At 40.7% G+C, this 72,089-nt stretch overlaps 1 long non-coding RNA gene across 1 annotated transcript; it reads left to right on the top strand.

The window, feature by feature from the left end:
* The first annotated feature begins 24,943 nt into the window (after positions 1 to 24,943).
* LOC122174657 (uncharacterized) lies at positions 24,944 to 39,655 on the top strand. Its single transcript, XR_006176752.2, has 3 exons — positions 24,944 to 25,575; positions 30,383 to 31,211; positions 36,935 to 39,655. It is a non-coding gene; the product is annotated as an uncharacterized LOC122174657 (long non-coding RNA).
* Positions 39,656 to 72,089: the final 32,434 nt, after the last annotated feature.

Here is a 72,089-nt window from a genome sequence, read left to right as displayed (position 1 = left end):
CAGAAGAGCAGGAACGGGCACCTCTGAATGTCCCCTTAATAAAATCACCCCATTTCAACCAGGTGACCGTGAATGATATCACTCTCCTGAGGATAACAAAGAGAGAGAAGGAATGGATGTTGTCTGCATGCCAGCAAACACCGGGACCATACACTGCCATGCTTTGTTATGCAATGATTCCAGACTACGTGCTACTGGCCTGGCGTGGTAAAGTGTCCTACCATGGCGGACGGGATAAGGCAGCCCTCCCCAGAAACCTTTTGCAAAGGCTTTGGGAGTACATAAAGGAGAGCTTTCTGGAGATGTCCCTGGAGGATTTGCGCTCCATCCCCATACACGTTAACAGACTTTTCCAGTAGCTGTACTGGCCGCGATTGCCAGGGCAAATTAATCATTAATCATTAAACACACTTTCTTTTAAACCATGTGTAATATTTACAAAGGTACACTCACCAGAGGTCTCCTGTGTGCCCTCAGAGTCTTGGGTGAGTTCGGGGGTTACTGGTTCCAGGTCCAGGGTGACAAACATATCCTGGCTGTTGGGGAAACCGGTTTCTCCGCTTCCTTGCTGCTGTGAGTTACCTACATTACCTCCATCCTCATCTTCCTCGTTCCCCGAACCCTCTTCCTTGTGTGTTTCTCCATTGACGGAGTCATAGCAAACGGGGTTGGGGTAGTGGTGGCTGCACGCCCTAGAATGGCATGCAGCTCCGCGTAGAAGTGGCAAGTTTGCGGCTCTGCCCCGGACCTTCCATTTGCTTCTCTGGCTTTGTGGTAGGCTTGCCGTAGCTCCTTAATTTTCACACGGCACTGCTGTGTGTCCCTGTTATGGCCTCGGTCCTTCATGGCCTTGGAGACCTTTTCTAATACTTTGCCATTTCTTTTACTGCTACAGAGTTCAGCTAGCACTGATTCCTCTCCCCATATGGCGAGCAGATCCCGTACCTCCTGTTCGGCCCATGCTGGAGCTCTTTTGCGATCCTGGGACTCCATCACGGTTACCTGTGCTGATGAGCTCTGCATGGTCACCTGTGCTCTCCACGCTGGGCAAACAGGAAATGAAATTCAAACGTTCGCGGGTCTTTTCCTGTCTACCTGGTCAGTGCATCTGAGTTGAGAGTGCTGTCCAGAGTGGTCACAATGAAGCACTGTGGGATAGCTCTCGGAGGCCAATAACGTCGAATTCCGTCCACACTACCCCAATTCTGACCCGCAAAGGCCGATTTTATCGCTAATCCCCTCGTCGAAGGTGGTGTAAAGAAACTGGTTTAAAGGGCCCTTTAAGTCGAAAGAAAGGGCTTCGTCGTGTGAACGTGTCCAGGCTTAATTCGATTTAACACTGCTAAAGTCGACCTAAACCCGTAGTGTAGACCAGGCCTAAGAGAGATTGAAAATAATTGTTTTAAGCAATTGTTTGTAATATTCAAAACTTGACCCTTTTGGATCAGTCCAGTCGATGAGATGAAACCAGACTCTTCAAAGTGCCTTAAAGACAAGTGCACTATTGGAAGTGTGATATATGTGCTAGATACTAAGGAATTGAGAATTGTTGATCATACATAAATGTAGTAAGAAATCTTGGCAATTTGCATTGTGGTTTTTTTTATATATAACTACTGAGCCTCAACTCTAGTCTGCAATAACTGCTTGCAAGATTGTATTATGTGTGTAGTACACACAACTGATTGTGTCTACAGTTGCATGGTGAACTGCTGATTATATATTAATGTGGTTCTGGGTGAATTAATAAATTGTTGGTTGATTAAGGATAAGTCAGTGTCAATATTTGAGAAATACCGTTCAACTTAAAGTTGACCTGAAAAGAACCCAGTGTTAAACTAGTAAGCTAAAAGTCCCTTGAATTCAATAAACAGGGATTATTCTATTGGATTCTATTGTATATTGACAAATCTATTTTGTTAGATTTCAGCTTTAAAATGTTACTGGAACCCAGAAAAATTCATTGATTGATCCCTTTTCATGCTTACAACTGGAATCTTGTCAGCAGCCCCAGACACCAAGACTTCCAGGACAATGAAGTATACTTCTTCAAACAGGGAAATGAAGAAGAGAGTTAGGTCAACCTAAAAGACTCGCTGGAAGACCTCGCATACTTCAAAGGGTACCACTGAGGCTCTGTCCATATCTGCTACCAAGGCATTAGTACCACATAAAAATCCCACATGGACAAGCTTTCTATTCTCAGGGCACCAGCTTTGTTGGTACCATCTAACACCTCTCAGCATCACACCACACACAGACCTACCCTACATGCTCCAGTACCATCATCTTTGTCATGTTTCTGTACCAGATATGGGCAGGCTACAGACCTTCCTTCTTAGAAAGGTCCACACCAGATGTGTTCATCATAAGATCCTTTAATGCTGTGCCAGGTATGGCTGAGTTAGATTAAATAAGGTATTTTACATATAGGACTACCTAGTGGCTGAACAATATAATACAGCTTAGCATTCCATTTTTGGAGGTCTGAGGACAGAAAAGATTTAGCAACCCCTTCTGTACTTCAGTAACCATCTTCTTGTTGATTGGTATTCCCAGGTCTGGTACTGACCCTTGCTTTGGCCATTGGCTATCATAGACCTCCACCTCCCTCCAGATTCCTGTCCCTGGAGGCTCTTATAGTTCCAGATGAACCAGAATCTCACATTTTGAGGAGGTCTACCAGAGTTCCTTCCCCATTACCATCTTGTCATCTGCAAGCTGATTCTTGATTGAGCCTCCAATGATATCTTCATCCCCTAAGAGAACTTCAAACTCAGATTTCAGTCCAGGACTTCACTTCACTTTACTACCGTACCACCACGTCCTGTGATCCAGTTAAACAAAGAATGTGTCCCAGAATCTTCTAGGTCTCTCAGACCTCAGGAGTATGAGTATGTTTGGGGACCCTTCCTGTTTTCCCTTCCCCACTGGGCTTACTGGAACGCATGCGTCACTTCAAAAAACATTTTTACAGGGATGCTGTCCAAAAATAAAGTGACATCCAATGGTACTGTATCACCCCCTGTTATAGATAAACCAACCTCCAGTACCACATGCTTTCTTGGTATCAGACAATACACAGAATGAGCAAGAGTCATAGACCAAAGAGATCTTGCTTCCTTCAGCCAGGTTCTCCTCCTCTCTGGATGAGGTGGTAATGCCACAATTGTTATCCTATGCCAGTACTTCAGGGCCTTCCAGGACCTCATGAAGTACCTGGCAGATTCCTGACAAATCCCATTGGAAGAAGTTCAAGAGTCCCAACACTTTTTGGTAGATATTTTGATTATCAACCTCCAGAGGAAAATTGCTTCAGAATATCACATTAACCAGGGGCTTCTCTTACAGGTGTGCTACCCAAAAGTGCATACCTTCAGAGAGGAGACCAACTTACACACTGTGGCAGTCAGAAGAAACTTTGCCTTCTATTTCGATAGGATGAAGACCTTTTAGCTTTCTCTTAGGTTATTTATATCATTTGCAGAAAGGATGAAGGGACAACCTATTTCCACACAAAGGCTGTCTAAATGGGTTTCAGGCTGCATCTTAACCTGCAATGAATCTGCAGATATGCATTCCACCAGAGCCAATTCCATATCTATAGCTTTGCTGAAAGATGTTCCCATAGAGAAAATCTGTAGATCCACTACTTGGTCATCCATCCATAGCATTGCAAAGCACGATGCCATCTCACCCGCTTCCAGGAATGATACCACCTTTGGTGATGCAGTCCTCCAAAGTGTCCTGCACCTGGATCCTCAGCACATACCTCCTCATTAAGTTACTGTTTGTCTCCCATAGGGTCATATTCTTGAAGAAAAAGGAGAGGTCACTCAATTTACAGTACCTTGATTTCTTCAAGATGTTTGGTCCCTATGGGGACACTATCTCTTGCTCTCCTTCCCTTGTGCTGTCGAGTCTTTAGCTTTGTGGAGAAGGAACTGAGTGGCAGCAGGCCTTCTTATAGGCGCTTGTACGTAGGCACAAGGAGCTGCTCTGTGCAGGCTCAGGCCTGTGGAAACTACTTTGCATTCTTCATTTGAGAGCACCTGGGAACACACACATCCTATGGTGGGGAACCTAATGGGACAAAACATCTTGAAGAACTCAAGTTGCTGTAAACTAAGTATCCTCTCCCTCCACATTGAGTTTTTGTTCAAAACTGACTCGATATGTTGAGGCCTTGTGTCTTTTAAATTAAAAAAAAAGGGTAATACCTTCCTTAAGAAGTCTTTTGAAATGTCCCAGAAGAAGTCTACGTATGTTGTGAAATTCTTAAATTACCCATTCTACCTAACTCTAACCTATGCCCTATTTCTGAGTAAAGGGACATGACATTTTGGGATGTGTTACTATTTTTAGAACTAAATGCGTGGCCACTCAGCTACCATAAATTAACCAAGGTAGAAGAGTGGTGATCCAAATTATCTGAGAGCCACAGACACTGGACTGAAATATTGCTTCAGTTCCCTTTGGGTTGTTAACAATTGCCGAATCTTTTTAAATCATAAACCATCATGTTTCAAAGTAAACTTATTAAATGATCCTCAATTGTACTAATTTGAAGCAAGCTGTGCTGAAGCTCAAGACAAACATTTGTGATAATGTTCTCTCATTTATTAATAGAACAGCAATTTTGGACATTTCTTTTAACTATGAAGAATTAGCATCTCAGACAATATGGGTATCATATCATATGGGTATCATATCATAGAATTTTGTAGCTGTGAGCACTTAAAGAACAATTATAATCTCATCATCAATCCAGAGAATGACATCACAGAGCAAGGAAGTGGTGTAAAGCCTTGACGTTGTGCTGTAGTCCTCACTATCTCTGGACACACAGATTGGCTAATATGGAGAGGAATGCTTTATTTCACACCCAGTTGGTCAGCGGATTGCAACCTTCCCTGTCAGACAAGGGCCTACCCACTGAGATCCATGCTTTTGTCAACCCATAGCCTGGAATATGGCAACTCACCTTATAAGCAAAATTGGCTGATGCAAATATATATTCCACCAATGCTATTCAAACTTCCCATTCCCTTCTGTTTGGAATTCATCAGTCCCTACAACCCATCACCTAACAGAAAGCCCTGGCCAAGTATGTAGGCTTTATAATATGCCCTGATGATCAGTAATTCAACATCTGACAGAGCATGGTGATGGGAAACTAAGAAAATGATTCAGAGTTAGTGAAGGGCACGCCACTCAGCTCCCATTTTAACAAATCAGTGAGTTAGTGAATCTCCTTTCTCTTTTGTTCCAAATTCCCTTCTCAGATATGTGTGTCCAGCTTTCATTTTCTTTGATGTGAGCTGTACATCCATATCAGAGGGGAAAATCTGTCCCTTTGTGTTTGTTGTACTGTCTGCTTCTGGCAACCTGAAATATCAACCTTTCCATTTCCATTTCTATACTGCATGGAATCACATAATCATTTGGCTTAAAAGGGTGCTCTAGTGCCATTTAGTTTATGGTACACCATCATGGCAGGAATAAATTAATTTAATTTTTCCTCAACTGATACTTGATAAAAGGAGGGTTTGGTTTAATAGTGAAGACCTTCACTGACAGTGATTCCATCCATGACTTCCCTTGATGCATTTTGTTGTTTCATTACTCCTGTTAAAGATTTTTCTATGATTTAACTTAATTTTTCACAGCAGCAATGTAAGCCCAGATCAAGTTCTGTTTGTGTTTTGTTTTTCCCCCTAGAGTAATGAGTATAATATTGCTTAGGCCGTCTAGATCCACTGTTTGCTGATCAATGAGTATAACTCATCCATGTCCCCTTTAAAATATCTCTTTATGCATTTGCACACAGTTAGAGCTGTTTTATGGCCGGAGCTGCATTAGCAGTGTAAGTAGAAGGAGGAGAAGCACTGTTCCAGAGGGGACAGCCAAAGGCATGATGCTTGCAGATGGGTAGAAAAACATGCTTTCTCTATCTTTTCTCCTCTGTAGTATACCCACTTAAGACAGTCCCAAATGGGACTTTTATATATTTATGTCAAAACTTGAGCAGCACCACAGCAGTAGCCCAACATCCTTGACTTGAGTTAACTTGACAGATCAATTAAATACCGGTTTTACAAAAGTGTTTCTACATGCCATATGAAAAAAATCCTCAATACTTAGCAATTTTCTAAAGTCCAAAGAGCCATTAAGCAGCTAATTGCCATTGAAATTCAAGGGGAGACATGTGCCTCACTGTACCTTTGAAAATCTGCCCCAGCCGAACAAGGGTCCCGTCTTTTCTCCTTTTATTTCTTCATTCATAGTTACTTTATTTTAAAAGGGTATAAAGTAGGTTTTATACATGATGTTGGAAAAGCTCTAACAAATGCACCCAAAAGCCAAAGAGGAGTTCAAAAATGTTTTTTGCTAGAGGCATTGTCATTAAGATGCATGTACCAGTATATGCCCAAATTTAGATCTCATTTGCACCAGTGTAAATCAGGAGATACTCCATTGAAATAAGACAACACACTCCATTGATGTAAATGAAATTAAAATCTCTAGACCCAGATGAGTAGTTGAAGCAAATGTGCTTGAGAAGGAAGTGGTGAGAGTAAAGTGAGTGATATAATATATTCATAGCAAGGTGAAATTATTAAACAACCCTGAAAAGTTCTCATTTATTAAAGATTACTTAAAATAGTTTGTGAGATTCAGGCTGTCTTTTTTGGATAACCTTTAATTGATAAAAAACAAGAGAGGAACTGTAACTATGATCCTTGATTTGGGATCAGTCATAACATTCTGCATGTGTTAAATTGTCTTAACATAGGATAATTCTTAAAATAAAATGGAAGTAATTGAACCATTGATTCCTGAGGGAGGAGGTGCTGTATGAAAAATAGCAGAGGCTTGAACTTATGCTGAATTTATACCTTATCTAACTTTCATTTGCAGAAACACTGACGTTGACTAAACTGTCAAGTAATGCCACAATGAATATTATTATCCCTACAGTTCTGCAAATTTGATTAGATCGGTCCTAAAATGGGGTTGTTTTATGTGTATCCAGGAGAATTTCAGCAACTGTTTGGAGGATATGTGGTCTACATGGAACCGAGAGCCAAGAGTTTAGCATTTTGTTCTTGGCTCTATCACTGACTTACTGGTTGACCTACGGAAAATAATTTAACCTCAGCATTGAGACCGAGAATTCAGCAGGAGTCAAAAAAAAAAAAAAAAAAGATCACACTTAGGATAATAAATATATCTGGAATTCTAAATATTTTTAAAGATCTTTAGAAGGGATGTCCCCTTAACACCCTTTATCTGGCTAAGGATAAAAGGGGGGAAAATCGAGGAGATATGATGGAAGGAGTCTGCTATAATCCACCAAATCACGACAAGGAGGGGATCAGGCATATCTAGAACAAATAACAGAAATATCTAAAACACTAAATCTAGTGGTAACGGGGGACTTTAATTGTGCATACATCTATTGGAAAAATAACACAGCAAAACACAAAATTGCCAATAAGATATTTGATTGTATTGGGGGTCAACTTTTTGTTTCAGAAAGTGGAGGAAGTACTGGTGTGGGAGGGACAGAAATTTGAGAGTTGATTCTGACCAACAGGGAGGAATTGATAGTGATTCTGAAGGTGGAAGGCAATTTGGCTGAAAGTGATCATGAAACGATAGATTTCATTATTTTAAGTAAAGGAAGGAGTGAGAGCAGCAGAATAAGGACAATGGACTTCAAAAAATCAGACGTTAACAAACTCATAGAACTGGTAGAGAAAGTCCCATGGGAAGAAAATATCAGGGAAAAAGGAGTTCAAGAGAGCTGTCAATTTCTCAAGAACACGATATTAAGGGCACAACTGCAAATGATCCTGATGCAAAGGAAAGATGGGAAAAATAGAAAGTGGCCAATATATCTGCATTAGAAGCTCTTTAATGACCTGAAAATTAAAAAGGAGTCCTACAAAAAGTGGAAACATGGGTGAATTGCTAAGGAGGAGTATAAAAGAATAGTAGAAGCATGGAGAGACAAAATCAGAAGGGCTAAGACACAGAATTGCCAGGGACATAAAAAGCAATAAGAATGTGTTATTTAAATACACTGGAAGCAAGAGAAAGAAGGCAAGTGTAAGTCCACTTTTTAGTGAGGAAGAACAGCTAATAACTGATGATGTCAAGATGGCTGAAGTGTTTGATGCCTGTTTTGCTTCAATCTTCACTAAAAAGTTTAATGGTGACCAGATATTCAGTATAATTAATATTAACAAGGAGGGAGGAATGGAAGCCAATATAAGGGAAAGAACAGGTTAAAGTATATTTAGATAAGTTTGATGTATTCAAATCAGCAGGCCTGATTAAATTCATCCTAGGATACCTAAGGAACGTGCTGAAGCAATCTGAAAGCCTATAGCAATTATCTTTGAGAACTCATGAAGGACAGTTGAGGTCCCAGAGGACTGGGAAATGGCAAACATAATACCTATCTTTTAAAAGGGGAACAAAGAAGACCTGGGGAATTAAAGGCCAGTCAGCTTAATTTCAATATCTGGAAAGATACTGAAACAAAATTTTAAACAATCAGTTTGTAAGCACCTACAGGATAATAGAGTTATACGAACTAGCCAGCATGGATTTGTCAAAAATAAATCAAGCCAAACCAACTTAATTTTTTTCCTTACTAGGGTTACTGGCCTAATGGATGGTGGGTGGTGGCGAGAGCAGTAGTTGTGATATAGCTTGATTTTGGTAAGGCTTTACCAGGTTACTGATGCCAGTAAACTGTTGGGTGGAAGGTTGGAGCATTATAATCCTAAGAAACCATGACCATCCAGGTTTGGAATCTGTGAATTGTGACAAATGGGAGGTTATTCTTCTACTTTACCTGGTACTGATGAGGCCTTAGTGGTAGTATGTGCCACACTTAATTAAAGATGTGCCTAAATTGGAGAGAGTCTAGAGGAGAGCAACAAAAACAATAAAAGGTTTACAAAACCTGACCTGTGAGGAAAGGTTGAAAAAACTGGGCATGTTTTAGTCTTGAGAAAAGAAGACCTGGGGAGGGGACTTGATAACACTTTTCAAATATTATAAAGGCTGTTATGAATAGGACAGTAGTCAATTGATCTCCATGTCCACTGATGGTAGGACAAGAAGTAATGGACTTAATCTGCAGTGAGGAAGATTTCAGTTAGATATTAGGAAAAACTTTCTAACTATAAGTGAAGTTAAGCTCTGGAATAGGCTTCCAAAGGAGGTTTTGGAATCCCTGTCATTGCAGGTTTTTAAGAAGAGGCTGAACACAAATGGTCAAGGCTTACTTGATCCAGTCTCAATACAAGGGGCTAAGCTTATTGACTTCTCAACATCCCTTCCAGACCTATAATTCTACCATTATCTAACCCCTCAAGTTTCAAGGCATAAGCCAGTTTTGGAAGGCTATGGAGAAATTTCTCTGAGACAGTTCATCCCAAGTGATACTTAACAGTATACTGAACCAGATGGACCACTGGTGTGATCCATTATAGCAATTCCTGAGTTTCCCACTTTCCCAAAGAGGTGGGCAATTTATTTTCCAGTTGAACAGATTTCCATCAGAAAATGCTGAGTTTATGAAATCAAAATGTTCTGTGGGAACATGTCAATTCCATTGAAAGCTTTGAAGGAAACTCGATGTGGGGACTGGCTGGCAAAGCAGCAAGGTTCCCCGGACTGTCCAGCTCCTACTCTCCACAGCTCCCTGACTGGCCAGCATCTTCAGCTTCCACCTGGCAGGCTGCCCAGTTTTTTATTATGTTATGTTACTAAACCAATTACTAAATCAAGTACCTATTATCTATTAGAATAACAATTACAAATCACAAGTTATAATACCATTTGAGCAAACCAAGTACCAAACTAATTACAATACCAATTAACAAACCAACAATTGTTAATTAGATTCCAGAATATCATGTACCCGTCCAAATACCAAGTACCAGTTAGAATACCAATTTCAAAACCAATCATTAATTTATATAATAAAAATGTAAAATATAAACTTTTAACAGTCAAAACATTTTACATTATAAACATAAAAGTTGAGTCAATAAAGTCAAAACAAAACTTTTCAAATTATCGGACCAAAGAAAAATGTTTTGATTTTTTTGAAATTAGACATTGGAATTTCACTGCGTGGAAAATTTCAAAATATTTGTTCTGATTTGAATGAAAAAAAAAAATGAAAATTTTGGAACAGTAAATCTGGGTTCTGACCAGCTCTACTTTCCCATCTGTAAAATAAGGAAAATATTTTATCTACTTCAGAATGGTATTTTGATGATTTATTAGTTAATATTTATAAAGCACTTTGAGCTCCTCAAATGATAGACCCTGTAGAATTGCAAATTAGCATTATATTAGATACTGAGTTGGTTGGAAACACTCTTAAGGGCCAAAGCTATTTTAATCAGGTGCAACTCCATTGACTCCACTGATTTTAAAATAGTTTCACTGGATCTGACACTCATCCTTAAGTAAACTATAAAACATCAACGGTCAAATTAATTTAATTTTTTATTTTATCTGATAAAAAATGCCCATTGTTCAAATGTTATACATACTACAAATTACAATTAGAACTAATGTCCAAAACCAAACACTCTTCTAAACCCCTATTTAAAGCTTTCCTCCCACTGCCATCATCAAACATGTATATTCTACTGAGGACCATTGCATCAGCCAAAGTGACCATGGTTGATGATGATGTACCAGGCATAGTGTAGTGAAGTTCCCAGATCTGACTCAATGAATCACCGGGGAAGCCCCACAGCCAGTGCCAGTTAGGGTCAGGGCGTGCATCCCTTTGAGGGTCTAGGGAGAGTTTGAAAGCATAGTGTGCTGGGGTGTATGTGTCCATCCAGGCAACATGACCGAACAGCATGCAACACTGCTTTTTAATATAATGAATGATTGAAGGAAGGCTAGATCTTTGAGAGATTGTGACATTTCTCCCACCTCCGCTAACCCATTAATCATCAAAGCCTGGGAGAAAAGATTGGACTCGTATATTAACAGATTCAAGGACTGGCAAACTGATGGTGGAAGCAGATTTCACTTTTGTGGACCCTTCACTGAAAATACCTCCAGTCCCATCTGGTTTAAGGCTGGCAATGCTACTGGTCACCCATGGCCTTTAAAATCAAAATATTCCTGTACTAATCTCAATCAGTCAAAGAACTAAGATATAGGATTCTGGCAAAGCCCTTCATCGAATTCAGTTGAAAAGGGTGTAATATACAGCTGAAGATTTTTTTCCACTATTCACATCATACATTACTTAATCCTGAGTGAACTGCAGACAGCATTACCAGACAGAGAAAATGCCACTCTTCAGATTATGTTTATTTGTCACTTTCTCCATCTGCAGCATGACCTATCTGAGTTCATTGACCTGCTACTCTCAAGAGAGCTCAGCAAAGTCTGCAGCACTTTTACATTTTTTTTTTCAGAAGCTCCATACATTTAAAACCTAAATCAAATACAGGATCACCAAGAGGGCAGCTGATTACCTGTGTAACTAGCAAGCTACTCCATGTAGCTAAAACTTTGGTAACCTCAAATTCCTAAATCACCAGCTATTACATTATTTACTAGTCTCTAAAAACTCTGCCTTATTGTTTCTGGATTATTTCAGAGTAGTTATCATGGAACATTCTTTCTGCTATCACAGTTTAGCATTAAGATGGCCAGAGCAGAACAAAAACACTGCTTAAACAATGGATTATTTTAACCTCTGCCTTTCTATAGGCTCAAACACAAAGACTTAAACAACAGCACATAATCGATATGAATGAAGCAAAGAGAAATGATTTTGAGAAACCTCCTTTGTAATGTGGATGGTGATTATCTATCACATTTAGTCAACCAAGAAGCTCTTTTAAAAAGACAAAATAAATGCCTGCAGTGTGGCTAATACAATAACTCTATGTTCCCCTAAGAATCATGCAGACTCTAGCAGGGAGAAGACAGCAATCATGACAGCTCCACAGAAAGGTGAGGGCATCACTTCACTTGGGGAGGCACATGCAGACCCTACTTCTCATCCTGAACCATACTCCACTGTCCATCTTCCCTGTTCCCCTCAAGCACCCACACTCAGGTAGGCAGCAAGGTGGCACTTTTGGGACCCTCTCATTTTCATAGCCTTGGGCCCTACCCACTGACAAGATATTTTTCTTTTCCACTTGGTGAACTATCTGTTTCTGTCGCCATAGCTACTGCTGCCTGTTGCTGACTCACTGACTGGTTTGCCGCCCTCTGGTACCTGTTAGGAATTTGACTGTCCTCTTAACTGGCTGCTCCAATAGCTCCTAAGTGATTTTTTATGCATGTAAATTTCATTCCTGACTCATGCTGAATTGCTCAATTGCACTTTCCTGTTTAGTCCAATGAGCTTCAAGGTATAATGCAGCTTTCATGGTTATGACTGAAATTGCAATATTTTGAATTTTATCAAGATACTGACAGAGTGTCCATAGTGAGCTCCTCACACACATTAATGAATCTATCCTCACAACACCCCTGAGAGCCAGGGAATTATTCCCTGTTTTATAGATAGAGAACTGGGGCACAGAGAGAGAATAAGGGCTAGAGTGTGGTATTTAGTCATAGTCCTGTAACAGGAGTGAATCAGAGATGCACTGCATCCGAGGTAATATTGGGAAACATTCTGTCTTAAAAGTACAATGCCTTCCACACTCTGGGATTGTGCTGGGAGGGAGAAATCCATGACAACCCTTTTGCAGGGAGGGAAAAGAGGCAACATACTTTCCCAATGCAGCAAGCCAGCTCTGCTAGCCATGTGTGTGAGAGAACCATGGCTTTCCCGACTCCCTTCCTTGTTATCAGCAAGTTTCTTACTGAAGGAAACAACTTCATTGCAGCCCCTTCCCTCCTATGACTGCAGGAGCTGAAACTTTGCTTCCTTACATAAGCCATAAATCCCCCTTACTCCCACTAAGCAGTCTAGCCCTAAATAATTTGCCCATGGTCAGACTGGAAGTCTGTAGCAGAGCTAAGAACTGAAGTGTTGTACTTTGTGTCCTGATTCTTAACCATCCTTCATCTCCAGCCTTTAGATATTTTTATTTATTTGTATTGAACAAAGACCTTTAGTAAAAAACTAATGACTAATCTCATTCCATTAATTTGTTTTGACTAATACCCATAAACCTGGCCCCAGACTAAAACACCTCTCCATGGAAATACACCTCCATGGAAATACACAACATCTCCAGTCCCTAATACAGTAAAACAATGCCTGGGCATGCTCTATGTAGTGATTGCTTCACCTGTCCTTTAGGCCTGCCAGTTATTTACAAATTGATGTATTGCACCACATACTGACTTGACTTCTGTTGTAATTATGGTATAGTAATCATAGAATATTAGGGTTGGGAGAGACCTCAGGATGTCATCTAATCCAATCCCCTGCTCAAAGCAGGACCAACACCAACTAAATGGGCTGCTAATAGTCCTAGTTACTTCCTGTCTACGTCATTTGCTTGTATGACCGTATGTATATTCTCTGTGTTGAACTGCATGCTCAGCTGCTGTATTGCTTTTGTTGTTGTTGTTGTAACTTTGAACTATAATAAAGTTGATGAAAGATACCATGTCTCAGTATTAAAAGCTAGCAGTATAATAGTAAATTGAACTGATTTTTTAAAAGGGATTTCATGCTGGTCTTGACATGATCTAGATATCCACAGGTTTCAGAGTAGCAGCCGTGTTAGTCTGTATCCGCAAAAAGAAGAGGAGTACTTGTGGCACCTTAGAGACTCAAATAAATTTGTTAGTCTCTAAGGTGCCACAAGTAGTCCTGTTCTTTTTGAAAATATCCACAGCAGCTTTTTATTTCTTATTTTTGACTCTCACTACCTTGCAGGTGAGTTTGATGTGTATTAGTTATCCTGAATGTTTGATGGAACACTCTAAGACAGTGGTTCCCAAACTTGTTCCGCCGCTTGTGCAGGGAAAGCCCCTGGTGGGCCGGGCTGTTTTTTTTACCTGTCGCGTCCACAGGTTCGGCCGACTGCGGCTCCCAGTGTCCATGGTTCGCTGCTCCAGGCCAATGGGAGCTGCTGGAAGCAGCGCGGGCCGAGGGACGTACTGGCCGCCGCTTCCAGCGACTCCGATTGGCCTGAAGCAGCGAACCGCTGCCACTGGGGCCATGATCGGCCGAACCTGCAGATGCGGCAGGTACACAAACCGGCCCGGCCTGCCAGGGGCTTTCCCTGCACAAGCGGCAGAACAAGTTTGGGAACCACTGCTCTAAGAGCATGTGTTTAAGTCCCAAGTCAATGGGACATATGCATGTGCTTAAATTCTTTTCTGAATAGGGATGCTTTTCTGAAACAAGGCCAATATGACAAGGGAGGTGGGTAATACAAAATGTGTCTGAAGTTTTATAGATCTATTTATTTACACAGATATATGAATGCTGGCAAATAGTTTTGTAAGGTTTCTCTGTACTAGCAGTGGTTGCAGAACTGAAAGAGGAATGCATTTTATTGGAAATTCTTAAAACAGCTACCTAAAGTATGCCCAAACCAAGTTTAACATACGCTGCTTCTCTTAAGCATAACAGTGGACCAGTTTAAATGGATAGCTATATTGATGAGCACCATAAAAATGCTTATAAATTAATTAATTAATGCATTAATTAAATAGAGGGAGCTTAAGCTGCAACTGAGTGGCTGTAGAGGGGTGTTTATGGGCACATATCTATGTGTGTATTTTTAAGGAATAGAATTCTGCCAATTCTGGTTGGTGATATGTAAATGCTTTGCACAGTTCTCAAATGAGTTACCAAATGGTAACTGGAGCAGCAATCTTTTTATTGGCAAGAAATGGCTGGGATCAGAAATATCGTGATCTAAGCCCCTATGCAGCTGAGCCCTTAAGGCCATACTTAACATTAGTACAGGGGTAGGCAACCTATGTCACGCGAGCTGAAGTCGGCACGCAAGCAGATTTTCAGTGGCACTCTCACTGCCAGGGTCCTGGCCACCAATCCGAGGGGCTCTGCATATTAATTTGATTTTAAATGAAGCTTCTTAAACATTTTAATAACCTTATTTATTTTACATACAACACTAGTTTAGTTATATATTATAGACTTATAGAAAGAGACCGTCTAAAAATGTTAAAATGTATTACTGGCATGCAAAACCTTAAATTAGAGTGAATAAATGAAGACTTGGCACACCACTTCTGAAAGGTTGCCGACCCCTGCATTAGTACATCAGCAGTCCCATTTACTTCCAAGGAGTTGTTCTCATGATTAAAATAAAGCATGTGCTTAAATGCTTTGCAGAATCATAGTAGCTGTAATCATAGGGCTGTAACTAATCTGCTAGATTGCACCTACATTAATGATTTAGTCTGAAGACAGGAGGGCAGTTTGAGAGCTAATAAAGAGAAAGAAGCTAATTTCATCTAATTTCTGTGCCTAAAACAAGGTAAACATTTTGTAAAGGGTAAGCAAGCAAGCCCTAAATGATTCCTCACTAGGCAACTGTGATGCCAATAGGGCAGCAGTTACACCCTTTTGAACTTCTCACTTACTCCCATGCTTTTTTTTTTTTTCCTTTTCTTGTAAGGCCTTTATATGAATGGGGTCTGACTCTAACAACTGACCTCTGAGAGACCCAAGTAAACGCTTTCCTTTACAAAGACACTGTCTTCAGCGTATCTGCTCTTGCGTGCTGCCTGGATCCCTGGTGCTTCATGCCTAATCAGCAGCCTGTCATTTTGTATTTCACAAAAGTCCTTTCTGAAAACCCAGATAAACTGTGTCATATGTATTGCTATTATCAGCCTTGCTTGGGCTATAACCTCAATGTCGTTAGGCAGTAGCTTTAGCTTTTTGAATTGTCTCTTGTCTCATTTTGTCTTACTGAAATGGTTGCATTTTAATGTAAGGATATTGGTTCTAATGCAATAAAAACCAACTTGAACCTTCCCTAAATCTTGTTATATCTTCTGGCTACAAAGAGCAAAACGTATACCTTCAGACTGGCTGCTGCTTTTTTCACATCAGGGAAAACAAAAAAAGAATGCATTTAAAGAGCCAAATCTTTGCAAAATGTTTTTTTTGGGCGGGGGGGGGGGATAAAATGTATAATCATTCTCTCTCTCTTTATATGATCTCAGAAGGACACAGTTGAAGGATGTGTTAATTGTTTTAATAAGTGTCATATTAATAGTTTGATAATAACTTAAGTAATTGTAAAATTGGGCATCTAGGTTAACTGGAGCCACTGTCATTTCTGAGTTGGTTAAGCTTATGGCTAAGTCCCTGTAAGTGGAAGAATCTTATTTTTTTGGTCACACTGCTAAATTTCACATAAATTTCAATAAACTCATGGGGTAGTAGGCTGCTGGAATGTTTATGTTAACACTGAAACATTTTTTTATGACAATGATGAAAAGGGCATACGGGGGTAACTTTGTTTTCGTTTTTTTCCTTTGTTTAGAAATCAGCTCCAAAAAAACCTATTTATTTCTTCTGTAGAAATTGCTGAGACTACCAAGTTCTTTCTATTTGGATCTTTCGGTTAGATTTCAAATTTTGACATAAAAAGAACTGCAATACCCATTGGCCTTGGAAAAAACAAACACTGGTGGTTCAAAGACATTACAGTGAATGCTTACTATGCTCAGAATAATTCTTGCATGCTATTTAATTGCCATTTACAACATACAGGGTGTTGCCAGATTTGCCCGTTAATTTGGGGCATGCTCATTTATTAGGGTTACTCTTCTCGGGGGGGAAGAATTTCTGTAATTCTATAAATGTGTCACTTGTGTTCTCATATTCTCCCTCCTGCAAATTCCCTCCCAGTGGAGCTATCCTGCAGGACCTAGGGTCCCCTGGGCTGGGTTCCTCCAGTCCCAGAATCAGATGCACACAAACACACACATTAACGGAGCACGTCTGAGAGAACCAGGTCAATTAGCACTCCCAAGCTGACCTCTTATATGTCCCTGGACTCAGCAGGCTGGGTCAAGCAGCACTTCCAAGCTGCCACCCTCATACGACACGGGCTCTGCACCGGAGTAGAGTATGCCTGAGCAGGCTGGGTCCAACAGCACTTCCAAACTGCCATGCTCCTATGCCACAGATTCAGCACGTCCCTATCCCCACTTTCACGTTATAATTGTTTTGGTAATAACCTTCTTGATAAGCAAACCCTACAGGAGTTTGGGCGCTGTAGGGATCTTTAGCTTAGGTAAGGGGAGCATTGCTGCAGAGCAAAGGGGGAAACCAAAAACACAAAAGAGAGAGAAGAAGGGAAGGAATCAACCAGCTTAACCATAAAAGTTATTTATTGCCAGGTAATATCCATACAAGGAGCGCCAAACGAACAAAACAATTACAATATTAAATCTAGCTTAAATTTGACTACAAAAGTCAGGTTTAGAAAACTATACCTGATCACAGAAGTCATGGTAAGATTAGAAAGCTATACCTAGAGTAGGGGGGAAAAAAAAGAGAGAGAGAGAGACAGGGGAGGTTCTCACCACTCCGTGAAGCTTGAACCGGTCATTGTTCCCAGTTGATGGTGGCAGCTGAGGGTCCGGAGTGCTGGAGACAGGCAGAGCCCCCAGCACGATCAGTCAAGAGAAGATGAAGTCCCAATGGAACTGATGCAGATTTTGAATCCATGCATCAGAACACTTACTTGAGCGTGGGTAGGGGTTTTGTTGTAGGGAAACAACAATGGTTCAAAGGAGAACTCTAGATTTGTTTATGGGTAAACTGATGGCTCAAGGAAGTATACCAAAGTTGTTTTGTTCAGGCTAGACAATTAGGAACTGATCATTCCTGGCTACGGGTGGTGTTCCTTGGAGGGAGCTCACAATGGAATTAGACAGCTTCAGTATTTTGGATACCAAAAAAGGATTTATTACTAGAATTGGTCTGATAACTACTGAGCTGGGGGTGTGCAGGCATGGTTTCATTAACATCTGGAGCAGAGGTCCCCCATCAAGTAGTGCTTCCCTGCTTTTCTGGTCCCAGAGCTCAGTGCGGTTCTTTCCTTGAAATCTCTGTTCTCCATTCTGTATGCTAATGGAGATGCCTTCCTGTCCCACCTTCAATGCAATTGAGGATAGGGAAGTTTCCTTAATCCTGTCACCCTTGTCCCAGGGGTTTAGATGTGTCTCCCACGGCCTTTTCATTGTGTTTTGTAAGTCTTTCTTCTGATTCGTTTTGTCTCAATCAGAGACTAGAGCTGGGGGTGGGGGTGTCCTTCATGAGTCAGACAGGCTGGATACTGCGCCCTGGTTCCCCAAGAACACAGAACTGACAGGTAACAAGGGAATTTTGCATTTGGTTCATAGGCACATTCAGAGGTGACTTGGTTAAACCATTAAATGTGGTTAAACTAAGTACCTTCATAGAGAGAAAATGCAGTGTACTAAATGGCTCTCTTATCAAACAGAGAAAGGCATAATAAGAACCAGTGACTGAAAGCTGAAGCCAGACAAATTCAAACTGGAAGTAAGATGCACATTTTAAGTGAGGGTGATTAAATATTGAAACAAATTACAAGAGGAAATGGTGGAGTCTTCATCTCCTGATATCTTCAGCTCATGACTGCATGCCTTTTTGGAAGATATGCTTTAGTAAGCACAAGTTAATGGTCTCAGTACAGGAATAATTGGGTGACATTTGAGGGCCTGTGATATACAGGAGGTCAGAGTAGATGATCTAATGGTCCCTTCCAGTCTTAAACTATCTGAATCTTGGGCCACACCAGACCTGTGTTTATGCAGCTAAGGCTGGGGTGTTTGAAAGATGTATTGAAGTCCCCTCAGTATTGTCCTGTCCTGGAAACACATCTAATTTTATGCACATGCATCCGACGAAGTGGGCATTCACCCACGAAAGCTTATGCTCCAATACATCTGTTAGTCTTAAAGGTACCACAGGACTCTCTGTTGCTATCTAATTTTATGGTACCCTCAGACACCATGCTGATGTATGCTATGTAGAGTGTCAGAAATCTTTCCAGACACATTTCTGTACAAAAGAGAGAAACAACTGAGCTTTTGTCATTTAACTATATCTATTTTCCTGTCTGTATAAAACACACTATGTTTATTACATTTCTGAATTTGGTTTTAGAAGGGAGAAACCAGGATTATCGATATAGAAATGACAAGTATAGCACTTCATGGTACCATTCAGTACTGACAAGCTCAGTGGCCATATTGAATGGATAAGAGATGTTATTTTTGATAGATGACATAATTTTTATAGGTCCTATTTAGAAAAGGTGCACTTGGCAACATATCATACTGTCTACCAGGCTTTTCAAGATAAGGGGTATCAATCTCCAGGTTTTTATTTGAATAGGTTATAGATGTGCAATGCTTTCATATGGAAATCCCAAATCAGGAAGGGACACACAACTTTTGTTAAAAAAAAAATCAAAAATAATTTGGTGAGCCTGGACTAAATTGTAAGTAGTCCTAGTTCAGATTAATGTCCACCAAAGACTATATGAATTTTTCTTGTGGGTAGGAATGATTTCAATCAGCAGATTTTAACTCTGAAGACAAAACGCAAAGCAAAACTCAGAAAATGCAAGCCCACATGAACTGGAACTGAAAAATTTTCTAATGAACTGATGTGGAAAAAAATCAATCCACGCGTTGTGTTTTCAATCAGATCAGCGTGAGGCCCTTTATTGATTACAAGCGTGCAGGGGGTGACAACTATTGGAGCTGTCCCCCTGAGTCCAGGAACACACAAGCTTTTTAAAGCTTAAAACCACTGACAAATTACACACACTTCCGTATTAATTACCTTATTTGGAATATATTGCAAAATTAATACAGGTCAAAAGCAAAAAGAACAATCACCCTCTTGTTATTCACAGTCTGGTTCGTTTGCGGTTTGACTTTTCTAACAGTGCTATTTTGGTTATATATTTCCTAAGCTTGGGCTATTACAAATTGTTCTGTTTGGGGATTTTTTCCACTATGACTCCTTCTGCCCCTTGGTCTTGATTGTAACAATGTTGCACACAGTTTCAGTGAGGGACATTATACTAAGATTAATCTGTTTTGGGTTCTACCAGTTTTAGTGTACGATACCCAGGGGGGGTATCGTACACAGAGACAAGCAGGATCTTAGTCCAAGGGCTGTAAGCAAGCTTGACTAAACTCAGGGCCTTGCCTAAAGTTTAAGGCCTGCTAAATTTTCCCTCACAGAACCTTTGCACACTCAGTGTCAAGTTTCACAAAGCTCTAAAAAGATCTAAAGCGAAATTTCTCATTGGTGAAATTTGTGTAGCTCCACTGAATGAATATATACCAATATATACCAGCTGAGGATCTTTCCTCTTATATTTTGGCTCAGGGTGCTCTTGAACCTACTATGAATGCACAGAGAAGTCTTTCTTCTTCCAGGTGAAACACTTGCATTCCAGAAAGTGTAGGCACTACTCCCTGCTAGGGCTTTTGGGGATGGAAATCACCCCAAAAATGAGTGGAAGGGAGACTCTCCCTTCCACCGTACCTAGCAGAGCTGCTTAGGAGCATATTAAGCAAGTCCACCACCAAAAGGGATAGCACACCAACACCTGGCCCTGTGCTCTTCCAGGGGCAAGCCAATGCCTTAGTGCCACAATCTGACCATTCATATTTCCAAAAAGCTGAGACAGATCCAATATTAACATTTTGCACATCTTAATATAGCTGTGCTGGAGCAGTTTCCTGCATTAAGAAACCTACAGTAGCTGGGGATGTTGTCTTCCTAGTCTTTCTGTGCAGAAAGTCTGTTTGGGTTATAGTTTCCTCAAAGCTAAGTTTTTCATTTCAATTTTCCTTTTATCTAAAATCATCAGTTCCAAGACTCATCTTGGTTTCTAAATGTATCTAAACAGTGCATGAGGATATATGTTGGTTGCATTTTCTCACCCTTTCTTTCTCTTGCCTTCTGTTTTAGTCTTTTTGTTTTTAATCTTACTAGACTTTCATTTGTACAAAGGAAATACCTCGGATTTATATTATTACCTTGATTGACACTCCCTCTCCCATTACTCTAACTTGACTGTTTCATATTTTATTGTGTATTCCTCTTATCTTGTGTTTCTGTTTTCCCTACGTATTGTATTATTTTTGCACTTATAACCTGTTTTTTTTTCTGTAGATGCTATATATGTCTTTGATTTTGCACAAAGACTCTTGAAAATCCTCGCCTTTGAAGTCACCACCAAAATCCATCATACAGACCACTTGCTGTGTAATCTCCATTTTTTTTTTCTGATCACAATGCCCCAGTGATTTCCTCACATATAACACCATTCCTTACAGGTGGGATTTTCAAAAGTCCTATATGATTTAGTAGCACGGGTTTTATTGAAAGTCAATGGGATTTGTGACCCTAATACACCTAGTCTTAGTATGTTATTCCTTTATACTTTAACTCTCCTCTTCCCTTTCTCTCTTTTATCTAGACAGTGAAAAATGTGACTTATGTTTAGACACCTGTTTGCATTTACAATCAAAGGACCCAAAGAGCCTGATTCTGCAAGGTGCTGAAAACTTATTGAGATGGGGATTAGATGGGTCACAACATCACTCGTCAGGCACAGTTTGTTCAGGCCCTATGTTTTTAGCTACATGAAAGTGAGAAAGAATCAGCACAAAGGTGGTAATTTTAGAAATTGTTTATATTAAATTCTTCTGATTATGCCAAGTTAGGTTATGCCATCATAGTACATGATGGAATGCGAGTGTAGCTGAGATATATTATTTAATGTTATGTACATAAAATCAACATACAATGTCTAGAATAGTAGAAAATGTAACACTAAGGTTTGGATGTCTATGATAAGTTATTTTAATGTATTTGTGAAGTGGATGATTCCTAGTTCTACAAGCATAGATATAGATATTACTTATAGCCTAGTGTCTTTCCTACGTTTCTAGACAGATGGCATCCAAATGGATATAGTGATTCATCCAAATGGAGAAAGCAAAGCAGGCTATTTTAACTTGAAATTTAAAATGGAATGTATCACCTAATGGTTGAGAATCATAACAATAAGCTGGTAAAACTGGTAGAACCCAAAACAGATTAATCTTAGTATAATGTCCCTCACTGAAACTGTGTGCAACATTGTTACAATCAAGACCAAGCACATGAACAGAAATGTCCATGTGTCCACTACTTGGCATTGTGCTGGTGAAAAGATGGTTTTAGTATACCTTTTTGCTCTCTTAATCCTGGGCTGATTTTTTGCCAGGCCAGTCATTTAATATAGGTTACAGAAGGAATCAGTGAAATAGATGTTTTGTGATTGGCAATATGTTAAGCATGTGATTACATTTTTTGAAAAATCAAATGCTTAATATCATGTCCAGCTAGTCAAAGCACTACAGGTCTGGCCTATTACCCAGTCAGCTAGCTCTGATAAACTTTAGTACAAAGGAGAAGAGTAAGTTGTTTCAGGTGCCCATAGAATGGACCTATTTGATAAGGTCCTTGCTTTATAGCAAAGTCAATTAAGATATGGATTATATGGCACTGTTTAGCCTCTCCATATTCACGTGACTCTGATGAGTACTTCTTACAACTGAACAGATTCCAATCGTAAATAAAGAGCTAAACTCTCCTCTCGGACACAAGTGCACAACTCCCATTGACTTTAATGACAGTTGAATGCATGTATTCAGTTTTACTCCTGAGGGCATTCTGTGCCAAATAAATAAATAAATAAATAAATAAAATTCTGTGCATAATATTTTAAAATTCTGCAAATTTTGTCAGATTAATGTGGTGGCTTCAGCATGGCATTGGGGAGCACAGGCCACTGGCTGCACAGAGGTAGGAGATCATTCTGCAGCTCCCCCTGGGACACAGACTCAGGGGTGAGGCTGCACCCATCCTTGACAGGACTAGGACTTGATCTGCCCCAGAAACACTCCAGTACCCTGCCCCTCCATGCCAGGTGCACCAGGTGTGGGCAGGCAGGCTCAAGTGTGGAGGGATCCAGGTGTGGATTGAGAGGGTTCTGGGTAGCTCAGTGTGGGATCTGGGTGTGGGGGGGTATCTGGATGCACAGGGGCTTGCTGGGGGGTTCTGGATGCAATGGTAATGGGATGCTGCAGGGGGGTCCAAGTGAAGGTGGTTGAGGCTCAGCAGGGGGTCTGTGTGTGGGGGAATAAGGCTTGGTGGGGGGGGGGGGTCTGAGTATCTCAGTGGGGGGTCCAGATGCTGTGGAGGGTGAGGCTCAGTGCGGTAGTGATCCAGGTGCAGCTGGTTGGGGCTCGGTGAGGTGGAGATCCAGGTGTGAGTGGCTCATTGGTGTGGTGCAGGGGAAGTGGGGCTCCTCTCTCTGCAATGGGTGTGAGGTTTGGTAGGAGGGTCTGGGTATGAGGGAGTCTAGATGCATGGTGGTTGGGGGAGCAGCTCCCCCTACAGTAATCCCTCCCCCTACAGCTGAGGAGCAATGGGTACAGGAAATGGGGCGGGGCGGGGCAGGGTAAGAGTTTGCAGAGCTTCCTGGAGCTGGGGGAGAAATCTGGGTGTGGGTCTGACCCAGCCCCATATGCTATGCAGGGGAAGAGGAAGTCACATCCTCTCTAGCCCAGACGGGACTAGCCACAGAGCCCAGTGCAGTGCAGGAGCTACCAGCTTGGTCTTCCCCAGTCCTTGCCCCTGCCCCCGCCCTACAGTGATTTACCTCTCTGCCAGCTGCCATGAGCACCTGAAACATACTGCTGGGGAAGGTCACATGACTGCTCTTGTGGCTTCCCTTTTCTTCCCCATCAGAAAGTCATTTTCTGTGGGAAAACAAAGAGATTGGTGGGGGGCATCAATTCTGTGCATGCACAGTGGTGCAGAATTCCCCCAGGAGTCACAGTTTGTATTATGGACTAGTTAACAGATGTATTCTGTACTAAGTGATGAACATTTGTACTGCCTATAAGTTAATATGAGAATAGCAGCAGAGCAAGTAGACTTTACAAATATGATCAAAGAATGAAAAACAAAACAAACCAACCAAACAAAAAACATGTAGGGAGAAAAGCATGAAGTGGAAGTTCAGTTGGGTTTTGGTTTTGTTATATATGCAGTATAAAAATTAATTCTTTTAGTTATAAAGAAAGTTGTATTTATATCACTGCACCAGATTTGGGAAATTAAATTTCTAAAAAGTCACATTATATGAAAGTCAGTACAAAATATATGGATATTGTGTTTCAATTTCCTTGACAGTAAATTTTACAAACTCTTGAAAGGTAAATATTTTTAATATAAATCTCTTGTTAAAGTATATTATTCCAGAGCAGTAGTTCTAAACTAGTTTTCCTAGCTCTGTGCCACTTCCTATCCCCATCCTTCAGCCTACACTACTTCCCACAGCCCCCATAGGTCTGGAATGGCGAACCACGGCCAGTGGGAGCTGCAATCAGCTGAACCTGCAGATGCTACAAGTAAACAAACCAGCCTGGCCCACCAGCAGATTTGCCTGTTGGGCCGCGTGCCAAAGGTTGCCAATCCCTGCTCTAGAGTGCGATAATAGTTCAAGCTTGGGTAACAAACATCTGAAGGCACTTCAGACCAAATCTAAAAGCTTACTCATTTGCTATTTATAAACATAGTGAAAGCTGTGAGATTATTATTCACACAGTGCAAATATATTCAAGTCTTAAGTACTTAATTTGTTTTTATTAATTTGAACAGTTTAAGGACACTAACAGGGCTTAGCGGGGCCCCCTTTGGTCCTGCCTCTGCTCCATAAACCACTCAGAGACCTGTAGGTTCAGCAATCACTGGTGCAGTTTATTTACAGGGTGCAATCCCATAACCTTCTCACCATATACAGCATGGAGGTTTCAGTCTAAAGGACTTCCCAGCCGCTGCAGCCAGGAGAGCCACACTCCCACTTTCTTCCCACTCTCTGGTTTTCCACCTTTCTGTCTGTCCCATTTGGCTTCCTTCCTCTGAGGCTTTTATGCAGCCCAGGCTAATTGTTTTTCAATCAGGTGCAGGTTTCTCTAGCCAGCTCCAATTTACTTCCCTTCATTTGATAGCCCAGAGTCCAGTAACGTGCCTACACCACTGCTGGTAGCTGGAATGCCAATTGTTATACTCATTGCTGAAAGCAGCTAGAAAGGCCATTTCTGAAGCCTTAGCACAACTAACAGACCAGGAGGAGAGGGGGGATATAAGTAGCAATGAAACGTAAACATGACCCTGTACCCTCCTGACTTAAGCTTTTTGATGAGATGTGATTTTACAAATGGAAAGTCTGGCAATAGTTAACTATTGCTATGTGAAATACAGCTGGTTAACTGATGGAAAACTCCACACTTAATTTGGCTTCTGCTCAGCAGTTTGGGGTGATTTTTGTTTTTTGATCAACAAGCTATGTAATACTATCAAGTTAGGTATAAAAAGAGGAAGAAATGTGAGCTTGGTGGACACTTGAAGACTTGGATACCTCTCAAGTTCCTCAGCAGATGAAAAGCTGGCCTCTGGACATCTACAGAAATCCAATCCAGACTTCCTCAAGACCCTGGGTAAATATTAATCTGGGATTACTTTTGGGTATTTTACTAACCTGTTGCAGACTTGTGTAAGTGCTGGAGACTAAATAAAGTAGAAGCTCTGAGTGAAAGCACTTTGTATGCCTGCTTTCATCAACTAGCTATTGGTCAGATAGTCTCTGTCCCCATTGATGTATTTCCTGCCAGTGTCTTGCAAAGAGTAAAGTTACCAAGAGCTTTGGCTTCAGCAAAACCCCAACTAGCAGAATTGGCCCCAGTGAGATGGTGGAGAGGAAGGGATCTGTTGGTGCAAACTGATAGTTGTCTATTGCAATAGGAAGAAGAGGACAGTGAAGTAGGGTCACAGCCTAAGGCTTTTGTGTTGTAGCTTGCAAGTCAGTTAATGGATAAATTCTGTTACTGGTACTTAGAGCTCAGACTGGCAGCCTAGTCAAGTGAGGAATTTTGTCCAAAGGAAAGGAAACATCTGGTAAGGAAAAACACTTGAAAATGATGTTGGGAAAGAGCTTGACTGATTTTATACAGGAACATGGTAACAGACCCTGGAAACCAGGAGTCTTGACCAGCCCCGGAGCATTCCTGCAGCTCTGTAAGCAGATGGTAGTAGGTAAAGAGAGAGATCAGTTAAAGACAGAAATAGAGGAATTAAAGAAAGATAATGTTGAGAAAAACAAAGAGATATCCAGCCTGAAGGCTGAGTCAGACACACTCCAGGCTCAGAGAGTGGAACTACACAAGCAGGGGTGTGACGGTAAGCGAGAGAATAACAGGCTGCAGCGGGAAGTGTCTGGATTGAAAGACCAGATAGTGGAGAGTGAAAGAACTTTTAGAGTCTTATTGAAGGATTCTCAAGGTTAAGACCCAGGCAGACCATGGGGAATGTAAAAGACCGGGTTAGGAGAGCAGAAGGGAATAGCGGCTGCTATTAGAGGAAGTTGTAGTCTGGGAAGGGGGGGGGAGTCAGAGGAGGACCCTCACTTGTATCCTTCATATTATGATGATGAGAAGGATGATCCCTATGAGCTTCCATTTCCTTTGAGTTCTTCTGGGCAATTCCTGTATGGTCCCTTGCTTGAAACACTGGAAGAGCTGCAGACATCCATACCCATAGGTGCCATGGTGAGGACGATTGGTCTCCAAGGAGGAAACCAAGGAGGGGAAGAATGGGTAGAGATCAGGCCCTTCTCCCAAGGTTAGAGCCACAGGGAAATTGGTTGGTATGTTAAACCGGAGCACAGCCTTGTGGTGGCTGGCAAGCATAGCTGGCACCCCTGGTTTCACTCCGGTGGATGTGGTGGATATTCCCACTCTCCTCTTGGAGCCAAGATAGGGGTTAGGGGTGCAGGTTCCTCACAGAGCCCTACTTCTATATTTGTTGTTGCTGTCTGTAGTTTTTCTTGGCTTAAGTTCCCCTTTCCTCCTAAGGCAATCTTCATACACTCTCTTTGCCCCCCCTTTCCACTTCTCTCTCCTCCCCTTTCTTCCCCCATCTGCTGTTTTTTGCCTTTGGGTGTTTTTGTTTTGAAAGTTAAGAGTTAAAACCACAGCTGGCTTTACTTTACTAAAAGTATTTTACTGTCCTTGAAAATATTGTTGCCAAGCAACAGGAAAATTTACTTTGCTACTGATCCTAACTACTGCCTGGAAAGCAGTTTTGAGAAAAGCAATAGATTAACAAAAGAAGGATTGGGCCCCAAGATTGTAGTTTATTTGAAAGCTAAAGGGGCAAAAGGAAAGAGAAGGAAGACAGGCAGTACAAAAGTCACAGCAGAGCTCCTGATCCCTGGTGGGTGGAAATTTGGAGACAGCTCCTAAGGTATGAACTGAAGGACAACATAGATGGCTTTTCCATCCCAGAAATTTTATTAAGACTGGCTGAGCATGAAGGGAAGATCCTGAGTGCACCTCCCATTGCCTCCCTCTTCACAGTTTATGTGGAATGTGAAGGAGGGGTGTTTGGATAGAATTTGTCATATACAGGTGCCACCTATTCCTTGATTAGTACCCAGAATAAGAATCTCCAGCTGGAGTTAAAACCTTGCTGGAGTTTAGTAAGGCACAGAGAACTGTTCCCTTTTGTCAAAACATTCTGTATTGGGTAGGGAAGAGGAGAAATAAAAGGGCAATTTGGTTCAATGGATTTGGGAGGAGAAGGGATCCTGGGAATTGATGTCTTGGGAGAATTAAGAGTGTTAGTTGATTTTGCTAACAGGTCCTATGGGACATGCCACCTGACACACCCTGGGACCCAGTGGAGATTTCAGCAAGCTACTGGAAAGCAGCTATTAAGGCAACTGAAGAACTGGAGTGTCCCACGTGGCCCCCAGAAGTCCTAGCAATTGCAGAAAAACACTGTGAGGTGTGGGCCAAGAATAAGAACATGTTAAAAATGGTGGAGAAATCTGAGTCATACGCCCTGATCCCCTGCCCCAGCAGCAATGAAAGAGGCAAAAGCCAGCCTGAAAGAAACACTTGACAGGCTTTGGGGTCAAGGAATTTTGGGGGAATAGCTAAGCCCCAATAATGGTGCTCTGTGACTAGTCCTTAAAGATGACAACAAAACTTGGTGGCTGGTAGTGGATTTTTGCCCCCTTAATTGGGTGACCTTGCTGATGGCTAGGTACTATGAGGGATGGCCTCCATTGTAGGAGGGGCCCAGTGGTTTTCAGTTTTAGATTTGGCCAATGCTTTCTTTGTTATCCCTTTACTTTTGGACAGCTATTACAAATCTGTTTTTTACCTTTCAAGGGAAGCAGTTGTGTTTAGGTAGGGTCCCCATGGGCTGGAACAATGACCCTATTATTTTTCATGCCCAGGTAGTCAAGACGTGGGCAAGAGTGCCCAAAAGAGACAGTGTAATTTTTTTTATATGCATGATAGCCTGGTTTGCATTCAGACCAGGGAAGAGAATCTGGAGGTATTGGAGAGGCTGTTACAAAAGATTCAGGAAACTGGGTTTAAGATAAGCCCAAAGAAAGCCCCGCTCTGCTCCCAGCAAAAAACTACTTACGAGTAACCCTGGAACAGGAGTGGCACTCCCCTGATCAACAGAGAGTGAAGCTGATTCTTAAATTCCAGGGTCTCGCTTTAGCATATCCCAGATGGAAAAACCTTTTCTGCTGCAACTGATAACTACTGAGAGGGGGGTGGGAGCTATTCTGAGTCAAACCCATGGAACAGAGCTCCACCCTGTGTCATGTTTCTTTACCTTCCAGTGAGGTAGAGAGGGGGTTTACTCCCTGTGAAGAAAGGAATGTGGGCTTTGCAGCATTGGAGATATCTGATGAGATTGTCCTTTGTCCTGAAAACAGACCACTCTCCTTAAAAGATGTACTCACTAGCAAAATTCACAACAGTGGTTGTGTCCAGCCCCAGCAGGCCTTGAGCAAATCAGAGCTGATGAATTTGCTGAGCCCCAAGTGGGTGCTCAAAGCACAGTTGAAAGCTCAAGAGTCCCCTCTTGGGAAGAGGGACTCAGGCCTGGATGGGTCTGAGTAAAAGTTAATACATTTAGCTTAGATGTTCAGTGATGCCTCCTGCTATATAGGGCTTTGTGTTTTAGATAATTAAATGTGTAGATACTAGAAGCTCTTGGAGACAATGCACTCCTGTGTGCTGCTTTTGGTGGCCTTTGGATTGCAGACCTGTTCCTCTGGTGATGTGAATCAAGAACCTGTTGTGTTTGCTGCATGGGGAAACTATCCATGAATGACAGTGAAATATAAAGTGAACAATACCCTTGACGCCACTACCGATCCCAACATCCTGGGAGAACAAATCACTCCTTTAGGCCCCTTGGACAGATGTGGCCCCACTTCAATAAAATTGAAAGGCTTGGATTTGGACAAAGTAAATATTAACATTGGGATTGAGTGAGAACTGGCAATGTATCATGATTTGGGTTGCAAATGGTCTATGCTGGTGACTATGGAATCCCTACCATTTTGGTGGCAACCACACCATCCTCATGTAAACACAAGGGGCTAGTGGAGAAGTGGATTAGTTAGTGGGGGGAAATAAAAGCTACCCATGTGGTTACAGTTGACACTGGGTGGGAAGAGACAGGCTGTTATTTAATTGTAGAAAGCCTAAATGTGTTTACCAGGGAAAAGCCAGTTCTTTTTAGGTAGAAACAATGCCTTTCACCCCCAGACACTGGACAAGAAGATCTGGGGGAGACAAGGCTACAGATAGTGATGTCTGCTTAAAGGAATCTGGAATTGGACATGAATGCAACAAAAATGCCCTACAAGTACAGAGTGTGTGTCTGGAAACAACTGAAGAGAAATGCCACTATGCTATTAACCCATTTGCAAATAATAACTCTATGCTTGTATATATAGGTGATCACTGTGTGTGTCTTAGAAGCTGATATCCTATGCTTCTTGTTAATTACATGCATAAAGTAGATCATGATCCTCATGAGAATAAATGTTTTTGTCACATTATAGTGATTTGGGGATGTAATTTTGAATTTAAAGTGCCTGAACTTAAATATAATCAGTTAAGAGACATATGCTTTGTACTCTGCTGTGAAAGCTGTAACCCTTGGAATGAATTTAACTGTTTCACAAATGTTGCTTGCACACCCTGACTTACAGAGCCAACTGCACACTGCCAAAAAAGAGGCGTGCAAGGTCATGGTTACCATACACCGATGAAATTAAACGTATATTTGCGAGAATTGGCCAGACTCTAAAACTCCAATCGTGGAAGATATTATTGGGATGGTACCTCACTGGCATGGGGATCTTAAATTTGGCCCTGAATCTCATTGTAGTAATTTCAGTGTTCAAATAATGATTATCTTGTTTTTCAGCCTGATGACATGTTGGACCTGGTGCAAAATTTGGCAACTCCAAGTCCCCGGACAGATGAGCCAGTGACTTCTGCCACCATTGCCCTCACCCTTAGAAAGGGAGTATGTGTAACTTGCCACCCTGTAGTCATAACCCAGCTAATCTGATGTGCTGAGTTTGGGATGCCAACAAGAAGAAATTTTGATCAATCTCGGCTGAGAGCTTTGAGCTTTCATTGGATCACAGCTCTGGTGCAACCATAACCCTTGGTGGAGTTGACTGTGGCAATGTGAAAGTCCCCTTTTAAAAGGAGGTGACCTTCAAGGAGGTGATTGTAGGAGGGGGAAAATTTTGGTAGCCCAGAACCCATTAACATGCCTACATCACTGCCCGTAGCTGGAATGCCAATTGTTATGTTCATTGCTGAAAGCAACGAGAAAGTTTGAGTTAAGGCTTCAGAAATGGCCTAACAGACTAGTTGGGGATGGGGCATATGAGTGACCACAAGGAGTAAACATGACTTGAGCTTTTGTCATAGCATGCCGTTTTGCAAGATGGAAAGTCTGACAATAGTTAACTATTGCTATATGAAATACAGATGGTTAACTGATGGAAAACTCTACACTATAAGCTGGAATATTTCTCACTTAGCTTCTGCTCAACAGTTTGTTTGTTTATCTGTTTTGATGAACAAGCTATGTAATATTAACAAATTAGATATAAAAAGAGAAAGAAATCTGATCTTCATGGACACTTGAACACTTGGACACCTGCCAAGTTCCCCAGCAGATGGAAAACTGGCCATACGATGTCTTCAGAAATCCACTTGAGACCTCCTCTAAACGCTGGGTAAATATTAATCAGGGGTTAATTTTGGGTACTAACTTGTTGTGGGCATGGGTAAGTGCTGGAGACTAAATAAAGTAGAAGCTTTGAGTGAAAGCACATTTGTTTGCCTGGGTGCATCAACTATCTATAGGCCAAACTGGCCATAGAATCATAGAATATCAGGGTTGGAAGGGACCTCAGGAGGTCATCTAGTCCAACCCCCTGCTCAAAGCAGGACCAATCCCCAACTAAATCATCCTAGCCAGGGCTTTGTCAAGCCTGACCTTAAACAGCTCTAAGGAAGGAGATTCCACCACCTCCCTAGGTAACCCATTCCAGTGCTTCACCACCCTCCTAGTGAAAAAGTTTTTCCTAATATCCAACCTAAACCTCCTGCACTGCAACTTGAGACCATTACTCCTTGTTCTGTCATCTGCTACCACTGAGAATGGTCTAGATCCATTCTCTTTGGAGCCCCCTTTCAGATAGTTGAAAGCAGCTACCAAATCGCCCCTCATTCTTCTCTTCTGCAGACTAAACAATCCCAGTTCCCTCAGCCTCTCCTTATAAGTCATGTGCGCCAGCCCCCTAATCATTTTTGTTGCCCTTCACTGGACTCTTTCCAATTTTTCCACATCCTTCTTGTAGTGTGGGGCCCAAAACTGGACACAGTACTCCAGATGAGGCCTCACCAATGTTGAATAGAGGGGAATGATCATGTCCCTCGATCTGCTGGCAATGCCCCTACTTATACAGCCCAAAATGCCATTAGCCTTCTTGGCAACAAGGGTACATTGTCGACTCATATCCAGCTTCTCGTCCACAGTAACCCCTAGGTCCTTTTCTGCAGATCTGCTGCCTAGCCATTCGCAGCTGCATTGGGAGTGGTGCATTATGGGCAGCTATCCCAGCGTTCAAGTAGCTGCAAAGTGCTTTTCAAATGCGGGGGGTGGGTGGAGTGTGTTGTGTGTATGTGGGGGGAGGGAGAGAGTTGGTTTTTGGAGTGCTGAGAGTGTATCAGCATGCTGTCTTGTAAGTTCAGGTCCCCTTCCCCCGCCTCGCTTTCACTCAGTCACAGCAAATATTTACTTTTGCAGATAAGCAGCCGGGTGTTTGAAACGGCACTTCAGCATTCCTCAGCCGATTTCACAACAAAGAGAAGAGAGGCCACTTGACTTAAGGGGATTATGGGATGTTTCCGGAGGTCAATAAGAGTGCTGTAACGTAACTCCTTGTTCACACTGGCCCTGGGGCATCTCAGCCAATATGCAACAGCCATTATCCCTCTCGTGGAGGTGGAGTACCAGGAGCGCTCTAGCCAGGGAGTCAGAGCGCTCTATGTGCCTTTCCAGTGTGGATGGGGAGTAAGGTAGAGCACTCTAGGAGGCTTTATTGTGGTATAAAGTGAAAGCTTCCAATTACTGCTGGGTCACATTCACGTTCATTTTAACTGGTGTCTTTATAAATGCCATAATTTGCTCCATTAGTACTAATTACTAATTTGTCTCATATTAATAATTTTATCTTTTACAAAACCCTGCTATCAATGATGTGGCAATCATGCATATTGATAAATACATATAGATTGTTATGCAATAGAGAATTGGAAATGTTGATCCCACTCCAGAAAATAAAATATTTAAAACAAAAAAACAAAAAAAACAACACTAATTACAGGCTCTGACAGTTCTTTTAGTCAGTACACATATTTTATTTCAAAATCAGCAGTAAAATATTGCACATAAGCTCTTGTGATAATATATATAGATGAAATTATTTCCATTAGATAAACACATGCAGTTTCCATTGATATGTTCCTATGGGAAACCCAAAGATATCCCAGGGTGAATATGAAGCTAACCTGTGTCCTGGCTGTATATCATTGCTCCACTCAAAGTGAGGGAGATCTGTCCAACTGAACAGCAAAATCAGTCTTCCTAAAATAATGTTCATTCTGTCTCATGACCGCTGTTCTTTCTTTCACTAATAAGGAAGCCCACAACCTCAGCCTGTGGTTGGGAAATAGTGATGGGGATTATAAGGAGATGATTCTCTTTTTTATCCAATTTTTAATAAGTAAATGGCATTCATTTTTATCTAGTAATAAATCATAATTAACGGATGTACTGAAAACAGATTTATTTATTTATAGAAACCTATTTCAGTTCAACATCACCTTTAAACTATATATAATTTTAGCAATTATCACTGGAACAACTTAATAACATCCCCAACTAGAATAATTCATTTTTGTAGTGTTCCTATTAACTATTAATAATAAGTTGTTATCCTTTTAATATCTCCCTAAATAAATTCAAATATTACCTAATTGATAGGAAGTAAAATAATTAAATTCCATATAATATTGCACTCCATAGCTCCTTCCATGCTAGAATCTCAAAGGGCTTTACAAATGTTTAGGCATGTAGGTAAAATATTCAAAAGCAACTCACTGACATAAGATCTTAACTTCCATTTTCAAATGTGTCTTAGGCCCTTAGGTGTCTAAGGTTCAGATTTTTAAAGCATATTCAGCCATGTCTACCTGCATCCTTATGTACCTAAATACCTTTAACAATCTGGCCCCAAGTGCCCAAGTCAAGTTTGAAAATGGAGCTTAGGTTCTTAAATCACTTTGGTGCTTTTGAAAATTTTACTAGTAGTCTTGCAATACCTCTGTAATGAAGTTATATGTTATTATGCTATTTTACAAATGAGGAATTTGAAAAAGTGATTATCAAGCATAAATTTTCACATAGCCCACTCATCTTGGTGTGGCACTGACAGATAGCTAGTTCAGGTCACAACTTCAAAGAAGTGTTACATGGACCAATTCACTTGTGTGTGGGCATTAAAGAGATGTTAAATGGGCCAGTAGACATAAGCCAATTCACTAGTGCTGATAGGAATCAAAAGATTGCCAAGAGGCATTGTAATAGGATCAAGCCAATTCACTTGTCTGATAGAATAGTTCAAAGAAATGTTAGTGATATTGGCTTCACTTACATACATATACGTTATGCTTAATTAACCCTAGATCAGAGGTTTGTGTTAGCATTTAGATGTGAATTTACTTGAGGTGTAAAACTAATGAAGAATTGTTTTTGGCCATTGCATTGTGTTTACATCACTAAATGGCCCTATAAATGGGATTGAGGCCTTAGAACTGTAAACGAAGAGTGGATCATTGTGTGTTCAACAATGGGAAGTCTACGGATCCATGCTATGCTAGGAATGTTTGCCTGTCTGTTTTCATCTATAAAAGTGTGCCCTGGGAACAATCCTACATCTCTGATCCATTTGGATGCTGTCGGGGGCACTCCAGATACAAGCCAGAGGTCCCCAAAATCATATTTGGATAACCTTAAGTGACTATAGGAAACCAGCAAATTACTGCACCTCTGCTATCATATTGGACTTACAAACTTTAATTCACCTATAATGGATTTGCCTGCTTTAACCTTTCAACAAGGCTCATTTCTTTTTCTTAGCTAATAAATCTTTAGTTTAATTTAATAAAGAAATTGGCTTCAGCAATATCTTTGGTGAGATCTGAAGTATACCTTAACCTGGGAAAAGTGACTGGCCATTTGGGGCTGGAAGAAACTAGTATGTTGTGGTTTTGCTTTTAATAACCTCTCATCATAAAGTCCACCCAGTCTGGGTGGCAAACTGGGGGCTAGCGAGCCTAAGGGCAACTGTCTATGGCTCCATGGCAAAACTAATGTAGTTATCTAGGACTGCCCATTTGTTACTGGTTTGGTGAAATCTAATTATAAATTATACCTCCAGTTTGGGTGTGTCTGCCCAGTTTTCTCAGTGCCAATCTCAGTTTGTACTTACAGCTGTGACCTATTCCATGACACCATGATACTCGAGTTGCCAATTTGAGTTTTCTAAACCCTTATCTTCAGGAATGCTGAACAGCCACAATTACAATTTACTTCAGTGAGAGCTGTGGGTGCTCAACATTTCTGAATATCAGACTATGCAAGAGAAATCCTGGACACGTTGAAGTCCACAGGGGTTTTGCCTTTGATTTTAATGGAGCCATGATTTTACCTTGCATGTCTTAAACTGGCCACTGTAAAACTGGTAAGAACTTTCAAAAATGTAGGCCTAAATGACTTGGTAAAATTCATACAATTTCAGCCAGGAAGTTAAGTATCAGATGGGGTAGCCGTGTTAGTCTGGATCTGTAAAAAGCAACAAAGAGTCCTGTGGCACCTTATAGTCTATTGGAGCATAAACTTTCGTGGGCAGTCTACATGCGTCTGATGAAGTGGATATTCACCCACGAAAGCTTATGCTCCAATAGTCTATAAGGTGCCACAGGACTCTTTGTTGCTTTTTAGCCAGGAACTTGTTTGCTAACTGATTGCTTTGACTAGTCTCTATTTGCTATTCATAATGTTGATAGTCCGCTAAGCTGCATGTCATTTTTCCGCTCCCTGACTGTATGTTCTATTCTTTTAAAATACAATGATAATAACAAGCAACCTATTAAATTGGAACATTCTTACCAAAATATATATCTTGAAATTTGTCAAACTTTGTGGATTCTTGAAGGTGTTAATGAATAGCTTACACCCCTCTGAACATTTATGAACTGTGCATAATACACGCCCACATGTGAAAGTGACCTGAATGGGCTGTTTTTCACAAAATAATTGTAAGTCACCTTTTAAAAAAAAAAAAAAAAAAAAACAAAAAAAACCTATTCAACAGCCCTATAACCAGGCCTGTGCATTAATGAAATTACCATCTTCCCTTCCCTAAACAGGGACATTAGAAGTTTACTATGTGCCTTGAAATACCTGCTTAGGTGATAAGAAGAGCACAGTTTTTTGTAATGGGGAATATAATTCTTCTTGAAAGCCTACATCTCTCACGCCAACATTTTTTTTTTTTATTTAAAGTTGCATTTTGCATAAAGAACCATATAAAATCTTTGTTTCTTTTAAAGCATCACTGTTTCTACTTTCACTCAAGATAGGCCAAATAAACACCTATGGTAATGTCTTAGGATATGTTGAAAAATACAGCAGTAAAAAGGATTGTATTTTATGAGTAATTGATCTGAGAATATAACTATAAAATGGTGTCTTTCATTGTCTTTAGCTATTGTCCACATCAACAATAGCCACATTTCAAGCAAATGGGCCCACAGTTAGTAAATAGAAAAGGAATAACACTTTTTCATTCTTTCTGTAGGAGATGAACAAGAAGCAATTAAGCTGAAGTGACCCTTAATTTATGAAAATGTTGTTTACACACTGCTTCATAGGGGCAAACAATGCAGAGTGATTGACAGAAACTTCAGGATGTGTGGAGAGATTTGTAAGGTTCCTGGGACTGAAACATATTTGTCTTTGGAGAATGAAATGTGAGTTGTAGAGCCAAAGCTTTACAGGGGCTGAAAAATTAAAATGAGTCATTTCCCTCAGCTCCCCAGCCACGTATCCCTGAATAGTTTGCTGATACTATTTGATTATTTTGAAAACAGTAGGAAGAAAACTTCTAGCAGTTTAGGATACCTCAGTGCTAAGTGCAGCTCATGAAATTAAATAGAAAAGACGAGATGTTCAAAAGTGCATGTGAAATCCACGTATCAGATGGATCATTAGTTTATCATGTGGAGAACACCTTCATATGTATGGTATATGCTATTATGGATTTTGCGTAGAAATCTACCATTGAAGCAATATTACATATTCATATGATTGTTATTTGTACTACTGTAGGAACATCAGACATGGACCAGCATCCCATTGTCCTGGGCGCAGAGCACACTAGAACAAAAAGATGGTCTCCACCCTAAGAAATCACACAACAAAAAGTCAGGGAACAGAGAGTTAAGGTTGAAGAAAACCTTGTCTCTGTTTGTGTATGTCTCTTCAAATATGGCATTTTTGTCATTATATACTTTTGTTGATTATTACAATGTATATTTTAAAACTACTTTATATATAGTGCATATACTATATTGAGCACGATGTACTACTGCTTAATACAAAGCATGCATCAAACCTAATAATAATAATTAATTAACATTTTGTAGCAGGAACAAACAAAGACGTTTAAGAAAAGAAAAAAAAATCTGCTTCTGTATTTTGTTATATGCAATGTTGTTGTAGCTATGTTGGTCTCAGGATATCAGAGAGACAAGATGTGTGCAACAATCTGGTCAAATGACCTTTTAGCTGAAATGCCCAAGAGTTTATTTGCCTCTGAGGCAAAAATGACCATTGAAACCTTCTGGGGGAGGGATAGCTCATTGGTTTGAGCATTAGTCTGCTAAATGCAAGGTTGTGAGTTCAATCCTTAAAGGGGCCACTTAGAGAACTGGGGTAAAAATCTGTCTGGGAATTAATCCTGCTTTGAGCAGGGGCTTGGACTAGATGACCTCCTGTGGCCCCTTCCATCCCTGATATTCTATGATTCTAAAGGGCCATTCTGGTACCCTATATGTTGGCAGCCAATATAAAATTGGTACCTGGAATGTTAGAAACAGCTAAAGCCATCCTCCTCCTTGAGCAGTTGAAAAATCTGAATACTGATATCTGAGCCTTCTCTGAAATGTTCTGGCCAGGAAGTGGTGAAAAGAAAGTTGAAGGCCATACATTTTTGTTCTCAGGTTGCTTCCCCAAGGGTTGCTCCAGCAAGGGGTGGCTGTTGTACTTTCACCCAATGCCCAACGTGCATTGCAGCATTGGCAGTTAATGAGTGACTGATCAGTGTCCAATTCTGTTTCTTCTAGGCTGATGTAATTGAACTTTTCCGCTGGTAAGATGGACAATAACCTGTTGGCTGTCAGTGTGATGACATACACACACCACACTTTTCTTGGCCATTTTGTCCAACATGCTGTGTCAGATTGCTGCTTTGGATGTAAATCTTAATTTCCTACTTGAACCATCCTGACAGCATCCTATTACAGGCTTCCCATACCACACTGGAAGCCAATAACAACCATAGAAGGCTCTGGTGTATAGAAATAACCATGAGAGGATGAGACCCTTTCCTAATTAGCAACTGTTGCTAGATGGATATGGCTACAAGTGCCACAATGCAGGGTACTATTGGGAGAGATAGAGAGAGAGATGGATGTTTGGTTAGAAGGTGCTTCCTCCTCCTAGATAGTTACTTCTGCAAATTTGAGTTAATCAGTAGGGGCCATTAGATTACATGACAAACCTCATCCTCATCCATAACTAAACTCTCGTTTTAGCCAGGTTTTATAACTTGATCTTGCCTATAAAATATTGTGACATTCACCTCTGGTGTCATCTGAACCAGTGATCTGCTAGGTGACTCCAATCCTCAACTCTGGGAGCCACCCTTACCCTGCTCTGCTGTGAGAACCCCCACTCCTGGGCTGTTCACCCACAGTCTCTGGCATGTAAGCTACTCCCAGCTACTTGCAACCGAATGACACTAGCCAATATCTCCGGTCTCAGACACAGCCCTAGGAACCTCCATCTTGCAGTGTCCAGTTATGCCCATGGGATGCTGCAAGCTTATATGAGTTCATCCATTTAACAAAGAAATTGATCTGTACCAGGCTTGTTATCCCAAGGGGAGCCTCTGACACACTGCAAACCAAACTGCTTCAGATAGAATAAACAAACAAATTTATTAACCATAAAGATAGATTTTAAGTGATTATAAGTCAAATCATAACAAGTCAGATTTGGTCAAATGAAATAAAAGAAAAATGCATTCTAATCTGATTTTAACACTTTCAGTGCCCTTTCAAACGTAGACGCTTCTCACCACAGGCTGGCTGGTTGCTCTTCAGCCAGGCTCTCCCCTTTGATCAGTGCTTCAGTTGCTGGGTGTGGTGTAGGTGTAGGTGGAAGAGAGAGGAAGAGCATGGCAAACTTCTCTCTCTTTTAACGTGTCCTTTCTTCCCTCTTGGCTTTGCCCCTCCCCCATCAGAGTCAGGTGAGCATTACCTCATTGCAGTTCCAAACTGCCCAAAGGAATGGTGGTGACTCTCTTGAGAGTCCAACATATCCTTTTGTTGCTCTCTAGGCCAGAGTCCTTTGTTCCTGTGAGGCTGGGTTGGGTTTGTCCCATATATTCCCTGATGAGGTATGAACTGCCTCTCAGCTCTTGGAGTATTTTTGTCTGGGCTTATTTTAAGCCATGAGGATACATTTTCAGCCTCACAACTACAAACATGAAATTATAACCTAAAAACTTACTATAACATTACTGTAACAACAATGCTCAGTGCATCTTGAGCCTTCTGAAGACACCCGACATGACAAACTTTGCATTGGATACCACACAATCAAGGATGAATATGGGGGTCCTGGGTGTTCACCCGAGGTACAGAGTATCACAAATATTTCCCCAGAAAAGGTGTAATGGGGAAAAGTCAAATAGCTCAATTAATCTTTTAAAATGGAAACCGTAGGCCTGAAATTCTACTCTGTTACTTTGGTTTTATGCCAGTGTTATTTCATTGACTCTGTGAGTTGCCCCAGTGTAAAATAAATAAATAAAAAATATGTTCTAACAAAATGGAGAATCAGTCTTTTATTGCTTTATCACTTTCCCTGAGTTTGGAAAAAAGATCTGTTTTCATCAGCGAAAACAGTTGTCCCATGACAAACATGCAAAATATACAATTCTGGAGCTGGAGGGGTAGGCCAATAGTTCAGTGTGGTCTACCAACCCCTAGCAAAAATTATAGAAGCCTTGTTTCTACACTAACTTACATCAGTGACTGATTTGGCTCCAGGATCAGAGGAAGCAAAAACATTACTTAGAGCCATGTTCATCTCCCCCAATTAATTGTGAACTGTGCTCTTTCAATCTGCAGGAAATAACATTTGTACCTCAATGCTGCTAGTATTTTTTAAATTTAATATTCTAAAAGGGTAGTATAGCTAGAATGGATATACTGTGAAGTTGTAGAGAATTAAGTAATGACATACCTTTGTGTTTCTATTAAGTACCTCTGAACTGTAGGGCTTGCTATATATGCAACCTTCATTCAATTACCTAATTAATATGAACAGCGCTAGTAGTTTAATAAATACATTCTGGTAATTACTAGGCACTAATGTGGCTATTCTCCTGTCACTCATGACCCTTGTAGTTTGACTTTTTAATTTAACTGGAAAAAGGTGCAACTCTCTCAAAAGATAATTTGTATTCTGCCAGTTGCTAAGTCCCATATCTCTCAGGCAATTTTAAGAGGTGAGTGACTGGGCGAGTTGGGGTGTGAGGCAATTCATGTTTTTTTAAATGATAGAATATACATGCTCCTATACCCATTTTTATTAATCTTCTTTTGCTACTTGCTTATCAAATAAATAAAATGATTCTTGGACTCCCGCCAAACTGCTGAAGCAAACCAAAAAAAAACAAAAAAAAACCCCTCCTCCTGCCGCGCACCCCATTTTGGAGACAATGGGTGTAGATGATGTTACAGTGCATGTGCAGGATGAGAACTGATAATTTCCCAAACCCCTCCTGAACATTTGGACCCACTCATCTCCCTTTCTTCACACTAATTTGAAACAAATAGAATCAGCATCTGGGAGAACACCAGTGGCACAATCCATTTATATATCTTGCACATCAATGTTTATTTCTCATAAAAAGTCAGGTCAGGATGTAAAGCAACAAGCCTGAAGAGTACATTATCACAGTGTGCAGATTAAGTTTCAAGATGCTGTGAACTAGTAGTAGGAAACTTTGATATGTTTGACTACAATTTTGTGATTAGGAAGAAAATGACTACTATTAATTGTTTGGTTCCTAGATCCTACAATGATTGAAACTCTGTGGATATGGCAGAAATGTATAGGGGGGAGTAGTAGAGACAAGAGTTGTTAAAAGTAAAAAGAATAAAACATTTCACCAACAACTTCAAATGAGGTGGAAAAGGTTTAATTTCTCTTGGAAATTTTCATGAAATATATTTACCTGTTTTAGCTAGTGCTAGTCTCTTGAGGGCCATAACACTTTGTTTTGATTCCAATTGTTGGGTTTAGTGTATGGGTGCTGGGTGGTCTGTGATATACAGGCGGTCAGACTATGATCTGGTGCTCCTTTCTGACTTTAAACTCTCACCCTATTAAGCACTGATGGTATGCTTCAGGTGACACAAGATACCAAGAAAGTATGGCACATGACTTATAAACCTTATGTAGGCACCCTTTTCTAGAGGGGCTTCTGAACTTTATTGGGAGTGTTTCAGGGGAAAAGCCTGTGTGCTGCAATCTAGTCTTAGAGATTACAACCAGGGCTGCCCGGGGGGGGCCGTGGGGGGGAGCAAGTGGGGCAATTTGCCCCAGGCCCCGGGCCCCACAAGGGCCCCCCACGAGAATATAGTATTCTATGGTATTGCAACTTTTTTTATGGAAGAGGCCCCCAAAATTGCTTTGCCCCGGGCCCAATGAATCCTCTGGGCAGCCCTGATTACAACTCCCATGATGCCTTCGGGAAAGGGAGAGAGATTTACTCCTGCAGGGATAATAGGCGGTGAACTCCATTTTGGGAAAAGGAGTGAGATTGCTGCTATGGAGCTCTGTTCATCCAGGAGCTGCTGCTAGGAAGCCAGAAGCTGCTGCTGAGAGCCTGCAGGGGCTTTGATCAAGCAGGGAGCCTCAAAGGCTGTTGGTGGCTTCACTGGAGTCAGAGCAGAGACTGTTGCTGTGCCTGGAGTTGACTGAGCTGGGCCTGCAGTAAAGGACTGTAAGTAACCCCCACTGTTTTTTGGGAAAGTACTTGCAAGGGAAGGGACATAGCAGAGAGTCTGAGTCTGAGGGGCGGCAGAGTGATCTTCCCACCAAACCAGGACCCAGAGCTGCTGACATTTGGTGTGGCCAGCTCCAGTCGTCAGAGGGGTTGTGAAGCTTGTTGCCTTGGGTGGACTGATACACAGAAACAACAGAGTTCTGTCTCCAGCTGCAGATCTTCAAGCACTTCCACACAAGCAAGTGCCTAGGACTCTGAAATCCAGAGGAGTGTACACTGCAGGGTGGGGTGAATGGTGGCAGTGTCAATGCCAGTTAGATCTAATTTTCATTTATCACTGTATCCTATATTTGTTAATTGATTTTATTCAACTCCCCCCCGTGAATTTAAATTAATAGTGACATATAATCTCAGTCTGTTATACCCTGTTTTTTTAAATTAAGTAAAGGTGTGTTAACTCTAATTTAAGTGTATTGGATGTATATTATTTATATATACATATACTTATATGTATATACATATAAGTACATATTATATAGTTGGTTATTATTTATAATTGGTATTTTTGATTTACACTCATGCCACAGATTATTATTATTTATTATTAGAATAGCTTTGTTCCTGGAGGTTCCCAAGGCATGCCATTGTAGAGGGGCCAGCCAGGTGGAGGCACCACCAATTTTAAATTCCTTTCAGAGAAAAGGGACTGCAGCAGAGGGGTGGATAAATGATCCCCACCTATCAAACATCACCACTGGGATACTCAGAATATCCATTAATGTCAACAACATCAGGCACCCAGGCACACAGGTGAGTGTTGCCTGCTCCTGAGTAACCCAGAGAGGAAAAAGGGGGTGGGGGATTTACACTTATAACCCAAGAAGAGCTCTCCCCTCTCAACACACACACAATAAAACAAATATCACTGGGAGACTTACAGTTTTCGGCAATACTACACCCAGATCTTTCTCCCGTCAAAATCAAAATCAAAACACCCATTGATTTCTGTGGGTCAGGAGAAAGCCTCTAGAATTAGACTTATTTTTCCATTAATGGCTGCAGGGCAGCACTTTTAATGCTATGTAATATCACTGGTGGATTATGTGGAAGACCTGAGTTTTGAGGGAGTTGTGTGAAGAAAAGGTGCTGGTATGGATAAAGAGGGAATTCTGGGGCATGGCTAATATGGAAGTAGACATTGTGCAAAACTATGAAACTTCAGATATATTTTTATGAAAGAATGCGTGACTCCGTTTTCCCACTCACATACCATTGTTACCCATTGGGGCAAAGGAATTAAACTCTTTCTTTTCTAATGGGAAGATGTGACAGATGTGAGATCTTGAAAGCATGGAAAACTTTAAAGACTATTATATTGAGATGTACCAGACTCTATGGGCCCACAGAATATTCATAGACCTTTGTACAAATAATAGTTATACTTATTTTTGTGTTCCTGTCTCACTGGGTGGGTTTCCTGTGGAATCTGGAAGCAATCGGGGTGATTAATGCGAAGCCCCAATGCCAGTTATGCAGCTATCCAGCCTTTGAAACTTTACCCCTTTGAGGAAAGGGGCATTGACTGGTTTCATCTGTTTCAGGAGGTCTGGGCAACAAAGGTTCCAAATTGTAGACAGTGTCAGCTCAAAGTGACCCCAGGTTGTCCTTTACTTGACCCACAAACTGACGTGTCACAAACTGATGTGACACCTTAGCTAAGAGGGCAAAATGCTGCTGGAAGGAGATGAAAGACTGGAAACAAACCCAGGTCTCCATGTGGAAGATGGGTGATACCTGGTAAGCTTAGTATGTTTGTAGACTGTTTATTGTTTCATTATATGCTTTCTCTGTAATGCTTTTGTCCTAAAGTAAATGTACAATGCTTTGTGGGATCTGCCTGCTCTCTGGTATATGCTGACATAGCCTCTGGGAGAGAATAGAATAGCAGATGCTGGGCTAAAGTTAGACATGCTGAAATATTCACAGTGAATTGCAAGAGGACTGTGACCCTAAAACTGTGTTCTGGAGGGAAAGTAAAACAGGTGCTCGCCCATAGAGAGGTCACGTCTATAGGGCTGAGACCTAAAAGGGTGCTCTTGAGGGGACCATGGAGAGTGTAAAATTAACCCTGGACCAGATATGCATGAAGAAAATAGTTAGAAAAGGCTATTTATAGGGCAGAGCTTCACAAAACCTCTCAAATAGAGAAAAAGCAGGGAAGCTTTGACAAAATGGGATAATTCGTTCTGTATACTGTATGTGTAGTGGAAGAATAAACCGGTGAGTTGAACACAGTACAGTATTTTACTCGAGGGCTGTTCTTTTCCAATAGAAAGCCATCTAAGAATAACACAAATTAGAGTTAACACTTCAAAACAGAACATTTGAATAAGCATCACTTGTCTTGATGTATTATCTTAAACCACTGGCTGAGGGTTGGATTACGTCATTCTAAGTGCAAGTTACACATCCTAATTCTGAGACGCAGCTTAATCTTTACTTGTCACATATTACATCTTTAAGGACCAATTGAGCTCTTACACTTGAAACTCTTCACAAGTTATTCATGGTGTCAGGTTTGATGTGTTCTGACAGATGGGATGTAGCCAAGCCTTTGACAGATTTTCAAAAACAAAACAGAAAAATGAAATTAAGCTCTTTTTCAGGGATACATAAGTGACACAGTCATGAATACAGTGGGCTCTGGAGGAGAATTGCCCTATCTGTCCTTATATAAGTCATGATTAGATCTAGCTGAGTGACAGTTATAGCTAGTTTATTCAAAATGAATTAACAAAGTGCTCATAGAGATGTGTTAGTGCCCCTTTAAGATGGAATAAAGCAAGGAGGCCTGATGAACAAAAGCATTACAATTTTAATAATAACCCCAAATTATGAAGTTGAGTTCTGGGTCAGAACAGGATCATTATTAGATCTGATTTTTCTAGTTCAGGGTGTCTAGCATTCATGTAACAGTCAAGAACATGATACTGATTATAAACAGACCAATTAATTCCAGATGAGTGCCCATATGAACTTCAAACTGTACCGTACATGTATTGTCCATGCTGCATACTTTACCAAAAACAAAACAAAAAAAAAAAATTAAACATATTTTACAGAATTTTAAAAAGGCATAGTGGTGCTATTTTTCATATCCCCCTGCTTGTATAGACAGGATGCCTAAAAGTATAAATGTAAGAAATCTTTTTAATACAGCAGTTTAGTCAATCATAGTCCAAAATGTAAAATCCTATCTTCCTCAACTGACCAGTGCTAGAAATAAGTCCAGAATGCTATTGGAGAGAGAGGACCTTCCAGCTCTTAAGTGGTAGACAGAGCCAATTTCTGTCCCTGAAGGTTAGGATCCCAAATCTGCATCAGGATCTACAAGTGTGCCCACTGTGCCCTTGAAGAATCCATTGACTTCAATAGGACACCACAACGGTATAGGTGTCAGTGCTAGCAATTCCTCATACAGGACTAATACCTAAAAGTGAAATTGATTTAGGATTGGATATTGCCTACCCTCCATAGTGCATTTTTGGGGAAATAATTTCATATTTGAGGGGAAGGAGTGTAACATTTTGGCAGATATTTCTCTTTTTAAAATAGAAGCTCTGGGAAAACTTCTCAGGGATTTGAAATGTTAGAAGTAGTTTTGGCAGTGATAGATTAGTGTTCAGACAGCAAGTGAGGCAGACTAAGGCACGGGATACACTATAGAACCGTATGATAACATAGATTTCAGCACCATATATGTGCTTTAAAGTAGATTGGGAACTTTTATTCATCCTGTCTCATAATACAAGAACAGAGAGACATTCAATTAAATTTAATGGTAGCAAATTAAAAAACGAATAGAAGTATTTTTTTCATATAACTGCACAATCAGCCTGTGGAACGCATTGCCACAGATATAACTGAAACCAAGCGTTTAACAGCATTCAAAAAAAGGATTTTACATTTATACAAACCCAACAAGCGTTTTCAGCACATAAGCCTACTTCTAAGTATTAGGGGCTAGGAGGAACCTCTCCCTGTAGGCAAGTTATCCCATAGTTGCCTGCAACTTCTTCTGAAGTATCTGGTAGCTTTTGGAGCTAGAATCCTGCTGGTTTGATCCATTATAACCATTCCTGTGTGTCAGTAAGTATTTCATTGTAACTTACCAGGAATAAATGCACATTCTTTCGTTCCCTTATTTTTTATGACCCATTTATCAATTTCTCCCACACATAATGCTACTGCCCAGTCAATTGTGCCACTGTCCCTCTTACTACTCTCTTTGGCCAACAAAAGGAGACTTACGTTACAGTTTTACCATAAGTAGAGTCCTATAAAGTTGAAGTCTTTGTTGATAACACTCCATTTGTCAACACTTTGGTCCTCAATCTGTATGGGCAGATTCTCTCCATTTTTATCATTGTTTTGTCTAGTATGTACAAGCCTCTGGCAACTTTTGTCCTTTGAAATAGCTGTTCTTCTCACTCAGAAATGGGGTCTTTTTATTATTTTTATTGTATTTTACTGTCTTATTTTTGCTTTTTTACTGCATGTAACATTGACCTTCTGATGTCTTGCATGTCCCTTAAAGGTTTTGTCACCGGATATAGCAGCAGCTGTGCTGTGCTGGGAAGCTGTTGGAATATGTATATGTAACGTTTCAGCCTTTTCTGAATATCAAAGTAGTAATCTTGAGAAAAATCAACCTGGTTAATAATAGTATTAGTACTTAGCTGATATTTTAGTGATTATTAATTTATTCATCTGATTAGGGTAGCACTCAAAAGCACTACAAAGATTATCCTGGGCTCTATAGAAATGTATGCAAGGCCTAGGAAGGTAATTCCCCTCTCCCCTCCTCCCCAGTGTTTCCTGTGACTATGTCCCCGTTCTGTCCTCACCAAGGATGTCCAAAGCTGGACATGGGACACTGGTGGGGTGGGCCACGCCTCTGAGATTGCAGAAACAAAATGTTTCTCTCTTACATTTTTTACTGGTTAACTCTTGCTCACATCCTCAGGGTCTATCTGATCACCATATGTGGGGTTGGGAAGGAATTTTCCTGCAGGACAGATTGGCAGGGACCTTGGGGAGTTTTTGCCCTCCTCTGCAGCATGGGGCCTGGGTCACTTGCTAAGATTACCTGGCTCTGTGTCACTTAAACAGTTCCCTACCATTGCTGGGGCCCCAAGCACTGGTATACCTCAGTTCCTCCTGTTCTCTGCCTGTGGCACATAATACTCCTGAGGGCTGTAATACTTTGATCTGATTATGGCTGTTGGCTTGTGTGGAGTGGCTGGGAGGTATTAATTGCCTGTCCTGTTCAAGAGGTCAGACTAAAATGATATGGTGGTCCCTTCTGGCCTTTAATGCTGACATACGAACAGATACAACCCCTTCCCCAAAGATCTTACGATCTCATATATTCCATATGTATCACCTATATGTTTCTTAACTAGCTTTGAAAAATGTTGGCTTTGAATTAATAAAGTTATGACTATTTGAGAATATCATTTGGAGCATGCAGAGTGGAAAAATAGCAAAGTATACATGTCTGTCTACGCTTCATGCACAGTGCAGATGTGTGTACCAATGTTGTTTTATTAACATATTTTTCCATGCTTCAGGGGAATGAGCTGGCCTTTGGGGACTGGATTTGTTTATATTTATTTATTTTTAAAATTTAATCTTCCCTCTTTTTTGTTTTCTCTCTTCAATCTTTTAGGAAATAGCAGGGAAATTTAAATTCACAAGCTAATACGAATGCAATGAGAAGCCTGAAAAAAGTCAGGAAACGCCAAAAGTTAAGTTTTCTGTTACTATGCTAATGTGATATGTTACAATTGCTAATCCTTTTTTGCTTGCTCACTGACATTTTTTATTTAATTCATACCATTTTAAAGGGGAGTGGGGGGGGCATGCAGGTTGGTCTTTCCAGCATGAGGGAGTCCCCAGCAAGCATTCCCCCATGGGATCTCCCTTTTCAACTGCATCAAATGCAAACAACATGTCTTCGCTTTTAAAGCATCTCTCTTCCGTTGGTATGTTCTCAAATGCAGTCAAGCAGCCCATATACACCTGTGATCTAACAACAATTCCAGCCTTTACTGTCCTTTAGTCACATTTTCCCATAAGCACCTTTGCACTTTCTCCCATGCCTCTGGGTATGCAAGCTGAGTCAAAAATCTGCAGGTCCACTACATTATCCCCCTTCACATTTCTCCATTAAAACCCATGTCTGTTGTGATGCCTGCAAAATACTCAACAATGGATAGGCAGTTGTGACTGCTGCTTCTAACAACACTCTATGCTCCTCACAATTGGCTCACTTTTATTTTGTTAATTTGTTGTATCCACCAGTTCTCCTTCACCTTTCTGTATGCCCATAGGGGCCAAAACTGTCTTATATTTTTGTGTGTACAGTTCTTACCACATTCCCTCATTGGGAACTGTAGATGCTAATTGTGATGCTGTGTGGGATTTGAGGGGATTCCATTTAGGATATTATGAATACCAATATTGTAAAAGTGCAATGAGTTATGCCAGATGTGCTGTGTAAGTTATCTGCAAAAATGTTATAATTTGCCAGGTATGATAATTTTGTGTATGTGTTTGTATTACCTTTGTATAGTAGGTTATATGTATGGTATGTCTGTAGTTCCAAACTTGTACTGTGCATCTGGGTGACACTCCCAGACAGATTGACATCAGCACTGCCTAGCCTGATGGACGGCCCATCAAGGGACATCAGCTATACAATTGACCCAAGGGAGGGATACACCTTATGACTCAGCATGGCATGCAGGGACGTGCCTATGGACAGAACTCTAAAGCTTCCAGGCCATGTGTTTGGAACAAAGGAAATCAAGCTGCATGGTAAAAGACTATAAAAGGAAGCTGCATTTTCTCTATTTTGTCTTCAGTCTGGCTTCTTGTCTTCATTCCTGCTTCTTACCTCTGGAGTAACCTTTCTACAAACGAAGCTCTGAAAAAAGGACTGAATGACCCATCCAAGCTGTGGATGTGTTCCAGAGGGATTTTCAAGCCAGCAAACTCACCAATACTGCTAGGAACCTGATGGACTTTGAAGTCTTTGTATGTATGTGACTGTTTTACCATTTAACATCTCTCTTCTTGTTATTTCCTTTTTTTTACAATAAACCTTTAATTTTAGACACTAAAGGATTGACTGGCAGCGTGGTATTTTGGGTAAGATCCAATCCTATACTGACCTCGTAACGTGGCTGACCCTTGGGTCAGAAGAACATTTGAGCAGAGTTTTTTAAATAACTTCTCACTGTATTGGATCTAGGTGCTGATTGGGACCCAGAGATCTGGAATGTAATAAAGGGGACTGTGTGATTTCTTTTTTGCTTCTTGATAACCAGAAGCACAGTTTGTGACTGGTTGGGGAGTTTAACCTAAGTGTGACCTACCAGTCTTGGGAGTTTCATTTGTGCATGCCCTAAATATTGTTTGCATTTGGGTATTATACTTCATTGGTGAGAACAAAGATCTTCTATAATATATCCAGTAAGTATAAAGTTTAAAAAAGTCCTTTGAGAGATCTGTAAATTTTCCTTGTTATCTAGCAGCACACTCACACAATATACATTTGTGTTACTGACAGCAGAAGTTGGCAATTATGCAAGCAGATAAGTTATTCCAGACATAACTAATGAGACACTTCCAGAAATCAGAAAGATCCATTAAAGAAGAAAATCTACAAAGCCTCTAATAGAATAGAATTGGATTATTATCAAATTTGGCAAGGGTCTATAGCAGGGGTGGCCAAACTTTCTGACCCTCTGAGCCACATACGATAATGTTCATAACCTCGAGAGCTGGGCACGCCTGCTGGAGCTCAGGCTTTAGCCCTGCGGGGCTGCCTGGCAGGGTGCAGGGCTGCCCTATGGGGTTGAAGCCCCAAGCACCACTACCCTGCTGAAGGGTAGAAGCCCTAAGCTCCCACCCCTCGCTGCAATTCTGGTAGACAGAGAATGGGGGGCATGGTGGGCTCTGTAAAAGAGCCACATGTGACTCGCAAGCTGCAGTTTGGCCACCCCTAGTCTATTGTGATAGTTTGGTGAAGGATGCAATAGAGAGAGATGAATATCCTTAATCAACAGTTTGCAGTCATTACATGAAATAAAAACAATCCCAGCTCTGATTCAGAAAATGCTGTAAGTGCTGTTCTGATGCAACATCGATTAAAACAGGTATAGTATATCAATAATCAAATGACTTATGAGACAATACTTCGGGTGCCTCTAGAAAATGGTATGTAACTAACAATAACTAACAAGCAAGAGAGATTCCTGTGGCACCTTTAAGACTAACAGATGTATTGGCGCATAATCTTTCATGGGTGAATACCCACTTCGTCAGACCCATGCATCTGACGAAGTGGGTATTCACTCACGAAAGATTATGCGCCAATACATCTGTTAGTCTTAAAGGTGCCACAGGACTCTGTTGCTTTTTACAGATCCAGACTAACATGGCTACCCCTCTGATACTTAATAACTAACAAATAATTACTTACAATTGCTTCTAAGGGAGAGAATTCTTGAAAAGTATTAAAAAGGCAGAGGCAGATCTAGATATCAACTACTCCTATGTAATTGAGATACAATCTGCCCAGATGGGAAAATGGCAGACATTAGTCATGTAGAAATGTATAGATGTTTACTAATCTAGCAGATAATGACTGGTGGCTTTTAAGAGAAAGTAGCAGAAATAAATACTCTTCAGCAATTTACAAGTAGTCTAAATTCTCAGATGGCTGGCTGATCCTAGAGAGCAGAAACAAAACCAGTTACCTTTAAAATTGCTATCTTAACTTCAGAAGAAAATTGTTACTAGGATTCAGTACTTCTAAATATATTTACATGACAACTATATAAAAATATTCTACAGCAAAACACTAATCCAAATACCAGCTTTTGCAACCAGAGATGCACTTGGGGCAGCGGGAGGAGCAGCAAAGATGTAGCGCCTAAGTACTCACTCCAAGACATTCTACGTACAACAGCTGATTCAGACAGATTGCGTTAGTGGATCAGAGGCAAGCGTGCTCAGAAATGGCATGTGCGTCTCTAGAATGTGCTGCATTCTTTTCCCAATATCTACCTCTGATTATCAGATTATAGGGTTTTGATCCTACCCAAAAGCCATCTAGGGAAGAGTGCTGTCAGGAATGTTCATTGCCCAAATAGCCAAGTGTTTCAGGAAACATTGGTCCTGTCTTTTCTGTATTCTGCATTCTAGATACAATGGAGGGTGAAAGTGGGCTCTTGGCACCCTATTCTCCAGCCCACTGTACTTGTATGTGGCCTGTCACAATTTAACCCTAAAGCTTAACATTGTATTTTGGGACATTTCTGATGAATATAGTAGTGTTTGCGGGTTTTGCTTTTTAAACAAAAGAATACTGTACTAGTGTATATAGGCAAAGATAGCAATAATGATACATTTCTTTCATAGTTCTGGCTGATATGCGAAGGAAAGGCTGGCATGTTTTCAAAGAGGAATTATGCTGAGCAGGTTGAACTAACTCTTGTCAAATAATCTAAAGAACCTGAGATAGTTGCTGTTGAAGATCCAGCCCAATATCCAGCATGAAACTGCAATGTCTTTCTTAATGTAGAGCTTGTATTTTTTAGATCTTCAGACCCAAATAATATGAGAGCTCTTTAGCTCATGTCCTTGACTCTAGAAAAAAACATCTGCAGCTTCACATGCACTGAGGCTCATATGTGCCAGAGGATGGCTTATTTCTAAGTCAGATAAACAAAACAAAGTCCTCTCTGTTTTAGAGGCAATGTATATTACTGGCAGACCATTCTGTAAGTCAAAATAGAAGGTTAACCCTGGGCTACCCAACCAAAAACGGGGAAAAAAATTGAACTCTGTTCTTTCCCCAAAATAACAATGAGCTATTGGTCTCTGTTAGTACAGAGAACACTAAGGAGATCTCCACTCAGTCTCATCTGACTCTTCAGACAACAGGATCACAGAATAGATTCATAGAAGTCCAGTCTTTTTATCTCCTCAGCCCTCTTGACCAGTCATGCATTTCTTCTGCTACCTCAGGTCCTTTTTTCACTGTGAGCCTCATGTGACTTGAATTCAAGCCCATTCAAAGTAAATTACTGGCATTGAAAGATAGTATATAAGTTCCAGCAGTCTGCACATCGACGCTGAACAACAAGGTAACAAGCTGACTCAGTCTTGGGTACCCAAGAACTGTCACAAGTACCATCATAGTCCTGAAGATAAAGAATGCCAACTGAGATCTGGTATGCTAAAAAATGAAAAACACTCAAATATAGGTGTAAGGTATGAATGTTTGAAAGAAAAGACAGTTTCCTTCAGTATTCTTGCTTTTTTTTTTTTTTGGCTTCGGCTTTGAGAGCACATTGTAAATTAAATGTTTATTGAGTGGCTTTATTTTGCAATAATTTCAATATAATTAATTATTACATTAGAGATACTTGTTAAAAGTTTATTCATCTTAGCAGGTGAATAAAATATACCAGCTATTAAAGCAGGAGACAAGTTTCTAAATTAGCTGATGGCCTTCAGTAAAATCAATACCATTGGATATTTCTGTTTTAATGCCACATTAAAGAATTGAGATCTCATGTTGTTCAGTATTTTCTAAGAATGGCTTGATTGAATTATTGATTTATCATTTGATCAGTTTAATGGATTGAAGAATCCTTAAACTGGTTAAGAGTTTTGGAAGATTCCTTACCCCTCTCCCATTGATTCTAATCAGTTTTGGGTCAGGCCCTAAAAGAAGATGGTAAAAGAAGGTGGGGCATATTTTAAAGTATTTAAACTAAATGTGAAGTCCTGAATGTTATTTTAGATACAGATATAATGTATGTCCTACCTCTTTTTCTATGATTAGATAGTGAGGGGAAGATTTTCACTGCACTCTGGCACAGTAAAGAGGCCTTTGTGTCAATAGAAATCTGTCCATCACTGTTCTATACAAGGAGGAATGGGGGAAAAGCAATAAAAGGCTTTTATTGAAGTGTAAGATAAAGAGTGCAAATCAAAGGACAGAGAGAGGACTTTATCAATCGTTTCTCGACTGACAGACGTTTCTACAAACTCGGTAAAGCTCAGAAAAAATATATTAGAGGCAGGAAACAAGCTGGACTTAATCAGGGTGAATAGCAAACCTAAACTTTTTCATCAGATTCCTAGTGACCTGAATATTTCTTCTGTGCTGGAAAAATAATGTGAAGATAGTTGATTTTGGAGGGAATCTATGCCTAGGGCAACACATACAGCTCAAAAACATACAGGTGCTTTCAACAATTTAGGGCAAAATTGTCTCATGTGTAATGCTCTTTATTCTCCCTTGTACAGGTACTTGCCTTGCAGGTAACAGCACAGCAAGAAGAGCATCATGAACTTGCAGTTATTCTCCCTTTCATGCAGCTACACAGGCAGAATGAGGAGTGGGCAAAGCCTCTTTTCCGTCACCACCACCATGCCCTAATGCATTAGCCAGCACAGCTGAGCACGCAGAGCAAGGGAAAATATTTGGGTTCAGTAATGGACTGGCACAGATTATGTCCCTCCTGGAGAAAATAGAGAACCAGGGACTGAATAGTCACAATTCAGGATGGTCCCTTATTTGGGACTTGTGGCAAATCTATAAGGTTAGTAAATATTAACCTTTTTAGTCCTCTTTTATTTTTTGTAAATTAAATATATTTACATATTAACTAATGCCCCAGAATCGCTGATATTAGCAAAAAGTTTTATTTTTTTAATTCTAGGGCCCAGAATGTTGACTCTTAACCTGTGAATGACCTGGGTACTCAGGATTTTTTTTTAATGTAATTGAGATTTGTCCACACCTATGTGTTTCCATGAAAAAATTTCGTTTTGATGAACTGGCATTTTCCAATTAAAATTTTTCAATTGAAAAATTCTCAACCTGCTCTAAGCTCAAACCTTAACTCAAAGGAAGATGAGGGTACTTACCACCTTAGAGGATCAGGCTCTTAATCATTTTAGACTCATGCGGAAAAAATCATGGTTTCCCCAGCCCCCAATACTAATGCACAGAGAAGCCAAACAACTTGGCAGCATTCTGTATAAGTGTGCTGAAATGTTGATGTTTCAAACCCGCTATCTTTTTGTTCATGTTTCCTATAGCAGCAAATATAGATGGTCTCATTTTGCTCTCACTTACATCTCTGTAAATCCAGTGGCTTCAATGTAGTTATGTTTGTTTTCTACAGACATAAATGAGATTAGAAGGTGGCCCACAGAGAGCGTGTCTTGAGTTCTATTGTAAGTACTATCACTTAGAGTAAAGCTGTGAATACTTCTTTTCCTTTACATTTGCCTCACATAGTTGACACACCTTCAAAAATTGATTTGCTCCACAACTGTCCAGTTCTTCACAGTAGAACTAAAATTTCTTGCTTTTGGGGGGAATGTCTTTCTGTAATCCTCAATCATTGTATGAATTAAATCCCAAATACACTGTAAATTTAATAGTGAAAATAAAATAAAAAAGTTTTCATGCTGTAATTAGTATTTTGTATGAAACACTGAACCGTAGCTACTGAGTAACATGATGCTTTTAAAGCTTTAGCTACAGGTTAGTCACTAATAGATGTATAATCAGACATTTAGAAAAAAAAAGTGGGTTTATTATTATTTTTAAGCTAACATAGTTGCATTTTGTGCAGATGACTTACAAAAGTCAAATCTTTAAACCTCCTCTTCTTCATGAAACCAATCCATATAGTTACACCAAGACACTGACAGAATTATGAATGCCACGTAATTGCTGTAAAGTGGGATAATTATTTCAAGAAAGACTGTTCTCTCTCAGTATTGATTCCCATCAAATTTGTCAGTAGATGTTAAACTTTAATTAAAGAGTGATCTTTGTCAGTCACTCTGTTTCCCAGATTTAAATTAGAGACTATATTATCATCTTCAATTAAGTTTACCTTATTCACTGTCAGGGATGTCTTTGGAAGAAATAAACTCGCTCCTCCAGTATTCCCTTTCTGGGAGTTCTGAGGTGGTGACAGTACCACTGAGACCTCTTATCAATGTCAGCATGAGTAGGGCAGAGCCTTTGGGATCATTGGTTCCTTAATCATTTTCAAGAATTTGCTTACACAAAGGTTGCAAATGTTTACCTCCCATTCCCACCTCTCCCGCCCCACATTCCATCAACAGGCCCAGCTTCGACTGCCAAACAAGTAAAACCTTTAATATCAATATCATGTTTAATGCTCTTGAACTGTCATAGACCAGCATTGACAAAACATTAGGAATAACTTGATGTAAGGTTGTAACGAGGTAGGGGCTTGGGCCCAGATCCTCAAAACTCCTGAGTTCTGCCCCTTTTAGGATTTGAGCCCTAACTCCATTTAATATCAGGAGCCTAAATAACTTTGAGAATTTCTGCCTTGGAGACTTTGAGATGAAAGTTAGTGTAAGATATAGAGTTTTAAAGCATAATAGAATGTTTTTGACCTTAGTCATTCAAGTTCCTTATCTTTCATTTACCATTTAAGAGCTTGTGACACCTCTTCTTACTAGATATTGGGAGGTTTCATAGTATTTACATTTTGCCAAATGTCAAGTAAGATTGCACAAGTCCTTGAATACCTGTGCAATGCAGTGCATCAATAGAGAAGATTAATTCAAATCTACTTCATCCTTTAGAACAAACAAACACACAACTATGATCAAACTAACATAACTTTTAACTTCCCACAGCAAAGGGATATGCACAGCAGCCTAGATAAAATAAGAAGTGACCCGAACCTTCAAGAACAACAGGAAGTTAAACCAAAAATAAACCATTTTTAGTTTAAAAAAGCCAATATTCTTTTAGCTTCTTTCATGACTAGAAGCAAAAAATACCAGAGTATCATGAACTCTTCTAACTGCATAACAGTCAGAACAGAAAACTGGGAAGTTATTATAAACTATATGAGATGCTGTTCTTGTAAGATTTATAGATTGATCTGTTAAACATTATGGTTCTAACAGCCTTTCTTAAGTTGTGCAGAAGGAAATGCAGTATTGAACTGAGTTAACTTTCTAATTCTTCAGAAGTTCACTTCTTATTGCTATAAGGATAGGAAGACAAAATTATATTTTGGTTTACAATATTGTGTGGAGGTGCTGTGAGGTATGGTGATTACATCTGTGTATGAACCATGGGTGTTCATTCACTGATATTACCTCTTGTGGGAACTTGGAGTGTTTAGCCCCTCTTCTGGTCAGGCACTATTACACTAAGCCTAATAGGTATGGACACAATTAGAGCTTGTTGTTGAAGCAAATGAGGAGTTTGCATAAGGAGTAAAGCTCAGCACAGTACAGATGGCTCGTGTAAGGCTCTCTGCACCACTTGAACCCTGAATAGGGGCAGGGCTGAGATTCCATTTGCGGTATGTGCAGCCATGCAGAGGTGCCCCTGCATTTCCCATATCCCAGTGGGAAGGCCTTGGTACTAACTTTACATGGAAAGGCTTCTTGGAGTCAGACTAGGAATGGCCCTTGCACAGGCCAGGTGACGGGCCCATTGATCTGTGTTTACATGGAGTAACCAGGGCAGAGGGACTGCAACCACTATTCAAGCCCATAGGCTGGAGCAGCAGCTTTTTGTGGGGTGGAGGGGTATGCATGACAGCTTTGGGGAGCGGGGGGGGGGGGGGGTGGGGGGCACTTCACTTTCCCAATCACACTGCACTCAGCTAGTATAGAGGTCAGTTATTCTGCCTTTGTGTGGGTGGAGTGAACACCTGTAGTGGCTGCTGGACTGGGTCATTCGTCACTTGGGAATTGATCCAGCTCCCACTGAACTCAAAGGAAATATTCCCATTGACTTCGATGAAAGCTGGATTGAACCCACTGATGTCATTGGAAGTTGTATCCTATTGTAAAGGTAGAATTAGTCATTTATTGAAACCACTTAATACCATATACAGTCTTGTACAGTGATTACAATACTATAAGAACAAGGGGATTCTTATATCATACAAATCTTAACAGATGTGCATTTATTGTTTTTATAACCTGTGCATACTAAAAAGCTTTAAGTCCTATATAGCTGCAGCAAATCATGAAATAATTCATGCAATACTGCTGTTTCTTTTTCAGCTCCTCCTTTTTCTTAACACTTCCATATCTTGAGCTATGATGTAAAACTTCTGTTGAATTCCCTTTTTTTTCCACCATAGAACAGAGTGAAGAGAACTAAGCCAAGGAGATAGTTAATATTCTGAATTTAAACAACATTTGATTAGGTGATAGCAGTGCTAATTAGCCAGTGGAATGTGAATAGTGCTGGGTAATCAAAAGTGAGTTTGCTTCAGTGAGATGTGATGTCATGGGAAAATGGGCAGGGGCCACAGGCGTTTTGGATGACAGGGAGTTTGGGAAAATTGGGGTGTTCTCTATTTAGATACATATATGACCCTCATCTTATAAAAAACAGAATAAAACCAACACTAGAGTCCCTCTACAAGAAATAGCAAAAGACTAGCATCATATGTTAAACTATTTTTATTTCTACAGATGATGACAACATAATGCAGATTTCTCCTGAGGTAACTTGAAATCAAACATAATATATAACATCTTTAAACATTATTTTTATGAAAAGCAACAGAGGGTCCTGTGGCACCTTTGAGACTAACAGAAGTATTGGGAGCATAAGCTTTCATGGGTAAGAACCTCACTTCCTTGCATCTGAAGAAGTGAGGTTCTTACCCACGAAAGCTTATGCTCCTAATACTTCTGTTAGTCTCAAAGGTGCCACAGGACCCTCTGTTGCTTTTTACAGATTCAGACTAACACAGCTACCCCTCTGATACTTGATTATTTTTATGCTTCATGTTATTTTTTTTCCTCTTCCCCTTGACTTAAGGTGTGCATTGCAGATGAATTCCTGTGTACCAATGGGATTTGCTCTGTGGTTTTCAGCCTTTGAACTTTGGTTTGTGGAAAATAGAGTAAAATTTAATTAGGAGGTAAATTATACAATTAAATAAAAAGCAGCACCTGAGCAAACATTTTATATGAAAATCCATAAGAAATGCTGCTTAAGTTTTTTTACAAGTAAATAGCACCAAATGTGTTATCTAATGAGGGGGGTTCCACAGCAGCAACTCATTTACTGCCATTGAGGCTGTATTTGCATTTCAGTGAATCCCTTCTTTCTTATGTGTTTAAAAATACAGTCCCAGTTATGATGAAGTGATGGAACAAGTTTACCCATTTAGAAATACTGAAATCCAGATAGTATGCATTTCTAAACAGCATCCACAATTAATTGTATTTATAATCCAGTTACCATTTTCTGAATCTGAATTTATCATAATATGTCAAGACACAATGGATTTCATGGTAAACCAAAGTCTAATAACATAAATCTGGTAAAAGTAAGTGTATGTTGGAAATACAGTATTTTAAATATTGCCACAAAGTTTGAATAACATGAAGTCACACTGGCCACTCCAGGTTCTCCAGTGCACAACTGCCTCTGCCTCAATCTCTTGTGATAGAGACCTAGAAACCAGACGTTAATAGGCCACTTCCACCTTAATTGAATTGGTCTCATTAGCACTGACCCCCCCCCCCCACTTGGTAAGCCAACTCCCATCTTTCCATGTGCAGTAATATATATACCGCTTACTGTATTTTTCATCCCATGCATCTGATGAAGTGGGTTTTAGTCCATGAAAGCTTATGCCCAAATAAATGTGTTAGTCTCTAAGGTGCCACAAGGACTCCTTGTTTTCATTTTCTCTGTGATTTGCCAGAGGTAACATATCTGTGTGCAAATTCAGTTTTTGACTGTTTTCTCTTGGAAGTTTTAAAGATTGACATTGCCACAGCCTGAGACGATGGGAGGGAGCTATGAAATTCGGAAGAAAAGGTATGCAACATTTAGGAAGCTACTAGTGTGATCTAACGCTTGCCTGATTCTTCTTTATCATACTTTTTTTCCAATATGTAATTTTGTTACTGTCTTTGTTTCATGATGTCCTGCCTGCAGCAACCCCTCATTCATGTTTCACTTCTGTGTCCACCTATTAAGCATCATTACATTAATGCCAGGGTTTTGCCTCAATTTCAGTTACAATATCTGTTACATATGAGCAGTTATAGTCATCAATACAACAGCTTCCTTGCTGCTGATTGCCATTTTGCATTCTGTTGCTATGATTAGAATAATAATTTATACCTGTACAATCCCTTTCATACAAGAATCTTGGACAATTAACTGTCTCACAACACCTCTTTCAAGGCAGGTTAAAATACTATTTTATTCACCTTAGAGACAGGGTAGACAAAGAGAGTTTGAGTAGCGTGGTAAAGGTTAGATGGAAAGGCAGTGGCAGTGACAGATACAGTTGTGAGGAATACCTTGGTTGCAAGCCTTTCCTGCTCTAATCACTAGACTCATTCTTTCCTGACTACATGCTCTAACTTCTCCTCTTCTGCAGCCAGGTATTTTTACCTTCACTATCACTGTTTCCATCCTGTCTACTACTTGTGTTAATCTTCCCGGGTTCCTTCATATGAATCTACAGACAACTTTGGTTGTCCTTTAGGCCCTGATTATGCAAACTGGTCTGCAGGGGGTAAGCCCATTGAGTTCACTGGGACCCCTCATGGGGTCTACAGAGGTACAAGAGCTTGCAGGATTGTCATGGCACTTAAGATGTCTGTACAGGTACAACATAGATGAGGCCAGTAGCCAAGAACAATGGCATTAAAATGGTTGTAATTTAGAGGGGGTACCCAGGCAGAGGAAAACTGCCTTGCTATAGAAGATTGTGGATAAAGAACAGAAAAAGCAATTTGTTCCTTTACCTTCACACCTATGCCAGGCTCAGGTAGGAATTGGGGATCACTGAGAATTTGGCCTTGTTTACACTGGAAAGGGGTAACGTTTTACCTGTAGTCAGTACCAGTGGTAGTCCACTGGGAGCCCTAAGCAGGAATATTTTGTTCCCCTCCCCCTCACACAACACATACTAATAATTAATAAGTGGCCTCTTGAGCTGCTTGGGGCCTGAAGCAATTACTTAGTGTCCTTATGTCTAGTGCTGGCTCTGCCTATACTGGTACAGTTAAAGTGGTACAGACCCCCCAAGCATGGCAGCAGTTATATTGGTATAGAAGTGTTTTATACTAGTACAGGGGTCGGCAACGTTCGGCACGCGGCTCGCCAGGGTAAGCACCCTGTTTTATTTACCTGCTGACGCAGCAGGTTTGGCCGATCGTGGCCCCCACTGGCCGCGGTTCGCCGTCCCGGGCCAATGGGGGCAGCGAGAAGCCACGGCCAGCACATCGCTCACCCGCGCCGCTTCTCACCGCCCCCATTGGCCTGGGATGGCGAACCGCGGCCAGTGGGGGCCGCGATCGGCCGAACCTGCCGCGTCAGCAGGTAAATAAAACAGGGTGCTTACCCTGGCAAGCCGCGATCGGCCGAACCTGCCACGTCAGCAGGTAAATAAAACTGGCCCGGCCCGCCAGGGTGCCTACCCTGGCAAGCCGCATGCCGAACATTGCTGACCCCTGTACTAGTATATCATTATCATACAGGAAGGGGAGTAAGGTATGCTGTATAAGCCCCCTTTATACTAATATAGCTATGTGCATAATAGGATTTTTACAGATATGACTATTTTCATTTAAAAAAAAAAATCACACCCCTAATCAAAATTGTTATACTGGTAACATATCAAGGCCTTTAGTTGAAGGTTGGTTGACAGAGAGTGTGGGAACCTAAACATTTTTTCCTTAAAAATTCAAATTAATCTAAGGGCTTTTCTACGTGGCAATTTAGTGTGCAGCAAGGTGGGGTGTGAATCTATGGTACACCAGCATGTCATGTACTAAGTGGCAGTAGGGACCCTGCTACTGCACACTAACAGTTATGTAATGCAATGGTTCTCAAAGCCAGTCTGCCACTTGTTCAGGGAAAGCCCCTGGAAGGCTGGGCCAGTTTGTTTACCTGCAAAATCCACAGGTTCGACAGATCGTGGCTCCCACTGGCCGAGGTTCACCGCTCCAGGCCAATGGGGGCTGCGGGAAGCAGCTCAGGCCAAGGGATGCGCTGGCCGCCCTTCCCGCAGTCCCCATTGGCCTGGAGTGGTGAACCATGGCCAGTGGGAGCTTCGATCGGCCAAACCTGCGGACACGGCAGGTAAACAAACTGGCCCGGCCTGCTAGGGGCTTTCCCTGAACAAGTGGCGGACCGGCTTTGAGAACCACTGCTGTAGTGCACTTTGAGCTACTTTTAGTGTGCAGCAGCAGGGTCCTCATAACCACTTAGTGTATAGAATGCTAGAAAGCTATAGGTTTACACCCCAGCTTGCTGCACACTAAATCACCATATAGACAAGCCCTAAGCTTTAAAGGGTCTAATTCTCCACTACCTTGTACCTTGACTAGTCAATTACACCACCACATAACAAGTGATAAGGGGGTGTTACATGCAACAGAGTCTATGTCTACACTACCTATGTTACAGCGTGGCTGCGGAAGCGCTGTGATGTGGGCAGCGTAGACATGCTTTATCGCCGGAGGAGAGCTCTCCCAGCTATTAAAAAAAAAACAAAAAAACCCCCACCCTGAACGAGCAGTGTTCGCTTTATCGCCACTAAAACTTTTGTCTCTCGGAGGGTGTTTTTTCACACCCCTGAACGACAAAAGTTTTAGTGCTGAAAGTGGTAGTGTAGACACAGCCTAAATCAGAACAGGGCATTTACACTGGTGTTAATTACTAAACAAAGCCTGGCCTACACTTAACAATTTAGGACAACATTGCTTTGTCAATTGGGGAAAAATCCACACCCCTAGGTGATGTAGCTATGGTGACCTAACCTCCAGTGTAAACACCTGTAGAAAGAATGCTTTCTTTGACCTAGCTACCCTCACAAAGGGAGGGGTGTTAGTACAGCAATGGAAAAACCCCTTCCATCACTGTAAATTGCATCTACACTAAAGTTAGGGTATGTCTACACTTACAGAATTTTTGCACTGTACGTTTCACCGGTAATAGGGAACTGGTAAAATAAAGTGCTGGTTTGTGTACTCACTCAATTTCTCAGGCGTCAGAGAGTGCTTACACGACCAGCACTTCCATCGCCGATGAGAGCAGCACTGTAGGGCAACTTTACCACAGTGCAGCTCTCTCGATAGATCTTGCGGGAAGGCGGGGGGGGGGGAGGAGAGGTGAGCGGAAGGCATTCTGGGTCCCTTCTCAGTGCCCTGTGCTGCCCTGCTTCATGTCTCAGGAGCCCCATTACTTCCTGGTTTCTTCTGTGGCATTTTTTTAAAAAAACCCTGCTGTCTGGCTGCTTTCCCTGCCACATCAACAAACAAAGGGAAAGGGAGTTTTAAACTTTCCAGGGCTGACAGGGGGAGGGGCAGATGTCCATGCGTCAGAGCCGTGAAGATGCTGGCCAGAGTGGTCGCCTTTGGAACTGTGGAATATCCTTCGAAGGCCAAATGGTGTTTACACCGGTGGAACGTGTCTTCACTTTCACAGCAGCGCAAAAAGAACAGTAGTAAGAGCTGTATGCCTCTTGTGAAGGTGGTTTTCTTTTTATGGTGAAACTTCTGAGTTTCGCCACAAAAAGTCGTTAACAAGTGTAAATGCTCCAGCGGTTTTAACACAAAAAAGGGACTTTTTGCGCTTTAAATGGTAAGTGTAGACATATCCTTAGGTTGGTATAGCCACTGTAGTGTATACAAGCACAAAGTGGGGGCAATGAAGCATGAAGCCCATTGATACAGAATTGGTGTAATTAACATTATCATTCTGATTTTGCAGAGGTTTACACCCATTTTTCACTACATGTAACTAACTACACAAGGTGCAAAGGTAGTAGAGTCAGATTTGGAGTCATTTCATATATACATACAGGTCATTATTTAGACCAATCCAGATTTTATTTAAACCCCATTTGTCCACACATAATATTTACCTTTCCCTGTTTTATATTATTCCATTAAGTTACCAATGTAGTCATATCATTCCATAAAATATATCAAAATCTATATTTTACATGGCATTTTCTCTACCACTGGGATGACCAGAAATAGGGAAAATATTATATACCACTCAGTGACCAGATGTGTCAAATATCTTATAGGCTCATTCAGCTGAGAACTGAATCTCTTTAAAGATCTATTATTACTCATCTGGAGGTAAGCCATTCACAATCTTTGAGAAATTGTATTTTGTTTTTTAAATTTCAGATGTGAATTACTTGGATGAATTTTAGCAGATCTGTTGGTTGTTCATTAATATAGGGCTTGTCTATACTTACCGCGCTGGTTTGGCAGCAGGCAATCGAACTTCTGGGTTCGATTTATCGCGTCTTGTCTGGACGCGATAAATCGAACTCAGAAGTGCTCCCCGTCGACTCCGGTAATCCTGCTCGCCGCGAGGAGTACGCGGAGTCGACAGGGGAGCCTGCCTGCCGGGTGTGGACCGCGGTAAGTTCGAAGTAAGGTACGTCGACTTCAGCTACGTTATTCATGTAGCTGAAGTTGCGTACCTTACTTCGATTTGGGGGTTTAGTGTAGACCAAGCCATATAAAGCTGTTATTTTATATAGCTTTTCAAAATCATTATCAATTGACTCACAGATTTCAGTGGACTGTATAAAGGTAACATCCATAATTTCAGGTGCACACACTATTAAACACACTTGTGACCCTCATTTGGTCTTTTAATTTTTTTTAGTGTTGTCCTCCTGCTCTCCTCTCTCCCCAGTGAAAATACCTGAAGACCTTGCTTGCTTACAAAAATTAAATATTATTTCAACTGCCATGAAACACATACCATGATACTGGCTAAAATGTGTACATTTCCCAAGGGTCATTTCATGTCTAGTACCAGATAAATGCTACAAACAGTTGACTGCATAACCTAGTGAACAGAGAACTAGACAAAGATTAAACAGAACAGGATTCTGTTCCAACCTGACCTTAGGCAAGTCACATCTCCTTAGTGCTGTGACTTTTTCTTGGTGTGTATTTGTACAGTGCCTAATACAATGGTTGCTATCTTTGCCATCATATTCAGGATTGAACCAGGGACCACCAGAGCTAATACCTTGAACTAAAGCTCTTTACCTAGGGCTGTAATGGACTTATATGCTCTGCAAATCAGATACAGAGGGGGAACTGTAATACACACTCACCGGTGGGCTACAGCTAGCACCAAGAGGCCCCAACAGGAGTTCGGACCTCTGGGCACTACTGTGGTATAGGTATAAATGAGACATTCAGGTATGGTCCAAGACTCCAAATGTGTGTTTTCTAGCACACATTTTTCCCTACAGTTTGGGGGGCTGCAGTGTTCTGCCTCTAACCGGTGTGGTAGAAAATGAAGAGCAGGATGGGGAATGAGATGTAGCTTGATCCCACATTGTTAATTCACTGAATCAGCACCAAATTGTTCTGTTTCCATAACAGTGTCTGATGTAATTCGTTCCACAAACTACACAGTATCCCCCGAGTGATGAACACAATCAAAGCTCAAAGTATGAAGACTTTTCTTTTTGTATCATTAGTGAAGGCTCTATGTCTTTTCAGCAACAGCAGTAAATAATCAAGGAAGAATCTCACCATCTCATCTTGCAGTTCTCACAGTCCAATTTCTATCATATACTGAAAGGCAGACAAGCAAAACTGTAAATGATTTCTGTCCCTCAGCTACCTTGATTTGAAGAAAAATTGTAACGTCAAACTGAAATGAAGATGGTAGAGCTAATATGTCTCCGAGCCATTTTAAAGGAAACTCGCCCCTCCCTGCCACCCCCAGCTAGTACCATACAAGAGGCTCAGTAGTCCTACACATCAGATATTCCTTTCCTTACTTTGGATATATTATTTTTTTGAGGATTTTAGTTTCCGGACTCCAGCTAGCCACTGCATTACTAGAATCACCTGCTATAACCTCTAGTAAGACACCTTCCCATTTTTGGTTGTAAAGTGTGAGCCCAACATTTTTTAAACTTGCAATCTATAGCTCATGAACATAGGATGGGACTGGCAATCCCATCATAACATCTTGTTAATAAATTTAATAAAATGCATCTTAAAACCAATTATGTTTCCTGTTCCCACAAAACAAACAGGAAGTATTTCTTCACACAGCGCACAGTCAAACTGTGGAACTCTTTTTGTCAGAGGATGTTGTGAAGGCCAAGACTATAGGGTTCAAACAAGAGCTAGATAAGTTCATGGAGGATAGGTCCATCAATGACTATTAGCCAGGATGGGCAGGGATGCAAAACCTTGCTTTGCAGTATCTCTGTTTGCCAGAAGCTAGGAATGGGTGACAGATGATGGATCACTTGATGATTACCTGTTCTGTTTGTTCCCTCTGAAGCATCTGGAATGGTCACTGTCAGAAGACAGGATACTGGGCTAGATGGATCATTCATCTGATCCAGTATGGCTGTTCTTATGTTCTTCTATTAGGAGGCTGTTTCAGAACCTCACTTTGCTGATGGTTAGAAACCTTTTAATTTTCAGAATAACCTTTTTCCTTCCCAGTTTGTACTCATTTCTTCTTGTTCTGATATTGTTCTTTATTTTAAATAGCTCTTCTCCCTCCCGATGTTTTTATAGGGAGCAGTCATAACCCCTCCCATCTTCTCACAATAGCAGATAGTGAGCTTAATTCTCCTCTCAGTTACATCAGTGTAATTTCAATCACATTATCCCTGACTTACATTAGTGTAAGTGAGAAGAGACTCACCCTTGTTTCCTCAAAGGAGTCTCTGGTTAGTAATATTGTCATAAGATTTTATTCCTTTCAGGGTCAAGTCTGTGTTGAGGGGTAGGCTGCAAAAGTAAGAGCTGATGTTGTCCCTTATCTTGTGTGAGGAGAAAAAAATGAAAAGTGTGTTGTTTCCAAACATCCTGCTTGTTCTTTGCCTTTAGCATCATGACAATTAATCAGAAACATTTTTTTGCCAAGGGATTAAGTTTTCAGCAAGGGGACAAATACATCTTCTGCATAGATTTTTTTTTTTAAGTGACAAGTCACAAAAGTCTTACATCCAAAGAAATGAGCGCAGTATAGTCCTTAAGCTCAGAGGGGTCAGACAAGAAAAGGGGAAGGAAAGGAAAAATTGCTGTACATGTTTCATGGAGGAAATCCTGATGCTGCCTCCTAGCTAGTGTCATGTCAACAAAAAGCTAAGAAAAAAGGGAGAAGTGTGATGTGGTGTGCAAACCCCGCATTAGGCAGGAAAGGGTTAATGAGCCTGTGGGCTCACTCAGCCCTGCCCTGCTTCACCTGAGAGAGATTACAAGTCTGGAGGGAGGGGTTAAAAAGGGAAAAAAGCCCAGTACAGTGGCTGGCTGGGAGGAACAGAGAACATTTCATGCTAGCCCCTTGAAAAAAAAGGCTTGTCTGGGGCCAGGGCCAGTCCTAATGTGCCTGAAGGGAGGCCAGGTTCAGGCTGAAAAATAACCAGAGGCTTCTAGACTACAGGGTATTCCTAGGGGCAGGTAGGCTCATCACAGAACTCTTCCATGAACTTTGTTTCCTATGACTATGGTGTTTTTCTTGCAGGGGTCTGTGGAGCAATGGGACTGGTGGAAAGATGTAGGGGTAAGGTATGGTATGGTAGGAGGTGGTTGGGTAGGAAGAATTTAGCTGTTTATGAAAGGGTCTCTGGGCTGGAACTCTGCATAGAGGGAGGGCCTGGATTCCTCTAAAGGTAGAAGGTAAAGGTGGCATGGAGGCCTCAGAGACAAAGGCTGGAAAGGATTATTAAGGTTGAAGTTGGGCTGAAGACCCACTGAGCAGTTGCTGGACTAGAGAAATAAATGACTCCATTTACCAATATGTGACTTGACTGGAGCACTGAGTCATAAGAAGAATTAGACCACTGCAGTACTGGAACAGCTGTTAGGAGGGGAAAGGCACCTGAGGAGGAGATCCTCTTACTTCATGGCCTGAGGGAGAGTGTTGATTAGGGAGTGATTTTATCACAAGAAGGTAGCAGGGCAAAAGCCTCACAAAGTCACTCTAACTATTGAGAGTTAGAACTAAGCTAGCTCTAGGAGCAAGTGACAACGAAGGAAGGTCCATTTGCAATACTTTAATGAAGTTTTTTTTTCTTTTTAATCAATGTTAATATTTTCTTGAGCTGAAATCAGATAAGTGATATGCTCTCCTTCCAGTTCTGCTCAGAGGTTCTTATCCCCGGCAGATCTCGCCAGCAAAGATAGTCTGTTATTCACTCCTAAGGCTTGCAGTTAGAGGGAGGGGATATTTCCATAAGAGCCTGTTGACACCGGGACCTTGAAAGTGATACTGTTTTTTCAGTGCTGTCATTGTGCTGTCCTTTTGGTGCTGTCATGATAATACTGAGCAAAGGAAAGACTGTTCCCTGGGGCTCCCTCTGTTACATTTTGCTAGGGAATCTCACTGAAATGTACAAGTTTCTGAATGTAATGCAACTATATTCAAGGACAATTATAACTGGAAATTTAGTGGGGGAGGAGGGAAGCCATGAGCATTGGCTAGAGCCATTTCTTTTTCTTTTTCCAGTGCTGTTGTAGATATTAATTAATCTTCCCTTTATTCATTTATGGTCCTGCAAGGTGAAGCTGATACATTTTTCGCTTAACTAATTCAGTTATATTTACAATGAGGTTTAGGGGAAGCCTTCAGCTATCATGAGAGCCATTAAAACTACCGATGGATCATATATCTCATCTGTCACAAAGACTTGCATGTTTGGCACTGTCTAAAGGTCCTCTGACTCATGAGATTTTTGGCAGGTGTTTAACTGTGCTGGCTCACAGCAGTTTGGCAAATTGGTACTTTTTTCATGGTCGTTTCCATCCTTTTTGTTCTGCAGAATCCATACTTTATTAATTATGATTATTATTATTTATTATTAAATTAAACATTTGTCTCCACTGTAAATAAAGGTGTGCTTTAACATTGAGATAGATATCTTGAAGTAAATTAGTAGTGGAGATAAGGCAAACATAGCTTTCACCTTGATGTATCCAGTCACAATAAACCTGAAGTGGGGGATCTATGGTTGAGCTCAACTAGCCACATTGAGGATTGTACATCAAGAGATCTTGAGTTAACTACGTTAAAGTAAAAACATTTTTTTTTACTTAGCTTAAATTTCTAGCCCTTTATTGTTGTGAAGACCATTTATAAAATGTAAATACAGTGCAAACTGATGCTCTGATATCTGCCATAGTCTGGAGGTAACCTGAAACAATAGCTTGGAGAGGAATAAACTACTTTCATTCATTTTAGTGAAGTGTTAACTCTGAAATAGAGCTGGGCAAATAATGTAATTTTTTCCAGTTCACTGGCAATTCAGGATTTTTTTTTTAAAGGGGTTTGGGGCAAACTGAAAACCATTTTGTTGTTGAAATTTTCAATGACTCAATTTAAAAATATTTTTGGGGGCAAATAAAACATTTAGTTCAAATTGAAACAAGAAACGTTTTGTTTAAATTTCAGGCATATATTTAAAAAGAATAAAGTTAAGGGACATTTTGAAATAAAAAGCCATTTTGAATAGAAAAATCAAATCAATTCATCTAGACAATGTGAGAACAAAACATTTTGGGGGGGGGGTTTGGAGTTTTTTTTAAAGGTGTGGGTTTTTTTGTTTTGTTTTTTGGGGTTTTTTGACTGAAACATTTGGTGAAATCCACATGAATTCATGAAATGTTTTGGGGTCACCCAATCTGCATTTTTTGCTGAAAAATGTTTCAGCAAAAAAATTTGTCCAGCTTTATTCTGAAGAGTAATGTTGATAACTTAAATGTCAACATTTGTTAACAAGTTCACTGCTGATCAATGCACACAAGAAAGAAGAGACATAATTGTGTCCAAAAATCTGCACAATCCACTGTAAGTGATGTATCATTTTTGTGTCCTCTGTGAGTGGAGAGCATGGTCTGTGATTTGAACTTGGGAGAGTACCATGACTCCTTCCTCCCCCACCAATCAGGCAGGTTTTTTTTGTAAAGATGTATTCCTACTCTGATGTTAATATACCAATATTAACATCTCCTAATCCAGAATGCTGGCTGGCTGCATTGACATTTGGAGTAGGTGTTCTAACTCCCCTTATATACCTCTTAACAAATGTGAAGAAACCAAGGCATAAGTATGACTGATATTGATGGCATCTCATTGAGTTAAACAAGCAGAAGGATCAAATGGATGTTTAAGTTCCCATAGTATAATAACCTTTAGCTTTGCTGCTTTTTCTTAAGCCCTGTCCATGGTTAAGGAAATTCCCATCTAACAACTTAATGTAGTTATAATAATTCAAACTCCTTATGTAGATATGCTGCACCCACATAAAGCAGGACTTACACTAGTGTACACATGTCTACACTAACACTTATGTCAGCAAAACTTTTGTAGCTCAGGGATGTGAAAATAAAATAAAAAAGCCCCTGAGTGTTGCCAGCATAAGTGTTAGTACACAGGGCTATGTCAACAGGAGAGGTCTCTCCCATAGGCATAGAGCAGCTACATGAGCGCTCTTACAGCAGTGCATCTGCATCAGTACAGCTGTGCCGCTGTAAATTTGCTTGTGTAGACATGGCCTCAGATAATTTGAAGACCATCAGCTGTAATTGTTCAAACGCTAAAGTTTTGCTATGGTGTTTTCCTAGAAGCCTTCTGTGATTTTTTTTTTTTTTTTTTCTTCAGTCTGTTGCTGCCCTAACTGGTTCATGTGTTTTGATTGATGCCTACCTGCATGTCTTGCTTCTTATTTATGTTTTGCAGATTGCTGTTCTGCGGTCCATCAGCAAGTATAACTTTCCCTGCCCTCTGCAACAATTATTTTTAATCATGCTATTGTTTGCCTTCCGCAAATAAAAACAGAGAAGGTAAATCGTGAGGGAAACTTAAGTTTCCCCTCACAAATTTGCCTTGTTTTTTTTCTTGTAAATAACTAATTTTTTTAAAAGGCCAAGTCTACACTACAAAGTTTTGCTGACATAACTACGTCCATCATGGGGGTGGAAAAAACCCACAACCCCCTACCTGACATAGCTATGCTAGGAAAAGCTTTGTTGTAGATGCAGCTATGTTGACCGAAGAATACTTCTGTCAGCATAAACTATGCTTACATTAGAGGGCTCTACTGTTGGAGCTCTACTAGCAGAGAATTTGTAGTATAGACAAGGGCTAAATTTGTGTATCTGAGATCTGAATTACTTTCTCCACTCTCTATCAAAGTACTAAAAGGAGCATCTCTCCAAACCCGCTGACAGAACCCAACAAACATATTGTCCCTTGAGCAAGAGATAGCATGAGGGACAGAAGATTCTCTCCTCCCCTGAAATAAATATCCAAAGTTTCAGATCCCTATAAAATGTTTGATTTGTATTATACTTTCCAGGAAAAAGGTACCATAGGTCATGCAATATTTAATACATTTCAATTTCTTTTTGGAGAAGTTATGGGGATGTTGAAAAATCAGGTTTGTACTAGAGCTACCTTCAGTATTGACTATGGAATGACTAGTGCCACTCTACATTAAAAAAGGAGTGACAGATGATCTGATCAGTTAAGGCTTATTTTGCATTGTTAATATATCACAAAAAGAATTGTACCAAAGACTAGTCCTTTTTTTTTAAACTGAGTAAGCAAATTACATATGCTAATACTTTGTAATGAAATACAACTCTGATCCTTTTTTCTTTAAGAATAATGATCTTGAGGAAACATGTAACAGAATACAAAGTACAGTAAGTGAAATTCACTCCAGGCAGCCAGGCACTGCAACATACCTGTGGATAAGCCTGTATTGTTTACCTTGAAAGATGATTCAATTTAAAATCAATTGAGCCCATCAATAATATACTAGTAGTAAAGGATAAGAAGCAGGGTCTGCATTACAATTGTTATGCCCACCAGCCAAGTTCACAATAGGAGTTTTCCCTTATTCATGAGCGATTAGACACCTGTGACTTATTGGCTGACTTGCAGGAAATTTCATTGGTCAATACTAAATGGTTACAAATTAGACAGGCATTCGAGAGTCTTAAAACTCTCAAACTTCGTTTGTGAACCAAAGGCAGAGATGAAGCAGGAATAGATGTTGTCTTTTGTTTCAGTGGGTGCACTACACTGAACTGCTAAGGGGGTACTGATCACCCACAGCAGCTCCCTCCACCTTAGCACTGCAACACTAATCCTGACCTGATGAGATGGGGAGGCCCTGGCGGGAGAGGAGAAGAGGCTAAAGAACGAGTCTCTGTCATGACAGAGGGGTGGCTGAACTGAACACAAGTGGTCCTTTGACCCCCATGTAGCAGGTCACAATGTGTGGAGTGGTGAGCAAGACCCAGCTGTGGGGTGAATGAGGGATGGTCTCATGATTTCTGTGGGTGAAATTAAACTCATGAACCCCTGCTAAAGTTGCTTGAGAGGTGAAGGATCTTTTAATTGTTATGTAGCAAAGCAGACCTCATACTGACAAATAGGAGTTTCCAAAACAGGAATTCTTTCTCTGAATCTGATGCTAAAACTGGACTCAAATTTCAGTTTAAAAATGAGAATTGAGGATGCACTGATTCCATCCTTTTCAAAGTTAACACTGAATATTAATCACCCACTGAAAAACCCTTCAGCTGAACTGGGTACTGACATGTTTCTTTTGTTTAAGATTGTTCCCTTTCCATATGTGTGCATTTTATAGGGCAATGCATGGCCTATGTAATCACCAGGTAGGATTGCAGTCTCTGTGCTAAGGGAACACAAGGAATACTTCCCCCTACTCCACAGTAGGGGCAGTGACAGGTGAGCAGGAAGGGGGGCCTTCCTTCCATCCCCCATTCCATGGGCCAGCCAGCACAGTTGTCTGACTGTGGCAGTGTGGCAATCTGCATCCCACAGGCATGCTATCTCTGTATGCTTGTGCCCACCAGGAGGCAGATTGAGTGTCAGGGACAGAATGCCTTCTTGACCTCTTAGCTTCCGACTCAGGGCTGTACCTAAATAGTTTAATGAATCTCCACATGTTCAGAGGCATGTCACAACAATTTTCAGCCCCCAAAAGTTGCTCAAATGAGCTGTGGTGTGGGCACCTTAATGGAATTCAGTCTGATCATTTTGCT

The sequence above is a fragment of the Chrysemys picta genome, chromosome 2 (assembly GCF_011386835.1).
Source record: "Chrysemys picta bellii isolate R12L10 chromosome 2, ASM1138683v2, whole genome shotgun sequence".
NCBI lineage: Eukaryota > Metazoa > Chordata > Testudines > Emydidae > Chrysemys > Chrysemys picta.
This window is presented reverse-complemented; position numbering and strand designations above follow the sequence as displayed.